The sequence below is a fragment of the Rutidosis leptorrhynchoides genome, chromosome 5 (assembly GCF_046630445.1).
Source record: "Rutidosis leptorrhynchoides isolate AG116_Rl617_1_P2 chromosome 5, CSIRO_AGI_Rlap_v1, whole genome shotgun sequence".
In the NCBI taxonomy this organism is placed as follows: Eukaryota; Viridiplantae; Streptophyta; class Magnoliopsida; order Asterales; family Asteraceae; genus Rutidosis; species Rutidosis leptorrhynchoides.
Window position 1 is genome coordinate 85,756,531 of NC_092337.1, and position 72,089 is coordinate 85,828,619.

Consider the following 72,089-nt stretch of genomic DNA (forward strand, 5'->3'; position numbering starts at 1 on the left):
CGAATAAAACCCTTTTCAAGAAACTCTTGGGATTGATTTAACAACTCTTGCATTTCCGTTGGTGCTAAACGATAAGGAGTTTTAGCAATGGGGGTAGCCCCCGGAACCAACTCAATGCGAAACTCAACTTGTCTTTCCGCCGGAACACCCGGTAACTCATCCGGAAAAACGTCTTCAAATTCATTAACCACCGGAATTTCACGAATGGATGGTGGCTCATCACGAGTATCAACTACATGAGCAAGAAAAGCCATGCCACCACCACTAAGGAGACGACGTGCCCGTGCATAGGTGCATAATGGCACAAGTCTTCTAGGTTTCTCGCCATGAATAATTAAATCTCCCCCACTTGGGGTCTTCACATGAATAGACTTTTCATGACATGCAATATCGGCTCTATAACGATCGAGCCAATCCATGCCAACATCAATATCGAACTCACCCAAGGTCATCGGGATAAGATTGATTTTAAAAGTTTCGGAACCAAACACAACATTACAATCATTACACACTTCAACCTCTAGCACCGTCTTACCATCCGTTATTTCAACTTCTACCGGATGACTTAACTTAGCTAGCGGCTTCTTAAGCTTAGGCACAAATCTTGGTGACACAAACGACAAATTAGCACCGATATCAAATAATATCCTTGCCGGATTATAGTTAACCATGAAAGTACCTGAGACGACTTCATTGGATTGCTTGGCCTCATCATTAGTCATTAAATAATTTCGCCCCCGAGCCGTACCCGCCGCTTTCTCCAACTTCTTAACATCCCGTAACTCGAGACACTCCATCTTTCGGTTCCCTTCCTTACCACAATTATAACAAGTGAGTTTGGTTGTAGTAGATGGTTTGGTGCAATCAAGGGCCATATGCCCCTTTCGCCCACAATTGTGACAAGAATACGGAAAAACTTCGGAAGCACATTTCTTCACGCTACCAACACTCTCGGTTGCACCTTTACTCTTCTTGTTTGAAAAATTCGATTGACTCGAACCCTCAAATTTTCTTTTACCAAAAGTAAAGCCACTCTTCCTCAAAACGAGCGCCTCAAAACCTTTGGCCATGTCGAACAACTCATCAAAAGTCTTCACCGTGGTTACACTAATCTTTTCTTGATAGTGGTCGTTTAAAATTTGATAGAAGTCTTCCTTCAACATTTTATCATTCCCGACATACTCCGGGAAAAATTGGGTCTTTGACAAGAAAACGGATTTGATAGTGTTCAAATCCATCGACCCTTGTCTCAAGGCACGCAACTCGTCCTTAAGTCTAGTAAGATCGGCCGAAGTTCGGTATTCTTTGAAAAATTCCGCCTTGAATTCATCCCAAGTGAATTCCATGCATTGCTCTTCACCATAAAGTTGGATTTTCGCATCCCACCACAACTTTGCATCACCCCTTAACATGCTACAACCATACCTCGTCTTCTTATCAAGAGGGCATTCACAAGTACGAAAATCCCCCTCCATATCGGAGATCCAACGGGTACTCTTAAATGGGTCCTGTTTACCTTTAAAGGTGGGAGGTTGAGAATCCTTGAAATTCTTATAAAAGAAGTCCCGCCTTCCAACATTATCTTCTTGTAGAACAACCTTCACTTGTTCCTTAACTAGATTGACTACTTGCTCGTCAATCGAATCTAGAAACATCTTCCTAACATCCTCAAGGAAAGCCGTGTGATGCCTTTTCAAAATGGCCTCAACCTTGGCCGTAAACTCGGAGTCCTCGCTCGTACCTCCTTCATTGGTATCATGTCCGTTTCTCATCTTCATTCTATAAAACGGAAATAGGTTAAACCATGAAACGAAGAGACATAACACATAAATACAAATACACCTCACCGCCCCATCTTGCTCAACAATCGTCGTACATCACTTGTTTGACATGATTTGAACCTGTAACAATGGTAGCTAATCATTGTTACGCGAGCACGTCCCATTAACTCGCTAGTAAAACATCTATCTCGCTTGATGATTTTAAAACACAACACAAAACAATTAGTGCATAGTTAGTTCACCTAATCCTAGGCTCTAACCAATCCCCGGTTCGACCCGTCTCCTACAAGTCTCGCATAAAGCGCATATACAATAAAGTCTAAGTCTAGGCACCTATCTCAAGTCGCCTAAATCCCTTAGACCATGCTCTGATATCACTTGTAACAATCCAACCCGTTATCCAAGTGAATACGTGCAATTAATTTTTTTTTTACAAAGGGGTGCGCGGCACGCACGAGCTACATCAGCTTCTGTCCGGTTTTGCCAATTTTCAAATAAAGATCTCCCATTTCCCGACACATTTAGACGAAACGCTTTTCACAACATGTTATAATAGTTAAAACTCACACGATTCAATAATAAAATAAGTTTTACGAAACTTGGCCCACATCGACCCGAATTACGAGTTTCATACAAAACATAAGTTTCGACCACATTAGTTTAAATTCCAAACTACACTTTGAGCATGGTGTTTGGGGGTTAAACTACCCAAATCTAGGTCAAACTTCAAAAGCTAAATGTCCCAAAAAGCATCTCCTATCAACACAAACCGGGATCACTAGTCCAAACAAAGGCCCTTACCCTTGTCCACGCCTGAGCCTATAAAAAGGTAAACAACGAGAGGGTAAGCAAAACGCTTAGTGAATGCAATAATTATACATATACATATATAACCTACTTACTTGCAATCACTTACACAATACCTCATACAAGCTAGCAATTCAACAACCATACAAACGTTATGCATAAACTAAAAAACCGCAATTCACAATGAGCTAGCAATACCAATAGCATATAGTTCACAATTAAATATGCTAATACAAAATTCACACAACCGTGGTTAACCAATCGTACAAGGGAACGGTACTCGCGAGAGACCATCGGAGTTCATAACATCCATTAGTGTACTTAAACACCACGTAATCACTAATCCCCCGGGTGATGTCTTAAACACCGCGACTAACTCACCCCCATGACAATGTGGTGTCTTAAACACCGCGACAATCCCACATGTCAATCAAACCCATGAGTGGTGTCTTGAACACCGTGACAATCCCACTCCCATGACAATGTGGTGTCTTAAACACCGCGACTATCCCACATGTCAATCAAACCCATGAGTGGTGTCTTGAACATCGCGACAATCCCACTCGTTACGTAGAATGTGGTGTCTTGAACACCACGACTATCCCACATTCACGCTACACAAATAAATACATTATATACATACGTGCATAATTATTCCACTCACCTTACGCCTTCGGTGAGTTGATAAACCAAGCTCGCAACTTCAAAATAACGTACCTATTACATTATGCACATATATCAATCATACATTCAAGTTGGTCAACCAACTTATTCGCAATCCAAGTGCCATTTGACCCATAGTGCAAATGTGACCCATTTGCACCATTAACTCTACCACTAGGTCGGGATTATGTCAAACCCTTATCCACAATTCAATTATGGTCTTAATATACCTTTTAACACAAGGTTATCTCATTTTCACACCCATTAACCCACTTAGGTCATCAAAGGCTCATTTGACCCATTTCAAGGTTAACACACTCATTTCGATCACTAACATACCCAATATACCATTCACTTTAACCACTAAGTATGCTAGTGATTTACTAACATTTACGACCCATTTACACAAATTAACATTTAAAAACCCTAGGTTAGTCATCTTTGAGTCCTCATGACCCAATCTTACCCACAACACCCAAAATCACCAAATATGGGTTTTATGTTCATCACTAACCCAAACCCTAACCCTTATATGAATCAAAGTAAGGAAATTAAGATTAGAGCATACCACCACTATCACAACGAGTGATTAGATGAACAACTTTAATACACGCGATTTGGCCCGAAATCAACTTCTTCCTTCTCAATTTGAGCTTTCTCTCACTTAAAGGGTTTCTCACTCTAGGAATTGAATTGGAGAGATGAGGTGGTTGGTGATAAACTTAAGTGTGTTTCATCTACTACCCATCTGGCCATTACATCTCCAAACTCGTTCTCATGTGAAAAGACCACAAAGCCCTTCATTTAACTTTAATTTAAAAAGCTGAAAACTGCCAACAGTAGCAGTGCGCGGCGCGCACCCCTACATATGCGCGGCGCGCACAATGGCCTGGGCAGGCTCTGACCTATGTTTAATTACACACTGCAGCCCACACTTTATGTACTCTATTTACAATCTGTACAAATAGTTATTTGGGTCTTACATACCGCATATATGCTAGCAATCTAATTAGCATACAATCGCAAAGTATAAAGCTAATACTCTCCAATACCGCAAGCTAGCATAATCAAAAGCGTGTAATATAAATAATGCTCACGAATTCTACACACACACACACCATATGGTTAACCATACTCATGTCATGATGCTACCGGCTTCGTGCTTCACACCATACGCATTTGTCATAATGCTACCGGCTCCGTGGTTCACATCACAACTTGAGTCATACTCACTCTAAGGCGTTACCGGCTCCGTGGTTCACACATTAACAATTCGTGCTATAGTGTTACCGGCTCCGTGGTTCACACTACAACACACGTACCATGATGTTACCGGCTCCGTGGTTCACATCATAGCACACTCGCACATGCTATGGCACTACCGGCTCCGTGGTTCATACCATAGCACACAAATAAATACACCATATACATACACGTATAATTATTCCCCTCACCTTGGAATGCATGCACAAGTCATGTATAATATGATCTCCATCCTTCAATCCGAGTAAGTAACCACTTATATCACACATAGGCACAATATACACATAAATAACAATTCTCTAAAAGAGAATCCGACACCCACATCCCTTAGACGAGGGATCTCACATTGCTCGTCAAAACCCGCTCATTTAACACCTAATGGACACAAACCAATTACCACTTCGGGTGGTAATTCAAACTCACTCTACAAAGTACAATTTAACCCAAATTATAATTTAAACTAACTAGACCAACCTAGGTCCCGACACTAGATTACTACTTACGTAGTAATCATTTCAAACACTTTCACATCAAAATTACAACATGTGCAATTTTGACCCATATTGCTTTTGACCACATTTGACTTATGTTAAAACATCACTTTGACCCAAAATCACTTCTCATGAGCGATTATTTCCACAAACGCCATTCAACACTTAACACAAGTGTTTAAACATCCATTTGATCAAAACTAGTGTCATTACCAAATTCGACCTAATCATCTTACCCATTTTGACATAAGTCCCAAAATCGCCCAAAATCACTAACGACTAGTGATTATATTTTCAAAACACCAATTAACACCTAAATCAAGTATTTACATACTTGATTCACCAAAACTTGACTCAGAACTTAGTTTGACGTCAAATCAAACTTACTTGACCCAAAATACCCACTTGACCCATTTTGACCCATAATGGGGTTTTCAACAAAAATCAACTTACATACACACTCAAGAACACTATATCACAAGTAATCTAGTGTTTAATCAACACATGCAAGCTACAAGACCTACAAATTTATCACCCAAAACCCTAGGTCCCCAATTAGTGTTTACACACATGAATCATACTCAAAACCCCCAAATTTCACAATAAGTGGGGTTTATAACCCTAACTAGCACAAACTCTAAACCCAAATCAAAGTCAAAGTAAATAAAATCGGACTTAAGACTTACCACCACTACCCAAACGTAGCTAAGAGCAAAAGGAACAATTTTAATTCTTGCGCTTTCACCCGATTCGAGCTTCTTCTTCCCCGATTGAGCTATATCTCTCTCTAAAAATGGGTTTCTCTCACTAGGATAGGATGAGAGAGTTTTGCGGATGAGAATGGAGATAAAATGAGGATACGAATCTGCTCCCCACTCTTTATCCCGTCCCCATGTGAATTGACCAAAATGTCCTTCATTTAACCTCTTTAAAAAATAGAAAAGAATGTTGAATCAGGTCTTGGCACGACGTGCCACCTAACTGGCACGACGTGCCACTTAGTATCTGAATTTGCTGATGTTGCCTTGGCACGGCGTGCCACTTTCTTGGCACGGCGTGCCATTCTGAAACTTGTTTTGCTGAATTTTGATTTGGCACGGCATGCCACTTTCTTGGTACGGCGTGCCACTTTGAAACTGAATGTGATGTATAAAATTTAGGGTCTTACATGTATGCATCAAACTTTCAAATCTCCTATTATATGCGTTCAACTATTTTAATTGCTATATTGTATGTATTAAGTAACTTGTAATGAAGGTATCAGGTAATATGTAGAAAAAGTTCTTGATTAATCCCCAAAACTTAACGTCCATTAAATTTTTCCGTTAAATCTTATCTAATCCTACCACTCCCTTCGTCATTTTCAAAAAAATCTTTCATCTTTAAGAATACCTTCATCTTCATCTCCTCCGAATTTAATTTTTATTTTCAGAAAGCAAAACTACATAAAAGCCTTGTATGGTTAAAATCAATCCAAAAATTTATACACGAATAAAACCAAATCATGTTGAACTTATTTAAAAAAAGGATATATTACGATGGATACTAATACATTATACATGAGGAGTACAATGAATCTCAACTAATTACAATTTCTATAATTAAGACGGTCTTAAAGCAACCATATCCATTTACACTTTGATAGTCAGAGTATCACCAATTAAATCTCAAACAAAGTTAATAACCTAAACTTCAATAAAAGAACAATAGCAACAACAACAAATAGATTTTAATTAATCGCTCTAAATCATCCATTCATCTTTACAAAAAACCCATTCGAAAAACCCAGATCTACAAGTGATTTAACGAATAGATGATTTAACGAGCAGATGATTCCAACGAGATAGATTGTGTCGGTGGTGTCGGATCTAATTGTTGCAGGTGGTGGCGGCCAATGGAATTGCAAAGTTGGTGTCGGATCCGAGTCGTTGAAGGATGAAGGATGAACGAGGTAGACGAAGCAGATTTATGGTGCCAGATTTGATTCGTCATCGGAAGATCGAGTTGCGAGGTTTTGATGAAACCCGAATTTCGCACGAAAAAACCACCGATGAATCTACCTCGACGATCTTCAATCTTATCCACTACAAATCACATATCCTTTTCGTTTCAGACCGGAAGTTGGAGGATTCTGGTGAGGTGACGGAAAATCAATTATTTAGAGTTTCTCAAGGTTTCTCATATTTGAGGTTTTGTTTAAATGGAGATGGGTATTTGTAAGGTTTCCATATTTAAGTTGAAATGAAGATTCAATTGATCAGTCAAGGAAGAGGTGGGGTATTTAGATTTGAGATGAAAAATGGGTCTCTGTTTTTCGTAGCTTGATTCCAAAGAAGCATGTGAGACTTTTTAAAGTAGCATGTGAGACTTTTTTTTTATTATTCTTTATTGAAGTTAAATGAAATAAGGTGAAGAATGATCGGAGATGAAAGAAGGTGAAGAGGACCAACAATGTAATTTTGTTTAGAAAAAATAAATGATGTAATATCTTACAAACATAAGGGACTAATGATGTAATTTTGAAATTGAGGTGACCTGAAAGTTACCTATTATAACATGTTAAATACATACAATAGAACAATTAAAATAGATGAATGCATACAATGAGAGATTTAAAAATTGGATGCATATAATAGAAATTTAGTTAGGAATTTTGTGAAAATTGAATGCATTTTAAAATAATTTTCCCTTATTTCTATAACTGGACTATTGAGAAAGCCTTCACTTCAACTTTAAAGAACAACCCATCAAAAAAGGTTACATCTTTCTTCTTTTCTAGTCCTTATTTTTCAACTTCACTTCAAAAAGATTGAATCTTTTTTTTCATTTTGGCATCTGGGTTTATGTTTAAAGATATTTTTTTGTGTATATTTTGTTTGTATTGTACTGTGTTGCAGATCTTGTTAGCTTGAGTATTGATGATGGGCGGTACCCATCGGGCCTAGTAATTGGACTTGGTCCATGGGTCGCTATTAAGTCTCCCTCCTAAACCTTAATTCCCTCTTATAAATAGAGGGGTCACCAATCAATTAGGGCATCCAATCAACACACAATACTCACTAGGGTTTTTACCTACCACTCTTGGTAGGGTTTTTCCCTTCGCCGCCAATCGGAGCACCGTCCATCGGCCGGCAGTCAGCCCTTAGCCACCCTCCCGAGATCATCATCTCAGCTAGGGTTATCACGGTAACCGGACCGGAGGTTAATGCCGCTGAACTAATAAAACCCTCTTTCTATTTGCACTCAAGCGTGTTTCTATCCTAGGCGGAAATATGCTTGATCAATTGGTGGTAGGGATGCCTCAATATGACTCTGAGATTGGACTCCGCGAGTCTGAGATGCCTTGTATACAACTACAAGTTCCGATCAGCTAGTTGTTTCAGGATGTCATTTTGACGTGGTCTTATTTATAGTTCGCCATGACAAATTTTCACATTTCATACCGAACTGGGGGGAGTGATGGTATATTATCAGTATCTCTTCGGTTTTGTTTTTGCTACATCGCTACTTTGTGCATTGCGGATGGTAGTGGAAGTTAGCATGCTCACATCGCTGCATTGCGTTAAGCGCAAGGATGCATCGCGAGTAGTTGTGGTTAACATGCATGCGTCACATTTGGTCGTATCACGCATGATTGCAATGCGCGGGGCTGTGTCGCGCATAGTTATGATGTGTGGGCCGTACTGTGCAGGGTTCCACCCTACGGATTCCCGCTCAGCTCATGACTGCATGGCATGCCGAATTATTACATCGCGTCATCACATTACTATGTGGATTCGTTATGCATTTGACTTCGAATTCGGTGCGGGTTATGTGCTGAGTTATTTGCGGTGGCATATTTGTAACTTCGATATGACATTAATATGTCACACCGAACTTGGGGGACTTGATGATGGGCGGTACCCATCGGGCCTAGTAATTGGACTTGGTCCATGGGTCGCTATTAAGTCTCCCTCCTAAACCCTAATTCCCTCTTATAAATAGAGGGGTCACCAATCAATTAGGGCATCCAATCAACACACAATACGCACTAGGGTTTTTACCTACCACTCTTGGTAGAGTTTTTCCCTTCGCCGCCAATCGGAGCGCCATCCATCGGCCGGCGGTCAGCCCTTAGCCACCCTCCCGAGATCATCAACTCAGCTAGGGTTATCACGGTAACCGAACCAGAGGTTAATGTCGCTGAACTAATAAAACCCTCTTTCTATTTGCACTCAAGCGTGTTTCTATCCTAGGCGGAAATATGCTTGATCAAGTATGCCTATTGAAATTAGGGAAGTATGGGACTGTAATCTTGAAGAAGAATTTGCATTAATTAGAGAAATTGTTGATGAGTATCCTTATATTGCAATGGACACTGAATTCCCTGGTGTTGTTCTTCGCCCTTTGACTCAATTCAAGAATATTAATGATTATAATTATCTTACTTTAAAAGAAAATGTTGTTATGTTGAAATTAATTCAATTGGGTCTCACTTTCTCTGATGAAAATGGTAATTTGCCATCTTTTGGGAATGATAAAAGTATGTCATTCATTTGGCAATTTAATTTTCGAGAATTCGATATAAATGAAGATATCTTTACTAACGATTCGATTGAGATGTTAACACAATGTGGGATTGATTTCAAGAAAAATAATGAAATTGGTATTGATGCAAATAGATTTGGGGAGCTTTTAATGTCATCAGGGATTGTGTTGAATGATAATATTTGTTGGGTGACTTTTCATAGTGGTTATGATTTCGGGTACCTGCTTAAGTTATTAACTCGAAGATCGTTGCCTGAATCTCAAATGGGCTTTTTTGATTTAATCAAGATTCATTTCCCTATAGTTTATGATATTAAACTGTTAGAAATATGTTCTCGGGTTGGCTACGGTTCGATCGTGGTTTGACCGTGGTACATATATTCTGAAGATATGCCTATGACATTAAATAATAAAAGTCCATTTATCCTATTCGGTCACACACAAAGGCCAATCGTAAATTGTTTGATATACCTTCTAATCTGAAATTAATTTATTAATAATTAGTTAATGGTTTAATAAATTAAGTAATTTTTTTTTTTATGTGTGTACATATACTTACAAATCTAAATATATAAGATTTGATTTGATATAAATAAGATTTGATTTGATTTGTAAATCTTATTTTATATAAAGATTTGTACTATAATCATATTTTATATAATATGTAAGATTTGATTTGATATAAATAAGATTTGATTTGATTTGTAAATCTTATTTTATATAAAGATTTGATTTTGCAAATCTTTTAAAATCTTTCTAAATCTTTATATTTGTATTATATGTATCAATTTTATTCTATATAATACCAAGTCTTGGTATTGAAAATATATATAGAAACTTGAGATACAAAAACACACATACAAAATGATATTTCTCTTTCTCTTTTTCAAGTAACCAAAATACTTGAGATCTATAATTGGGTTCGGTTTTGGTGGAAATAAGGAAAAAGAAAAGATCCATTAAGTAGAAGGTATAGATTGAAACAAGGTTGGAACTTTGGGTGTCTACCGTTTAGAGGAACTCTTCTTTGGGTTTTTCAGATTCGATCTTCAAAAGGCTACAAAGGTTGTATTCTAATCTTCTCTTGTTTAATTTCGTTAATTTTGTTTTGTTTGCTAAAGTTTTGTACAATGATCCGTGGAAGAGTATGATTTTGTAAAGTTTTAAAAATGCTTCCGCTCGCTTTGAATTTGTATCATACTCCAACAGTGGTATCCGAGCCATCTTGTACAAGTTTTAGCAAACTTTTCTTATGATATTTAGTTTTGATGTATGCGTTGTGCATGATTCTTGGAGATGATCATGCATAACAAACATGCAAAACAAGTATCATGATTTATGTTTTATATTTCCTAAATACTAATTTGAATCTTGGATTTTGGCAAAATGTAAAATGGGTTAAATTCATTTTTTTTCATTTAAGAATTTTTTTTCAGCCTGGATAGTCCGTATTTGATGGACTGTTTCGGGGCTTTAAACTCAATATTATTGTATGAGACCAATTGCATTTGAAAGCTAACTGAAAGAACTTAAATTTGAAAAAAAAATTCATCGAAAACAGATTAGAAATGAGTAAGATATGACCATTTAAAGTTACATGTATGAATCTGCCAAAATCCGAAAATTTTAATGGTAACTTGCATGTTGACTATTAAAGATTCAATGTTTAGGAAAATAAAGTACATGAATTCTTTTCATGTTTTACATGAAATGAGAAAATTAAAATTATTAATTTTAGACTTTATGCTTTGGTAAAGTGAATAAATCTCCAACATGTTTTGATTCACTTAATATGTTTATTTGGATGGTTTTGGCATGAAAACCATACTTACAAAATATGAAGTGGGTTTACATACATATGTTATGTAAACAAGGATTCAATATTATAAGTGCCATTAAGTGTTGTTTAAATCAATCCTTATCGAAACATGTTATATGAAAATGGACGGTTGGCACTCCATTTGTTATGTATGCGATTGTTGTATGAAATCGGTAGTATTTGCCTCAATAAGACCCTTGTGTGGATGTTTGGTTGTATGATTTAATTTATTATTTATTCGGGATGAATGTAATAATTTATTAAACGACTTGCATATCGTCTTTCTATTTATATTGTATTTGTAATAGTATAGAAAATAGAATAGTTATTTTGTAAGATAATGCAACCAAGATTGAAATCAAGAAGACGATGTTCACAAGGCGACCCATCCGAGCATATAATGGAGATGGCGATTTTAGTGGGAGCCAATTCTCACACAAGGTTATGTCCCTAGTTGACCATGTTTTTCCGTGTGTTGGCTCACCGGAAAAACGCATAGGACTCGAGGCATACTACCGATAATTGCGTGTCATGATTATTATTGTTTTATTATTTGTCTATGCCATGCTAGCTAGAAAATATTAAAAAAAAAAACAAAAGGGACAATAATCATATAAAACGGTTTGGTTAAAATTAGTTTAACAAACGCAACACGCAATACATAATTAGCAAATGTTTTAAAATGGTGTAAACTACTTTTGCTAAAAGAAAACTAAAACCCGTTTTAAATGTAAACTTTACGCTATCCATGAGTAGTACACACATCCGAACCTTCTACCTGTTAGAGTTCGCGATACCCGAGAGTCTTGGGCCGGACTTTAATTGGGTGTTGGGAAGGGTGAGGTGAATTTCGCGATACCCGAGAGTCTTGGGCCGGATTTCACGTGTATCTATCACGGACGGTTTACAATCTGAAATCGTGGTTTGCGGCAAACCCGCCACGAGGAAGGATTAGCGTAGAAGGGATTAAACATGCCAAGTGAAATAATTGATTATCACTAAATCCCGCATAACCTAAGAATTTCATAATGGATGAAATTGGTAATATAGTTACCTACCTAAATAGCTTATGGTTGGCGATCCGCAGCGAACCCGTCGTTAACATAAGTGAAATATGGATCTTAGCCTTGTTAATTATAATTGTTTGAATATTAAACACACTTGGGTAATTATCTTAACAAGGTTTAAACATATCAAACTAACTAATACAACTTACTTTAAAAATAAAATATGACAGATGTCTGCAACAAACACAAATCCTACTCCGTCATCAATCACTAATTTCTGCCTTAAAGGGCTCCTCGAAAAGGACAAGCTTACGGGCTTGAACTACATGGACTGGCTTCGCAACCTAAGAATTGCTCTTAGGATGGAAGGAAAGATCAGGACAATTGAGGAACCCTTACCGGCAGAACCCGGATCGAGAGCTACTCAAGCGGCTAGGGACGAGTTTGAAAAACGGCGTTCTGAGTCTAATGAGGTAGCATGCTTGATGTTGGTGACCATGTCTCCAGAGCTCCAAAAGGGCATGGAGAGCTTAGGGTCGTATGATATGCTTAACCAACTCAAGGACATGTTCCAACAACAAGCAAAGCAAGAAAGGTTTGACACCGTGAAAGCTCTCGTATCTTGCAGAATGGCAACGGGAAGTAGTGTTAGTGTCCATATACTACAAATGAAAGGGTACATAGACCGGTTGGAGCACCTTGGTTTTTCCATAAGTCAGGAGCTTGCAACGGATTTTATCCTGAACTCGCTGACTAGTGCATATGAAGGATTCATTATGAACTATAATATGAACAATATGGAGAAAACAATCATGGAGCTCCATGGCATGTTAAAAACCGCTGAGGCTAACATGGCCAAAGCTAAACCCGCAACTACCGTTCTAGTCATTCGTGAAGGTGGGATTAAGAAGAAGAAAAACAAATCAAAGGGCAAGAACAAGGGCAAGGGTAAGGTTGGCACGTCCAACTTCAAACCTAAACCTAAGGGCATTGCTAACTCTTCTACTTCAAAGATCCCGCAAACCAAGTCTCCTGAAGAAGCAATATGCTTTCATTGTGGGGATAAAGGACATTGGAGGCGCAATTGTACTAAGTACTTGAAGGAACTTAATGAACTACGGGCTAAGGGAGTCGCCGTACCTTCAGGTTTGTTCATGATTGAACTAAACAATACTACTATTTCTAATTCCTGGGTATTGAACACGGGATGTGGTACTCACATTTGTAGAAATGTGCAGAGACTTACAAGAAGTAGGAAGCTGAAGACCGGGGAGCTTAATCTAATCATGGGGAATAAGAATGTTGCCTCTGTTGACATGATTGGAGAATACAAGCTTTCTTTTGATTCTAGTTTATGTATTGTTTTATCTAATGTTTTCTACAGTGCCGAAATGGCAAGAAACATTATATCTTTTGATGCTTTATTTAATGATGGTTTTAATTTTAGTTTTGATAATGGATCAATACTTGTTCACAAAAATGGGATATTTTATTTCAAGGCTAGTCCTTGTAAAGGCATCTTAGAAACCACAGCAAAGCTAAATGATAGTTCAATCTACAATGTTGATTCATCCAAAGATGTCTTGGATAAAACGTATCTATGGCATTGTCGTTTAGGCCACATAAACAAGAAACGCATAGCCAAACTCCAGTCAGATGGAATTCTAGAATCATTTGATATAATATCGTATGATGAATGCGAATCTTGCTTATCAGCAAAAATGACAAAGGCACCTTTCACAGGAAACTGTGAACGGGCAAAGGATCTGTTGGGGTTGGTGAAATGTCCCGTTCTTATTGATTAAAAACGTTCCATATTAATTGATTTCGTTGCGAGGTTTTGACCTCTATATGAGACGTTTTTCAAAGACTGCATTCATTTTTAAAACAAACCATAACCTTTATTTCATAAATAAAGGTTTAAAAAGCTTTACGTAGATTATCAAATAATGATAATCTAAAATATCATGTTTACACACGACCATTACATAATGGTTTACAATACAAATATGTTACATCGAAATCAGTTTCTTGAATGCAGTTTTTACACAATATCATACAAACATGGACTCCAAATCTTGTCCTTATTTTAGTATGCAATAGCGGAAGCTCTTAGTATTCACCTGAGAATAAACATCCTTTAAACGTCAACAAAAATGTTGGTGAGTTATAGGTTTAACCTATATATCTCAAATCGTAACAATAAACCACAAGATTTCATATTTCAATACACATCCAATACATAGAGATAAAAATCATTCATATGGTGAACACCTGGTAACCGACATTAACAAGATGCATATATATAAGAATATCCCCATCATTCCGGGACACCCTTCGGATATGATATAAATTTCGAAGTACTAAAGCATCCGGTACTTTGGATGGGGTTTGTTAGGCCCAATAGATCTATCTTTAGGATTCACGTCAATTAGGGTGTCTGTTCCCTAATTCTTAGATTACCAGACTTAATAAAAAGGGGCATATTCGATTTCGATAATTCAACCATAGAATGTAGTTTCACGTACTTGTGTTTATTTTGTAAATCATTTATAAAACCTGCATGTATTCTCATCCCAAAAATATTAGATTTTAAAAGTGGGACTATAACTCACTTTCACAGATTTTTACTTCATCGGGAAGTAAGACTTGGCCACTGGTTGATTCACGAACCTATAACAATATATACATATATATCAAAGTATGTTTAAAATATATTTACAACACTTTTAATATATTTTGATGTTTTAAGTTTATTAAGTCAGCTGTCCTCGTTAGTAACCTACAACTAGTTGTCCACAGTTAGATGTACAAAAATAAATCGATAAATATTATCTTGAATCAATCCACGACCCAGTGTATACGTATCTCAGTATTGATCACAACTCAAACTATATATATTTTGGAATCAACCTCAACCCTGTATAGCTAACTCCAACATTCACATATAGAGTGTCTATGGTTGTTCCGAAATATATATAGATGTGTCGACATGATAGGTCAAAACATTGTATACGTGTCTATGGTATCTCAAGATTACATAATATACAATACAAGTTGATTAAGTTATGGTTGGAATAGATTTGTTACCAATTTTCACGTAGCTAAAATGAGAAAAATTATTCAATCTTGTTTTACCCATAACTTCTTCATTTTAAATCTGTTTTGAGTGAATCAAATTGCTATGGTTTCATATTGAACTCTATTTTATGAATCTAAATAGAAAAGTATAGGTTTATAGTCGGAAAAATAAGTTACAAGTCGTTTTTGTAAAGATAGTCATTTCAGTCGAAAGAACGACATCTAGATGACCATTTTAGAAAACATACTTCCACTTTGAGTTTAACCATAATTTTTGGATATAGTTTCATGTTCATAATAAAAATTATTTTCTCAGAATAACAACTTTTAAATCAAAGTTTATCATAGTTTTTAATTAACTAACCCAAAACAGCCCGCGGTGTTACTACGACGACGTAAATCCGGTTTTACGGTGTTTTTCGTGTTTCCAGGTTTTAAATCATTAAGTTAGCATATCATATAGATATAGAACATGTGTGTAGTTAATTTTAAAAGTCAAGTTAGAAGGATTAACTTTTGTTTGCGAACAAGTTTAGAATTAACTAAACTATGTTCTAGTGATTACGAGTTTAAACCTTCGAATAAGATAGTTTTATATATATGAATTGAATGATGTTATGAACATCATTACTACCTCAAGTTTAGTAGGTAAACCTACTGGAAGTGACAAGAAATGATCTAGCTTCAAAGGATCTTGGATGGTTTGAAAGTTCTTGAAGTAGGATCATGACACAAAAACAAGTTCAAGTAAGATTTTTACTCGAATTAAGATAGTTTATAGTTATAGAAATTGAATCAAAGTTTGAATATGAATATTACCATGAATAAGAAAGATAACCTACTGTATATAACAAAGGTTTCTTGATCTTAGATGATTACTTGGAATGGATTAGAAAGCTTGGAAGTAAATTAGTAAACTTGAAGGGATTTTTGAAGTGTTCTTGAAGTGTTCTTCCTATGATGATTATAGCTTGATTCTTGAAGTGATTTTTGATGAAGATGATGATTAACTACTGGAAAAATATGTTCATAATAGTGTGTGTGTGTTGAGAGAGAATTAGAAAGAGGATTGGAAGTGAAATGGAGTGAATGATGAGTGGTAATTGGTGAGTGGTGAGTGGGGTTAAAAGGAGTTCTAGTTAGTTGACTAGCTCATGGTAGAAGTTAAAATTGATTAGTCATACATGACATAATCAAGAGTGGAATCCCATGCTAGTTCCTATTGGTATATACTCATAGTAAGTACGTTTTGAAGCTGTGTATAATACGGGTAAGAATACGACTAGAATTCTTGATGAAAGAAAAGAATGGAAAAGTAACTGTAACCATTTTTGTTAAGTATGAGTGTTTTGATATATGTCTTGAAGTCTTCCAAAAGTATTTTAATACATCTAAATACACTACATGTATATACATTTTAACTGAGTCGTTAAGTCATCGTTAGTCGTTACATGTAAGTGTTGTTTTGAAACCTTTAAGTTAACGATCTCAATTAATGTTGTTAACCCATTGTTTATTATATCTAATGAGATGTTAAATTATTATATTATCATGATATTATGATATATTAATATATCTTAATATGATATATATACATTTAAATGTCGTTACAACGATAATCGTTACATATATGTCTCGTTTCGAAATCCTTAAGTTAGTAGTCTTGTTTATATGTATATAACTCATTGTTAATATACTTATGGAGATAATTACTTATCATAATCTCATGTTAACCATATGTATATCCATATATATATCGTCATGTCGTTTTTACAAGTTTTAACGTTCGTGAATCGTCGGTCAACTTGGGTGGTCAATTGTCTATATGAAACATATTTCAATTAATCAAGTCTTAACAAGTTTGATTGCTTAACATGTTGGAAACATTTAATCATGTAAATATCAATCTCAATTAATATATATAAACATGGAAAAGTTCGGGTCACTACAGTACCTACCCGTTAAATAAATTTCGTCCCGAAATTTTAAGCTGTTGAAGGTGTTGACGAATCTTCTGGAAATAGATGCGGGTATTTCTTCTTCATCTGATCTTCACGCTCCCAGGTGAACTCGGGTCCTCTACGAGCATTCTATCGAACCTTAACAATTGGTATCTTGTTTTGCTTAAGTCTTTTAACCTCACGATCCATTATTTCGACGGGTTCTTCGATGAATTGGAGTTTTTCGTTGATTTGGATTTCATCTAACGGAATAGTGAGATCTTCTTTAGTAAAACATTTCTTCAAATTCGAGACGTGGAAAGTGTTATGTACAGCCGCGAGTTGTTGAGGTAACTCAAGTCGGTAAGCTACTGGTCTGACACGATCAATAATCTTGAATGGTCCAATATACCTTGGATTTAATTTCCCTCGTTTACCAAATCGAACAACGCCTTTCCAAGGTGCAACTTTAAGCATGACCATCTCTCCAATTTCAAATTCTATATCTTTTCTTTTAATGTCAGCGTAGCTCTTTTGTCGACTTTGGGCGGTTTTCAACCGTTGTTGAATTTGGATGATCTTCTCGGTAGTTTCTTGTATAATCTCCGGACCCGTAATCTGTCTATCCCCCACTTCACTCCAACAAATCGGGGACCTGCACTTTCTACCATAAAGTGCTTCAAACGGCGCCATCTCAATGCTTGAATGGTAGCTGTTGTTGTAGGAAAATTCTGCTAATGGTAGATGTCGATCCCAACTGTTTCCAAAATCAATAACACATGCTCGTAGCATGTCTTCAAGCGTTTGTATCGTCCTTTCGCTCTGCCCATCAGTTTGTGGATGATAGGCAGTACTCATGTCTAGACGAGTTCCTAATGCTTGCTGTAATGTCTGCCAGAATCTTGAAATAAATCTGCCATCCCTATCAGAGATAATAGAGATTGGTATTCCATGTCTGGAGATGACTTCCTTCAAATACAGTCGTGCTAACTTCTCCATCTTGTCATCTTCTCTTATTGGCAGGAAGTGTGTTGATTTGGTGAGACGATCAACTATTACCCAAATAGTATCAAAACCACTTGCAGTCCTTGGCAATTTAGTGATGAAATCCATGGTAATGTTTTCCCATTTCTATTCTGGGATTTCGGGTTGTTGAAGTAGACCTGATGGTTTCTGATGCTCAGCTTTGACCTTAGAACACGTCAAACATTCTCCTACGTATTTAGCAACATCGGCTTTCATACCCGGCCACCAAAAATGTTTCTTGAGATCCTTGTACATCTTCCCCGTTCCAGGATGTATTGAGTATCTGGTTTCATGAGCTTCTCTAAGTACCATTTCTCTCATATCTCCAAATTTTAGTACCTGATAAGGCTAAAAAGGAACATATATTTCATACCATTATCCCCCAAGAAAGACAAGATTTTAGTTGCAATTGTTCCATTTTCGAGTAATATTCGTTTATTTTAAATAAGTGCGAAGACAAAAGGCGAAAACGAAGATTTGAAGACGCAAAGGTCCAAAAAGCTCAAAAGTACAAGATACAATCAAAAAGGTTCAAATTATTGATGAAGAACGTCTAAAAATGACAAGAGTACGAGTTACAAAACGCAAAGTACAAGATATTAAATTGTACGCAAGGACGTTCGAAAATCCGGAACCGAGGCATGAACCAACTTTCAGCGCTCGACGCAACGGTGTAAAAATTACGAGTCAACTATGCACAAGAATAAAATATAATATTTAAATAATTCATATTAAGAATAATATTAAATATTAAAAAGTTGTTAATTGAGCATAGTTCAGGGGTCATAAATGAAAAATTTCAAATCAAATTGCCTATAAAAGGCGATGCAGTTGCTCGTATTTGAGATACCTTTTTCAAAACCCATAATTCAATCTCTCTTTCTATTTCTCTGTAAAACGAAAATATGTAATATATATTTATAATATAAATTTTAATTTAAAGTTTAATAATAATGATAAATTAGTTATGGTACAAATAATTTACGGGTTTTAAGTCAGAACTCTGTCCGTGTAACGCTACGCTATTTTTAATCATTGTAAGTTATGTTCAACCTTTTTATATTAATGTCTCGTAGCTAAGTTATTATTATGCTTATTTAAAATGAAGTACTCATGATGTTGGGCTAATTACTAAAATTGGGTTATTGAACTTTGGACCATAATTAAGGTTTGGGCAAAAGACCGACACTTGTGGAAATTGAATTATTGACTATTAATAGATGGGGGGTATTGTCTAATTGAGTGACAACTCATTGGAGTCTGTCGAACCTATCTTCAAATTAATTAACCTAATAATTAATAATGATTATGGTTGTCCTATTTAGTGACGTTCATATGGAATCTGTTATAATCATTTAATTAATCAATTGGGTTGGGTAATTGATTATTCATTCTGATCAAGTGGATGAATTAATATTCATAAACTAATTAAAACAGGGGTGGATTACATACATTGATAACTGGTGTAATTGTTGACAGAAGTGATAACTGCGTCACAGTTTAAATCCTTAATCAGTTGGAATATTTGACTTCGGGTATAAGGGTAATTTGACGAGGATACTCGCACTTTATATTTATGACCGATGAACTATTATGGACAAAAACCAGATAGACGTATCAAATAAACCAGGACAAAGGACAATTAACCCATGGTAATAAATTAAAATCAACACGTCAAACATCATGATTACGGAAGTTTAAATAAGCATAATTCTTTTATTATATTTCTCATCGTATCTTTATTTACTGTCATTTTATTACTCGCAATTTTATTTTCTGTCATTTTATTTATCGCAATTTATTTTACGCACTTTAATTTTTGTCATTTATTTTTACGCTTAAAATCGACAAACCGGTCATTAAACGGTAAAACCCCCATTTTATAATAATACTACTACTTATTTATATATATATTTTTACAAATAAACTTAATAATATAGCGTTAACTTCACCAGCTCCCTGTGGAACGAACCGGACTTACTAAAAACTACACTACTCTACGATTAGGTACACTGCCTATAGTGTTGTAGCAAGGTTTAGGTATATCCCATCCGTAAATTAATAAAACTTGTGTCATATTTTGTAGTATTTTGTATTAAAAATAATACTATTTCGTACCCTCACGCTTACATCATCAAGTTTTTGGCGCCGCTGCCGGGGAGCGCTAAAACGCTATATTTTTAATTATAATAATATTGAAATAAAATATAATAATATAATAATATTGAAATAGAATATAATAATATAATAATATTGAAATAGAATATAATAATATAATAATATTTAAGAATCAAAAATTTATACGTAAATTTTAAAAAAAGTCGTATTTATTAAATACTTCAGGGGTATATTATGTAACTTATAATTAATAATTGCTATCATGTCGCTTTCATGTGAATAGTAAATTAATTAATTTATTTTCATTTACTATTCATGAATAGTAAATGAATTAAAAAAAAAAAAAGTTTTGAAAAAAAATTATAATTATAAAAAAATTATTAATTTGTAAAAAAAAATCGTTTTTTTTTTAAAAAAAAAAATCGTTTTTATTTAAATAAAAAAAAAAATTTCGTTTTTTAAAAAAAAAAAAAAAAAAATAATTTGTGTAAAAAAAATCGTTTTTTTAAAAAAAAAAAAAAAAAAATTCGTTTTAAAAAAAAAATTTGTAAAAAAAAAAAATCTTTTTTTTTAAAAAATTAAAAAAAAAAAAAAAAAAAAAAACGTAAAAAAAACAAAAACGTAAAAAAAAAAAAACGTAAAAAAAAAAAAAAAACAAAAAATTATTAAAAAAAATATATATATATTTTTAAAATTTTGTCTATAAAAAAAAATGTTTTTTTTAGTTTTATTACCTTTAGATTTTTAGACTATAGTCGCAACTTTTAGTATTAAGTTTAGTTTTGCCATAGTTATTTTCTTATTTTTATTTTTCGACGCCTTTTACCTATGTATCAATTACAATTCCAATTAGTAATCTCTATTTGTAGTTTTAATTTTAAGATAGTGATCGTTATAAGGTTGGATTAACCGCGTGTTTACAAACCACTCTTCGTCTTTTTCATTTTTCGACACTTTTCGACGCGCAATCTTTTTCTCTCTTATTTCTCGCCATTCTAGTTTTTAGGACTTAGAATTTTTTCTACTTCTTCTCTAAATTTCTTAAAATTACGAAAATTTATTTTAAGTGGTTAAATTGATAGACATCAAAATTTTCTGGTTCGTAGTAATAGTTGGATTTGTACGTGGACCGGGTTATTGGAGCCAAACAGTCCTCAATTATATTGAGACCAAACGAATCCTGCCCCTCTGCTGCATCTTTTGGCTATTCGAAACGTGGGCAAAATCAGAAAAGTCTATTGGTTGGATAACTTATTATAATTTTTCTTTCCTTTTTAAAACTAATAGGATATTCAGTGAATGCACCGAGCAAGACGTTCACCACCTTTTGTACGTTCACCACCTGTAACTCGATCAAGACATCGTTTAACAAATATAGCTGCCGTTGATTTTTCTTTAGAATCATCATCTAGTCGACCAAGAACTCTAACTCAAATTTCCGATAATCCATCTTTTGAACCCGACTTCACAATTAAGAACCCGGAGCATATTCAAGGACAATTCCAAGATCCTGAACCACTAATTATTCCTCCTGAACCACAAACCGTTAAATCAGAGTCCTCTAGTGATTCGTATTCAACAAATTCAATTATGGAAGTAACGGAACCTCTAAGTATGGAAGATCGAATGAGAGCCACACGCACGGGCCAAGGTCATGCCATTATTAAACCAGAAGTTAATGCGCCAGATTATGAAATCAAAGGACAAATTCTACACATGGTAACTAACCAATGCCAATTCAGTGGTGCACCGAATGAAGATCCTAACGAACACCTTCGTACGTTTAAAAGAATTTGTACACTATTCAAAATCCGAGAAGTGGAAGATGAGCAGATCTATCTCATGTTATTTCCCTGGACTTTAAAGGGAGAAGCCAAAGATTGGTTAGAATCGTTACCTGAAGGGGCGATTGACACATGGGATGTTTTAGTTGAAAAATTTCTTAAACGATTCTTTCCGGCATCCAAAGCCGTGAGACTTCAAGGAGAAATTGTTACGTTCGCGCAAAATCCAAATGAAACATTATATGAGGCGTGGACAAGATTCGGAAGGATGTTGAGAGGATGTCCTCAACACGGATTAGATACTTTTCAAATAGTACAAATCTTCTATAAAGGCGTAGACATCGCCACACGAAAAGACATCGACATAACAGCTGGTGGTTCCATTATGAAGAAAACCGCAACTGAAGCTTACAAAATTATTGATAACACAGCCTCCCACTCGCATGAGTGGCACCAAGAAAAAGATATTATTCGTTCATCTAAAGCGGCTAGAGCCGATTCTAGCCATGACTTTGATTCCGTTTCAGCAAAAATAGATGCTTTCGAAAGACGAATGGAAAAGATGAATAAAGATATTCACGCAATACGAATCAGTTGTGAGCTATGCGGTGGACCACACTTATTGAAAGATTGTCACATTGAACCAACGATGGAACAACGAGAGAATGTTTCTTATATGAACCAAAGGCCTGGAAATAATTATCAAAATAATTATCAACCGCCAAGGCCAAACTTCAATCGAAATCAAAACATTCTTTACAATCCAAAAGGACCCGACAATAACTCGTATAACCAACAAGGTCCGAATAACCAACCAACTCAAAACAACACTTTCAATCAACAAAGACCTGGCTTGTATAAACCACCACAACAAACCGAAGAGAAAAAGTCAAATCTGGAAGAAGTGGTATTTAAGCTAGTTGAATCTCAAACACAATTTATTGAAACTCAAACCCAAGCGAACGAGAAGTTTGATCAGTCATTAAGAACTCAACAAGCTTCCATTTTGAATCTAGAAAAACACGTAGGTACTCTTGCTAGCATGATAAGTGAGAGGGAACAAGGAAAGCTACCGAGTAATACTGAAGTAAATCCTCGGAATGAGAATGTTAATATGGTTTCAACGAATTCTGAAAAACCAGCACCAGAAGATGGGAAGGTTTTAGATGAGAGTAACAATGAAGAAGTTACACTACCACCACCCGAGTATGTAAAGCCAGTGGTGGCACCATACAAACCACCCATCCCGTTTTCAAGAAAAGGAGTTGAGTATGAGCAAGTGATAGGTAATAAAGATTGTGATACCTCTGGAAAGAAGAAGAAGAAAAAGAATAAGAAAGTGCAAGAAACAAAAGCCGTAAATATAAACCCGGTGAAGACAGTTCCACCAAAACCTCCACCTAGGGTAGGTGATCCGGGTGAATTTATTGTTCCTTGTCTACTTAGTGATTGTGTTATGTATGATGCACTAGCAGATTTAGGTGCAAGTGTAAGTGTTATGCCTCTTTCATTATATAAGAGATTAGGTGTAGGTGAGTTAAGTCCAACGGATATGAGTGTTCGACTCTTTGATCAAACCATTAAACACCCAGTTGGAATTGTTGACAACCTACCCGTTCAAGTAGGCAATTTAACCTTTCTAGTCGAATTCATTGTCATTAACATAGAAGAGGACCCAAACATTCCTCTAATTTTAGGTCGACCATTCTTAGCGTCCACCAAGGCGTTATTTGATGTAGGAAATGGTAGAATGACACTTAAAAGTGGTGACAAGTCAATCACCTTTATGATTCGAAAGTCTAAATCTCCACCAACCAAAACCGTTGAACCAGTAAAATCGATTGGTAATAACCATGTTGTTTTACCAACTCCAACGGTAGTGCTTAACAATAATAAAACGCCTAAGTGTGGGGAAAATGAAGTAACATCTAATGATGACTTGATAACAAAGAACCCCGTTATTGATACGAAATTAAATGACCCCGTTATTAACAGTTCAATGAAGAAACTTTTTAAAAGGGCTATTGATGCTAGAAGTAAGGGGAACTTTAAGTTATGTAACCGGTTAGTATCCAATCTGTCGCCTAAAGAAAAGGCCAAACTAGTTGAATTATGGGATTTCACAGAAGAAGCTAGGCAATGGCTTAAAGAAAAATTCACAGATACGCAAGTTGATTATGGACCAAAAGAAATTAACGATGAAGTTAATCACAATTTCAACACCACAGCTACCTAAGTGTGGGGAGATTTAAGTGTCTTAAAAAAAAATGCTATCTAGAGTTAGTTGTTCTGTTCTCGTGTAGTTCCGAGAATGGAATCCGATTGGTCTTTTCCGCTAGCAGACACTAAAGAACTAGTTTCCTCCCTCCATTCTGAATTTTTTTTTATTTTGTAGGTTTTATATAAAAATTAATATGCTTTTTAAGAGTTGTATTCCCTTGAAACCAAAAATTTGCTTGAAATACAATGGATCAATCAGAGCGCGACATGTGGCGCGACAATCACATGTGATTGAAAAAAAAAAATTAAATTTTTTTTTTAAATTTAAAAAAAAATTTCCAAAATTTTTTTTTATGAATTTTTTTTTAAAAATTTAGCATGTCAAATCCAATCACATGTGATTGTAAAACCCAATCACATGTGATTGTGGAACTCAATCACATGTGATTTTGCATATCAAATCCAATCACATGTGATTAAAAAAATTACAATTTTTTTAAAAAAATTTCAACCGGAAACATACTTTAATTCGGTGATTTGATCAAGTTTGTTAGCGTTTCGTGATCGTATCTTCAAAATTTTAGACATTAATTCGGTGATTTGATCAAGTTTTGATCAAAAACTTGGTGTTTGAAGGTTTTAGCACAAATTTAGTGAAATTCGTCATTATTCGTCATTTTACTGAATTTTTTTTTTCAATCACATGTGATTGGATTTGACATGCGATAATCACGTGTGATTGACATGCACAATCACATGTGATTTACTGCATGTCAAATTTAATCACATGTGATTGAAAAAAAAAATTTCGAAAAAAAAAATTGAAATTTTATTTTTTTCGAAAAATTTTTTTTTATTTGTTTCGAAAAAAAAAATTTTGAATTTTTTTTTTCCAATCACATGTGATTATCGCGCCACGTGTCGCAATCTGATTGGTCCCTTGAATCTCAACTTAAAAATTGGTCTCATTTGAATATTCCTCTGCTTTTTAAATTTAAGTTTTGTGTGATTTTAAAAACAAAATTTACTTTATTTCATTAAGTTAAAAAAAAAAAATTGATTTCTAAAATTCGTCGTGAGTTGAAGACTAGGTCATAGAGCCGAAATTGCTTTACCCGAGGGCGGGGCGACAAATTTTGTTATCATTATTTTTAATTTTATTGATCTAAAGTATGCCAAAAAGATATTAGACTTTATAAATTTTTGAACGTGGGGTAATATACCCAACTTCAAAAATATGTATATATATGTTTGTATTTTATATTATGTACAAAACAGGGTAGATGTAACGACCCGCACTTTTTCGATCATACTATACTTATAAGATTAATATTTACATAAATTAAACCTTGCCAACATGATAAGCAATCCAAATTGTCGAGACTTATATTTCCGAAAAGAGTTTTACACAACGTTTGACCGTCTAGTTTGACCGATGATATCACGAACTATACAATATATGATAACTATACGTTTGTGTATATATATGTATATATACATATTTAACATGATTAATGAATGTTTTAATATCTCATTTTGTATTAATAACAACAAGTTATATGTGTATTTTGAAACTACTAACTTAAGTTTTCAAAACGATAACAATACGTAACGTTATTTGACTTAAATACTTAAGACTATAATGTTTATACATATATTGTATAAGTAATGTATTTAATCACTTTTAAGAACTTAAATACATAAAATCATATAAGTGTATTCACAAAAGATAGCTATATTTGAATCCTCATTCCATTTTTCACAAAATTTCCATACGTATACCTAGAGTATTTGTACTCGTATCATACCAAGCTTCTATACGTATTTACTAATAGTAAATACACATCAAAATCACCACCTAACCAGCCATTATTCATGCCCTTAGAGCTAGGTAATTACTTTTGAATCATTGCAAGACTAATTACAAAAATACAAACTAGAATTTTGTCATGTTATCCTTAAAGATCACATTTTTAGGAGTATATATGTATCATCATTTTTGATTCATTTTTACTTCAATCTCTTAACTAAAAACACACACTCTTTCTTACTCTCTAAACTCCATAACAATCCAGCAAAGTTCCATAAAGATCTAGCTTCAAAAACCATACTAAAACACCATAAGAAAACCATACAAAAACACTTCAAGAAAACCCTCCAAGAACACCAACTTACTTCCAATCTTTCATCCACTTCCATCACCCTTTTGATTCTAGCTTCTTACTCCTCTTTTACAGCAAACTTATCCAAGGAACTTGAGGTAGAATCTATGTTCATAACCTTATTTAATTCATATATATATAGCTATCTTATTTTGTGGTACAAAAGTTTAACAACAAGAACATAGTTTGAATGTTTTCAAACTTGTTTGCAAACTAAATAGATCCTTCTAATTTAACTTTTAAAATACTTCAAGACATGTAACATAACTTATTTATATGTTGATTTAACAAGGTAAAACTTGGTTTTTCAAAGTATAAGTATTTTTAGAAAAATGGTCATTAAATGATTTTGTTGTAACAAAAATGTTTAACTTCATATGTTTCACTAATGTTTCACTTATGCCGTATGATTTTGAATACAAACCAAGGTATTTACAGTTCATAGTCTTAAAGAAGAACTCGATCCAAGAAGATGGCAATTTGAATCAACGAAAACGGACTTGTAACGAAGAAACTATGACCGAAACAAAATTGGTTATCCTAGATCATTTCAACTACGGGATCAATTGGAAAAAAATGATATAAATCACATATTTCTAAGATAACATGATATTTTATATATATGTACTTATAATTCAATTTTATATGGTTCAGGATCACCCGTAAACAATACGAGAAGATTAATCATAAGATCCCATGTTTGTACGCAACACGTCATTTGACAACACCGGTACTTTATGTACGCAACACGTCATTTGACAACACCGGTACCATGGGTCAAGATTAATCTCGACCAACACATATACGATGGGGTTTTATTGATTTCGTTGGGGGTTTTATTTATTTCATTGCGGGTATATTAAACATCTAAAAATGAACCATTAAAATTGAATTACTAACATCGGACTGCTAACTACGGACTAAGGAATTATTCAAAGTATTAAAAGTATAACAAGTATATATTTATAACGTTTGTGTAAAAATGAAAACATATTGATATATTATATATGGATAGGTTCGTGATATCAACCGGAAGACCGAGTCAAAATATATATATCATCAAGACAAGAGTGAGTATATAGTCCCTTTTAAACTCTAAATATTTCGGGATGAGAATACATGTATTTTATGTTTTACGTTATGGACACAAGTAACTGAAAAATATATTCTACGTTGAGTTGTACCACTGGCATACTTCCCTGTAGCTTGGTAACTAATATTTACAGCGGTATTGTAAACGCGAATCCTGTTGATAGATCTATCGGGCCTGACAACCCCAACCGGACTGGACGACCAGTATTCAACGGTTGCACAGTACTTCGTTTTGTGACTACACTTGGTACGGTGTAGTAAGATTTCATATTAAAGGGAATATGCGACGTGAAAATGTTAAGTATGGTTATCAAGTGCTCAACCACTTAGAATATTTTTATTGAAATGTTTATATACGAAATCTTGTGGTCTATATATATATATTGCTGCGCACTAAACCTATATCTCACCAACTTTATGTTGACGTTTTTAAACATGTTTATTCTCAGGTGATTTCTAAAGCTTCCGCTGCATCATGTTGGATCTAACCAGGATCTTGCGTACGCATGTTTGTGTCAAAAATAAAACTGCATATCCGAGATGTTGTATTGTAAAATATGCTAGAAACCGTGTTGTTGTCATCATTTGTAAAGTTTGTAAGTCGAAGATTATCGCTAAACGTTAATCTTCTTTTTATTGTCTTAAGCTTGTAACAAAAATAATGGTTATGGTTTGTAATGTATAATATATGCAGTTTTCTTTCAAAAATGTCTCATATAGAGGTCAATACCTCGCAATGAAATCATACGTTATCTAACGCGTTCTTATGGTTAAGGACGGGTTATGACATGTGGTATCAGAGCGTTGGTCTTAGCGAACCAGGTTTGCATTAGTGTGTCTAACCAAGAAGTCGTTAGGATACATTAGTAAGTCTGGACTTTGACCGGGTCTGATTTAAAAAAAAAAAAAAACCATTGCTTATCACTGTTGGTTAAAATTTATATGTAAATATTATATAAGTACTAATGGGTTAGTTGTTGTGTGATAGATGTCGAGCTCAAAAATTGTTATCACAATCAACGACTCCGAATCAGAATCTTCAGATGGCGTTCCAGTCATTAACCTGTCCGATGACGAAAATGATATCCTTGGGGAAGACTCACAAATTCCGGATGAACCAACTATAGAGAACCAGGAAAGTGAACCCGAGGAGGAAAGTGAACCCGAGGAGGAAAGTGAACCCGAGGAGGAAAGTGAACCCGAGGAAGAAATACAGGAAATTACAAAAGACGAGTTCGAACTAGGAAAGAAACGAAAGGCTAATGAATTAGAAAATCCAAATCCCGAGTTTAATGAGAATGATGTGGCACCAATTCCACTCAACACTACCACCCCTATCCCCGCTATTCCTATTCGTTCTGTCCCGGCATCCAGTTCTTCAGTCCCACAGCCAAAATATAGGCAGACAGTTAGGATAAGCGTTAAGCAAATCTTTGTGTCTAAACGTCCTAGAAAATAGATCAAACGATGCGCTGCTGTGTCAAACCATGGAACCGAATAATGTTTTGTATAATATTAATAGTGTGGTTTGCTTAATGTTCGATGTAAGATAAGCATATGTAAAATATTGAAGTATGAAATGCAATAATTTTCCATGGTTAAGTATTATTTAGATTGTAGTAATTGATTCTGTACTAAGCTATTAAGTATGAACATTAACGGGTAGGTACTACCCAAGATATAATTATAAAACGCTAATAAGAAGAAAAGGCTTTTATAATAATACCTAGTTCATATTATTAATAAGCTATAATGTACTATAAATACACACTACATCTATAATAATCCATGTGAATAATTATTTTCTTTCATTAGGAAATGGCGCGATTGAATCGAATGACGGAACAAGAACTCGAGGAACTCATCAACCAGCGAGTGAACGACAGAATGTTATGGGTTGAGGCTGCAAGAGCTGCTGCAGTTAATCCAAATCCTCGTGTAGGATGCTCCTACAAGACGTTTCAAGCTTGCAAGCCATCATCATTCAGTGGAACGGAAGGACCTATCGGTTTAACCCGATGGATAGAAAAGATGGAGACGGTGTTTAAAATCAGTGGTTGTGATGAAAAAGACATGACCAAGTTTGCATCGTGCACTTTACAAGATAGTGCACTCACATGGTGGAAGAATTATGTGAAGGCGGTAGGAGGAGATGTAGCTTATGATACTCCATGGGAAGAATTCAAAGCAATGATAATCACCGAGTATTGTCCAAGGAATGAGGTTATTAAGTTAGAAGATGAGTTACGAAGTTTGAAGGTGGTTGGTACTGAAATCACCAACTACAACCAGCGATTCATGGAATTGGTTTTACTATGTCCTGAATTGGTTCCAACCGAAGCACGGAAGATTGAAATGTATAAAGGTGGTTTGCCCAGCAAGGTCAAGGCAAACGTTACGGCGTCGAAACCTAAGACAATTCATGAAGCTATAACCATGGCAAACGAGCTAATGGATCAGGTCATCATGGATAAGAAAGTATCCAATACTGATGTGAAGGTATCAGGTAACAAAAGAAAGTGGAATGGAAATTATGATCGAGGTAACCAACAACAATCTTTTAAGAAACAAGAAAACACGCAAGGTGCGGGTAGTGGTTTAAGCTTTGGTTATAAAGGACAAAATCCTTTATGCAACCGTTGCCACAAACATCACTTTGGTTACTGTAGTGTGTTATGCACCAAGTGTAATCGACAAGGTCATCTTGCGGAAGATTGTAAGGCTCTCGTTACAAATGGCAACAAAACTCCTGCCACCAACGCAAATAGAACTGCTTTGGCTACCATTACTTGTTTTGGTTGTGGAAAATAAGGTCACTATAAGAGTCAGTGCCCGAATCAAGAAAAGAATGGCGGACCTGCACATGGAAGAGCGTTTGTTATTAATGCTAGAGAGGCACGAGAAGACCCGGAGCTTGTTACGGGTACGTTTACCATTAATAACTTATCAGCATCTATTTTATTTGATACTGGCGCCGATAGAAGTTACGTGTGTATAAATTTTTACACTAAATTGAATTGTTCATCATTACCTCTAGATGCTAAGTACTTGATTGAGTTAGCTAATGGTAAGCTAATTAAAGCCGATAAAATTTGTCGTGATTGTGAAATAAATCTAGCCGGAGAAACGTTTAAAATCGACTTAATACCCGTAGAATTAGGAGGTTTTGATGTAATAGTCGGCATGGACTGGATGTCCAAAATAGGAGCGGAAGTTGTTTGTGCCAAGAAGGCAATTCGTATTCCTGGTAAGGATAAAATGCCAGTGATGATTTATGGAGAGAAGGGTAATTCAAAGCTAAAACTCATTAGCTGTTTGAAAGCCAAGAAGTGTTTAGAAAAGGGATGTTACGCTATTTTAGCACATGTTAATAAAGTCGAAAAGAAAGAAAAGTGCATCAACGACGTGCCTGTGGCAAGAGATTTTCCTGAAGTTTTTCCGGAAGAATTGCCGGGATTACCTCCATTTAGATCGGTAGAATTTCAAATAGATTTAGTACCAGGAGCTGCACCAGTGGCTCGTGCTCCATATAGACTTGCACCGTCCGAGTTAAAAGAACTTCAAAGTCAGTTAAAAGAATTACTGGACCGTGGATTCATACGACCGAGTACTTCACCGTGGGGAGCTCCAATTTTGTTTGTTAAGAAGAAAGATGGATCTTTTAGGATGTGTATAGACTATCGTGAATTAAATAAGTTAACTATCAAGAATCGGTATCCACTACCGAGAATTGATGACTTATTTGATCAATTGCAAGGATCATGTGTTTATTCAAAAATCGACTTAAGATCGGGCTATCATCAACTACGCGTCAAAGAAGAGGACATTCCGAAAACTGCTTTTCGGACACGTTATGGTCATTACGAATTTTTGGTTATGCCGTTTGGATTGACGAATGCGCCAGCTGTATTCATGGACCTCATGAATCGAGTTTGTAGTCCGTATTTAGATAAGTTTGTTATCGTTTTCATTGATGATATTCTTATCTATTCCAAGAGTGAGCAAGAGCATGAAGAGCATTTAAGGTTGATACTGGAGTTGTTGAGAAAAGAACAACTTTATGCTAAATTTTCTAAGTGTGCTTTCTGGTTGAAAGAAGTACAATTTCTTGGCCACGTTGTTAGTAGCAAAGGAATTCAGGTTGATCCAGCAAAAATTGAAGCCATTGAAAAATGGGAGACTCCTAAGACACCAATGCAGATACGCCAATTTTTGGGTTTAGCCGGTTATTATAGAAGGTTTATTCAAGATTTTTCTCGAATAGCTAAGCCGTTGACAGCATTAACGCAAAAAGGGAAGAAATACGAATGGACCTCGGAGCAGGAGAACGCATTTCAATTATTGAAGAAGAAGTTAACTACGGCGCCTATTTTATCGTTACCTGAAGGGAACGATGATTTTGAAATATATTGTGACGCTTCGCGACAAGGTTTTGGTTGTGTTCTTATGCAACGAAAGAAAGTAATTGCATTTGCATCCCGACAATTGAAGATTCACGAGCGGAATTATACGACGCATGATCTAGAACTGGGAGCAGTCGTGTTTGCATTGAAGATGTGGAGACATTACTTGTATGGGGTTAAATTCACTGTGTTTACTGATCATAAAAGCCTTCAACATATTTTTGATCAGAAACAATTGAACATGAGGCAACGTAGGTGGGTCGAGTTAATAAACGACTATGATTGTGAAATTCGTTATCATCCCGGGAAAGCGAACGTGGTGGCCGACGCTCTAAGCAGAAAGGAACGAGAACCAATTCGAGTACGAGCGATGAACATAAAAATTCGCATGAATCTCAACTCACAAATCAAAGAAGTTCAACGAGAAGCACTTACTAAAGAAAATATAGGAAATGAAATAATGAAGAAGTATGAGAAGCAACTCGTTATGCGGGAAGATGGAATTCGATATTTTGCAAATCGTATTTGGGTACCGAAGTTGGGTGGATTAAGGAAGTTGATATTGAACGAGGCACATAAGACAAGATATTCGATACATCCTGGAGTTGGAAAGATGTACCAAGATCTTAAGACGCATTATTGGTGGCCTAATTTGAAGACAGACGTTGCAACATATGTTGGGGAATGTTTAACTTGTTCCAAAGTCAAAGCAGAACACCAGAAGCCGTCAGGGTTACTTCAACAACCAGAAATTCCAGAATGGAAATGGGACGGTATTACCATGGATTTCATCACGAAGTTACCAAAGACTCCCTGGGGATACGACACCATTTGGGTAATTGTTGATCGTCTTACCAAATCTGCACATTTCTTGCCTATAAAGGAAACAGATAGAATGGAGAAACTATTACGATTGTATATAAAGGAAGTTGTTTCAAGGCATGGAATACCTATTTCCATTATATCCGATCGTGATAGTAGATTTACCTCAAAGTTTTGGCAATCACTACAGGAGGCACTAGGAACTCGTTTGGATATGAGTACCGCATATCATCCACAAACCGATGGACAGAGTGAAAGAACGATTCAGACTCTCGAAGACATGCTCAGGGCATGTGTGATCGATTTTGGAAACGGATGGGATAAATATCTACCGTTAGCAGAATTCTCGTATAATAATAGTTATCATGCGAGCATTGGAGCTGCGCCATTCGAAGCATTGTACGGAAGGAAGTGTAGATCTCCTATCTGTTGGAATGAAGTAGGAGATCGACAATTAACTGGTCCTGAGATCATACATGAAACGACTGAGAAGATAGTGCAAATCAAGGAGAGATTGAAAACAGCCCGTAGTCGCCAAAAGAGCTACGCCGATGTTCGAAGGAAACCATTAGAGTTTCAGGTCGGGGACATGGTTATGCTAAAGGTGTCACCATGGAAAGGTGTAATACGTTTCGGAAAAAGGGGTAAACTGAACCCAAGATACGTAGGCCCGTTTAAGATCATCGAACGCATTGGACCGGTAGCTTATCGACTCGAGTTACCGCAACAACTCGCCGGAATACATAATACCTTTCACGTCTCAAACCTTAAGAAGTGTCTTGCAAAGGAAGACCTCACCATTCCTCTTGAAGAAATCCATGTCGACGAGAAACTACAATTCGTCGAAGAACCAATCGAAATCATGGACCGTGAAGTTAAACAGCTCAAACAGAGCAATATACCGATTGTTAAGGTTCGTTGGAATGCTAGAAGAGGTCCCGAGTTTACTTGGGAACGAGAGGATCAGATGAAACGAAAGTATCCGCATTTGTTTCTCGATGACGCAAAATAGGTACAATTTTAAAATTTCGGGACGAAATTTATTTAACGGGGAGGTAATGTAACGACCCGCACTTTTTCGATCATACTATACTTATAAGATTAATATTTACATAAATTAAACCTTGCCAACATGATAAGCAATCCAAATTGTCGAGACTTATATTTCCGAAAAGAGTTTTACACAACGTTTGACCGTCTAGTTTGACCGATGATATCACGAACTATACAATATATGATAACTATACGTTTGTGTATATATATGTATATATACATATTTAACATGATTAATGAATGTTTTAATATCTCATTTTGTATTAATAACAACAAGTTATATGTGTATTTTGAAACTACTAACTTAAGTTTTCAAAACGATAACAATACGTAACGTTATTTGACTTAAATACTTAAGACTATAATGTTTATACATATATTGTATAAGTAATGTATTTAATCACTTTTAAGAACTTAAATACATAAAATCATATAAGTGTATTCACAAAAGATAGCTATATTTGAATCCTCATTCCATTTTTCACAAAATTTCCATACGTATACCTAGAGTATTTGTACTCGTATCATACCAAGCTTCTATACGTATTTACTAATAGTAAATACACATCAAAATCACCACCTAACCAGCCATTATTCATGCCCTTAGAGCTAGGTAATTACTTTTGAATCATTGCAAGACTAATTACAAAAATACAAACTAGAATTTTGTCATGTTATCCTTAAAGATCACATTTTTAGGAGTATATATGTATCATCATTTTTGATTCATTTTTACTTCAATCTCTTAACTAAAAACACACACTCTTTCTTACTCTCTAAACTCCATAACAATCCAGCAAAGTTCCATAAAGATCTAGCTTCAAAAACCATACTAAAACACCATAAGAAAACCATACAAAAACACTTCAAGAAAACCCTCCAAGAACACCAACTTACTTCCAATCTTTCATCCACTTCCATCACCCTTTTGATTCTAGCTTCTTACTCCTCTTTTACAGCAAACTTATCCAAGGAACTTGAGGTAGAATCTATGTTCATAACCTTATTTAATTCATATATATATAGCTATCTTATTTTGTGGTACAAAAGTTTAACAACAAGAACATAGTTTGAATGTTTTCAAACTTGTTTGCAAACTAAATAGATCCTTCTAATTTAACTTTTAAAATACTTCAAGACATGTAACATAACTTATTTATATGTTGATTTAACAAGGTAAAACTTGGTTTTTCGAAGTATAAGTATTTTTAGAAAAATGGTCATTAAATGATTTTGTTGTAACAAAAATGTTTAACTTCATATGTTTCACTAATGTTTCACTTATGCCGTATGATTTTGAATACAAACCAAGGTATTTACAGTTCATAGTCTTAAAGAAGAACTCGATCCAAGAAGATGGCAATTTGAATCAACGAAAACGGACTTGTAACGAAGAAACTATGACCGAAACAAAATTGGTTATCCTAGATCATTTCAACTACGGGATCAATTGGAAAAAAATGATATAAATCACATATTTCTAAGATAACATGATATTTTATATATATGTACTTATAATTCAATTTTATATGGTTCAGGATCACCCGTAAACAATACGAGAAGATTAATCATAAGATCCCATGTTTGTACGCAACACGTCATTTGACAACACCGGTACTTTATGTACGCAACACGTCATTTGACAACACCGGTACCATGGGTCAAGATTAATCTCGACCAACACATATACGATGGGGTTTTATTGATTTCGTTGGGGGTTTTATTTATTTCATTGCGGGTATATTAAACATCTAAAAATGAACCATTAAAATTGAATTACTAACATCGGACTGCTAACTACGGACTAAGGAATTATTCAAAGTATTAAAAGTATAACAAGTATATATTTATAACGTTTGTGTAAAAATGAAAACATATTGATATATTATATATGGATAGGTTCGTGATATCAACCGGAAGACCGAGTCAAAATATATATATCATCAAGACAAGAGTGAGTATATAGTCCCTTTTAAACTCTAAATATTTCGGGATGAGAATACATGTATTTTATGTTTTACGTTATGGACACAAGTAACTGAAAAATATATTCTACGTTGAGTTGTACCACTGGCATACTTCCCTGTAGCTTGGTAACTAATATTTACAGCGGTATTGTAAACGCGAATCCTGTTGATAGATCTATCGGGCCTGACAACCCCAACCGGACTGGACGACCAGTATTCAACGGTTGCACAGTACTTCGTTTTGTGACTACACTTGGTACGGTGTAGTAAGATTTCATATTAAAGGGAATATGCGACGTGAAAATGTTAAGTATGGTTATCAAGTGCTCAACCACTTAGAATATTTTTATTGAAATGTTTATATACGAAATCTTGTGGTCTATATATATATATTGCTGCGCACTAAACCTATATCTCACCAACTTTATGTTGACGTTTTTAAACATGTTTATTCTCAGGTGATTTCTAAAGCTTCCGCTGCATCATGTTGGATCTAACCAGGATCTTGCGTACGCATGTTTGTGTCAAAAATAAAACTGCATATCCGAGATGTTGTATTGTAAAATATGCTAGAAACCGTGTTGTTGTCATCATTTGTAAAGTTTGTAAGTCGAAGATTATCGCTAAACGTTAATCTTCTTTTTATTGTCTTAAGCTTGTAACAAAAATAATGGTTATGGTTTGTAATGTATAATATATGCAGTTTTCTTTCAAAAATGTCTCATATAGAGGTCAATACCTCGCAATGAAATCATACGTTATCTAACGCGTTCTTATGGTTAAGGACGGGTTATGACAGTAGAACAACGCACTTTCAAAGACTAACATTAAGTTCTGCAATAGCTACTGATGTTGACGACAAGAAGCAAAATATCAAATGTGATGTAAAATAATATGCTTACAAACTGGGTATCTTTAATCACTTTTCTACACTAATCACCCTCATGAATTTATAATTATAGTCTGATTTCATGCAAATGAGGGCATTGCATGATCTCAAGTGTGGGGAAGGGTTATAAATTCTCTCGGGTTTGCACTTAGTTTATTTGCCAAATTTTGTGAAAATTTGAAAAATTGTCAACTAAATGAATTTAAAATCATGTTTATACATATTTATGAACGGTGAAAACTAGGTGATAATACCGAAATTATCGTTACCTCGAAAAGGACATAAATTGAGAAACACCCTAAAATGCTTGAATTCATTTAAAATGAAATAAAAGAAAATAAAAAGGCAAAGAAAGAAACTAAGTGTGGGAAGAACGTACCAAGTTATTCAATTTAAAACATATATCACATATTTTTGTACAAGATTATTGCAGGTACTTTTGCTTTGGACGATACTAATCAGTTTTACCCGGTTTACTGTAATACATTTGAAAGAAAGATGGATCTACACGATGAATCAATTCCATCATTAAAAGGAAGTAAAGTCTTCCGAAAAAGACACGCGCTTCTTGATTTAGGTCATGAAGTTGTCGTCCAGACCAGCTGTAGGTTGACGAAAAATCTAGAAAAGTCATCTCTAAAATCAGCAGGAAATCCACGGACCTCAGCATCAAATAGGGTCGCCAAGTGGTCAGATTTATCCTAACCATGAGAAGGATTTATCTCGTACAATGGGGAGGCACCGTGCAAATTAGCTTGATAAGACTAATGAATCAGATCCCCAGAAAGGATAATCTCCTTAAAAGATTAAAAATCAGCTTTTAAGACTGATATTACTCAATCCTTGAGATTGACCTTAAAGATTGAGAATTCAAACTCATGGAATTCGATGATATCTAAACTCGAGCTTGAACGAGAAAATATTTTGATCAAAAATACAAACCGATTTGTTTTCTGAAAACCCATTTTCAATGCGTTCATTACCATTGAACGTAAAATCCTAGGAATTCACCTGGAATTCATTAGGTCACCTGAACCAAATCGGGTGTCAACCGTAAGAACGGTGGTTGCATACCATGGTCGGAGACAGGACCTTGTGCCAGACCAAAAAATCATAGGATGATCTTTACTATCGCTCCTACCAAGGATAGTTCTAGCATCCGACACGTTAAAAGACCATAATCAAATGCATGTCACGGGACATTGCCTTAACAGTTTCTTGTTCATCGCTTTCCTTTACAACCGGACGGTAGTTTACCGAAAGGTAATATACGGAACAAGTAAACTGGATGTGTGCTATTCGATACCGGGATAGCAGTGGATTACACGAACCTAAAATTTTTTTAGCCAAAATATTGATCCACAAATATATTTTGCAACACCGATGATGGATCAAATCAGAAAACTTGTCTAGGGAAAAATCTAGCATGAATTTTCAAAAGATCAAATGTTTTCATAAAGATCCAATTTCCTTAAGGATCTAAAATTTTATAGTCATGTGGGACTGTAAACCGCCTTTCAAATGTGCACTTTGCTTTGGAAACCGAAAGTAAATCGGCTATTTGATTACAGTGTCGTTGACCTAAACCCGAGGCAACTATAAAAGACACACCCACCTTTGAACCATATCGTTACTATCATTGTTTATACCGCTCTATCATAATCACTCATGTACAAAGTGTGAAGAATAAAGAAGTGATTCGTGTGTTTATATTTCAAGACTGTATTGCTTGAGGACAAGCAACGCTCAAGTGTGGGGATATTGATAAGGCTAAAAAGGAACATATATTTCATACCATTATCCCCCAAGAAAGACAAGATTTTAGTTGCAATTGTTCCATTTTCGAGTAATATTCGTTTATTTTAAATAAGTGCGAAGACAAAAGGCGAAAACGAAGATTTGAAGACGCAAAGGTCCAAAAAGCTCAAAAGTACAAGATACAATCAAAAAGGTTCAAATTATTGATGAAGAACGTCTAAAAATGACAAGAGTACGAGTTACAAAACGCAAAGTACAAGATATTAAATTGTACGCAAGGACGTTCGAAAATCCGGAACCGAGGCATGAACCAACTTTCAGCGCTCGACGCAACGGTGTAAAAATTACGAGTCAACTATGCACAAGAATAAAATATAATATTTAAATAATTCATATTAAGAATAATATTAAATATTAAAAAGTTGTTAATTGAGCATAGTTCAGGGGTCATAAATGAAAAATTTCAAATCAAATTGCCTATAAAAGGCGATGCAGTTGCTCGTATTTGAGATACCTTTTTCAAAACCCATAATTCAATCTCTCTTTCTATTTCTCTGTAAAACGAAAATATGTAATATATATTTATAATATAAATTTTAATTTAAAGTTTAATAATAATGATAAATTAGTTATGGTACAAATAATTTACGGGTTTTAAGTCAGAACTCTGTCCGTGTAACGCTACGCTATTTTTAATCATTGTAAGTTATGTTCAACCTTTTTATATTAATGTCTCGTAGCTAAGTTATTATTATGCTTATTTAAAATGAAGTACTCATGATGTTGGGCTAATTACTAAAATTGGGTTATTGAACTTTGGACCATAATTAAGGTTTGGGCAAAAGACCGACACTTGTGGAAATTGGATTATTGACTATTAATAGATGGGGGGTATTGTCTAATTGAGTGACAACTCATTGGAGTCTGTCGAACCTATCTTCAAATTAATTAACCTAATAATTAATAATGATTATGGTTGTCCTATTTAGTGACGTTCATATGGAATCTGTTATAATCATTTAATTAATCAATTGGGTTGGGTAATTGATTATTCATTCTGATCAAGTGGATGAATTAATATTCATAAACTAATTAAAACAGGGGTGGATTACATACATTGATAACTGGTGTAATTGTTGACAGAAGTGATAACTGCGTCACAGTTTAAATCCTTAATCAGTTGGAATATTTGACTTCGGGTATAAGGGTAATTTGACGAGGATACTCGCACTTTATATTTATGACCGATGGACTATTATGGACAAAAACCAGATAGACGTATCAAATAAACCAGGACAAAGGACAATTAACCCATGGTAATAAATTAAAATCAACACGTCAAACATCATGATTACGGAAGTTTAAATAAGCATAATTCTTTTATTATATTTCTCATCGTATCTTTATTTACTGTCATTTTATTACTCGCAATTTTATTTTCTGTCATTTTATTTATCGCAATTTATTTTACGCACTTTAATTTTTGTCATTTATTTTTACGCTTAAAATCGACAAACCGGTCATTAAACGGTAAAACCCCCATTTTATAATAATACTACTACTTATTTATATATATATTTTTACAAATAAACTTAATAATATAGCGTTAACTTCACCAGCTCCCTGTGGAACGAACCGGACTTACTAAAAACTACACTACTCTACGATTAGGTACACTGCCTATAGTGTTGTAGCAAGGTTTAGGTATATCCCATCCGTAAATTAATAAAACTTGTGTCATATTTTGTAGTATTTTGTATTAAAAATAATACTATTTCGTACCCTCACGCTTACATCATCAGTACCCAAATCCTTTCAGCCCTATACCGGGTTCCGTCTTCCCGAATATTAAGATGCTTCTCCGATCCTTTGGGTATTTCATCCTTTAAATTTCCCTCTTTTAAAACTCCTTGTTGCGTCTCCTTTATTTGAGTAGTAAGGTTATTATGAATCATTATATTCATAGATTTTACTCGAATGGGTTCTCTGTCCTTCCTGCTCAAGGCATCGGCTACCACATTTGCCTTCCCCGGGTGGTAACGAATCTCAAAGTCATAATCATTCAATAATTCAATCCACCTACGCTGCCTCATATTCAGTTGTTTCTGATTAAATATGTGTTGAAAATTTTTGTGGTCGGTATATATAATACTTTTGACCCCATATAAGTGGTGCCTCCAAGTCTTTAATGCAAAAACAACCGCGCCTAATTCCAAATCATGCGTCGTATAATTTTGTTCGTGAATCTTCAATTGTCTAGACGCATAAGCAATCACCTTCATTCGTTGCATTAATACACAACCGAGACTTTGCTTTGATGCGTCACAATAAATCACAAAATCATCATTCCCTTCAGGCAATGACAATATAGGTGCCGTAGTTAGCTTTTTCTTCAATAACTGAAACGCTTTCTCTTGTTCATCATTCCATTCAAATTTCTTCCCTTTATGCGTTAATGCAGTCAAGGGTTTTGCTATTCTGGAAAAGTCTTGGATGAACCTTCTGTAGTAACCAGCTAGTCCTAAAAACTGGCGTATGTGTTTCGGAGTTTTCGGGGTTTCCCACTTTTCAACAGTTTCTATCTTTGCCGGATCCACCTTAATACCTTCTTTGTTCACTATGTGACCGAGGAATTGAACTTCTTCCAACCAAAATGCACACTTTGAAAACTTAGCGTACAATTCTTCCTTCCTCAATACTTTTAACACCTTTCTCAAATGTTCACCGTGTTCTTGGTCATTCTTTGAGTAAATACGTATGTCATCAATGAAAACAATGATAAACTTGTCAAGGTATGGTCCACATACTCGGTTCATAAGGTCCATGAACATAGCTGGTGCATTAGTTAAACCAAACGGCATGACCATAAACTTGTAATGACCGTAACGTGTTCTGAAAGTAGTCTTTGGAATATCATCTTCTTTCACCCGCATTTGATGATACCCGGAACGTAAGTCAATCTTTGAATAAACAGACGAGCCTTGTAGTTGATCAAATAAGTCGTCGATTCTCGGTAGTGGGTAGCGGTTCTTGATGGTAAGTTTGTTCAACTCTCGGTAGTCGATACATAACCTGAATGTACCATCTTTCTTTTTGACAAACAAAACAGGAGCTCCCCACGGTGATGTGCTTGGTGGAATGAAACCACGCTCTAAAAGTTCTTGTAATTGGCTTTGCAGTTCTTTCATCTCGCTGGGTGCGAGTCTGTAAGGAGCACGAGCTATTGGTGCAGCTCCTGGTACAAGATCTATTTGAAATTCAACGGATCGATGTGGGGGTAATCCCGGTAATTCTTTCGGAAATACATCGGGAAATTCTTTTGCAATGGGAACATCATTGATGCTCTTTTCTTCAGTTTGTACTTTCTCGACGTGTGCTAGAACAGCATAGCAACCTTTTCTTATTAGTTTTTGTGCCTTCAAATTACTAATAAGATGTAGCTTCGTGTTGCCCTTTTCTCCGTACACCATTAAGGGTTTTCCTTTTTCTCGTATAATGCGAATTGCATTTTTGTAACAAACGATCTCTGCTTTCACTTCTTTCAACCAGTCCATACCAATTATCACATCAAAACTCCCTAACTCTACTGGTATCAAATCAATCTTAAATGTTTCGCTAACCAGTTTAATTTCTCGATTCCGACATATATTATCTGCTGAAATTAATTTACCATTTGCTAATTCGAGTAAAGATTTACTATCCAAAGGCGTCAATGGACAACTTAATTTAGCACAAAAATCTCTACTCATATAGCTTCTATCCGCACCCGAATCAAATAAAACGTAAGCAGATTTATTGTCAATAAGAAACGTACCCGTAACAAGCTCCGGGTCTTCCTGTGCCTCTGCCGCATTAATATTGAAAACTCTTCCGCGGCCTTGTCCATTCGTGTTCTCCTGGTTCGGGCAATTTCTAATAATGTGGCCCGGTTTTCCACATTTATAACAAACTACATTGGCATAACTTGCTCCGACACTACTTGCTCCTCCATTACTCGTTCCGACACCATTTGTTCCTTTCGTTCTATTAACCCCTGGTCCGTAGACCTCACACTTCGCCGCGCTATGACCATTTCTTTTACACTTGTTGCAAAATTTGGTGCAGAACCACGAGTGATATTTTTCACACCTTTGGCATAGCTGCTTCTGATTGTTGTTGTTGTTGCGGTTATTATTGTTGTTGGGATGATTGTTGTAGTTGCTGCTGTTGTTGTTGTTGTTGTTGTTGTTGGGCTGTTTGTTGTAGTTGCGATTGATGTTGCGATTGTTAGGATAATTGTTGCGATTATTGTTGTAATTGCTGTTGTTGTTGTATTGGTGATTCTTATCACCGTTTTCCTCCCACTTTCTTTTGACTTGCTTCACATTGGCCTCTTCAGCAGTCTGTTCTTTAATTCTTTCTTCAATCTGGTTCACTAGTTTCTGAGCCATTATACATGCCTGTTGTATGGAGGCGGGCTCGTGTGAACTTATATCTTCTTGGATTCTTTCCGGTAATCCTTTCACAAACGCGTCGATCTTCTCTTCCTCATCTTCGAATGCTCTCGGACACAATAGGCACAATTCTGTGAATCGTCTTTCGTATGTGGTAATATCAAATCCTTAGGTTCGTAACCCTCTAAGTTCTGTCTTGAGCTTATTGACCTCGGTTCTGGGACGGTACTTCTCGTTCATCAAGTGCTTGAATGCTGACCACGGTAGTGCGTACGCATCATCTTGTCCCACTTGCTCTAGATAGGTATTCCACCATGTTAACGCAGAACCTATGAAGGTATGCGTAGCGTACTTCACTTTGTCCTCTTCAGTACACTTACTTATGGCAAACACCGATTCGACCTTCCCGGTCCACCGTTTCAATCCGATCGGTCCTTCGGTTCCATCAAATTCCAAAGGTTTGCAGGCAGTGAATTCTTTGTAGGTGCATCCTACACGATTTCCTGTACTGCCAGATCCAAGGTTATTGTTGGTATGTAGCACAGCCTGTACTGCGGCTATGTTTGAAGCTATAAAAGTACGGAATTCCTCTTCATTCATATTCACGGTGTGTCGAGTAGTCGGTGCCATTTCCTTCAAAATAGTTAAATGGAACAAGTTAATCATACAGAATATTAAGAGTAGTTAATAGTATTTTGTAGCATAATATGAACTCATTTATAAAAGCTTTTTCTTCATATTAGCGTTTTATAAGTTTAAATTCGGGTAGTACCTACCCGTTAAGTTCATACTTAGTAGCTAATATACAATTCAACTACTACAATTCTATATGAAAAACTGATTGTAATAATATTTCGCGTTCAAACTTTTATACAATATTTTACAAACTTACAATACCGCTTATTTTACATAAAGCATGAAATATAGCACACAATAACTTTGATACAAGATAGTTGTGAAGATAATTCTAGCTAGTACACAAGTCGTTTAGCAAAGGCAATAAAGACACGTAATTCATACGTCCAGAAACAAGTCATGCATTCTGGTTTTACTAGGACTACTTCCCATCCTTGGTCTTGTGGAACATAACCGTTATGGCCGTTGATAAGACAGCGTGTTGTAACGTCGTCAAAGGGACGAGGGTTACGTAATGACCAACAATCTCGTAATAACCTAAAAACCTCATTTCTTACCCCAATTACCGACTCCGTCACTTGTGGGAACATTTTGTTTAATAGTTGTAGCCCGATGTTCTTGTTCTCACTTTGGTGAGAAGCGAACATTACTAATCCGTAAGCATAACATGTTTTTTTATGTTGCATGTTAGCCGCTTTTTCTAAATCACGAAGTCCAATATTCGGATATATTGAGTCAAAATAATTTCTTAACCCATTGCGTAAAATAGCATTTGGGTTCCCCGCAATATATGCGTCAAAGTAAACACATCGTAACTTATGGATTTCCCAATGTGATATCCCCCATCTTTCGAACGAAAGCCTTTTATAAACCAAGGCATTCTTGGAAAGTTCTTCGAATGTCTTACAAACTGATCTCGCCTTAAATAGTTGTGCCGAAGAATTCTGACCGACTCTAGACAAGATTTCATCAATCATGTCTTCGGGCAGGTCTCTTAAAATATTGGGTTGTCTATCCATTTTGTGTTTTTATACTGTAAAATAGACAAGAGTTAGATTCATAAAAAAAATACTTATTAATACAAGCAATTTTTACATATATCATAAAGCATAAGCACACTATATTACATATATTACACCACACGAATACAACTATCTTATTCCGACTCGCTAGTTTCTTCTTGTTCGGTTTTGGTTCGTTTTGCCAAGTTTCTAGGGATATATGATGTTCCCCTAATACGAGCCATCGTTGTCCACATTGGTTTAGAAAAACCTGGTGGTTTAGAGGTTCCCGGGTCATTGTTACAACTTAAGGACTTCGGGGGTTGACGATACATATAAAGTTCATCGGGGTTGGAATTAGATTTCTCTATTTTTATGCCCTTTCCCTTATTATTTTCTTTTGCCTTTTTAAATTCAGTTGGGGTAATTTCTATAACATCATCGGAATTCTCGTCGGAATCCGATTCATCGGAGAATTGGTAATCCTCCCAATATTTTGCTTCCTTGGCGGAAACACCATTGACCATAATTAACCTTGGTCGCTTGGTTGAGAATTTTCTTTTACTTAACCGTTTTATTATTTCCCCCACCGGTTCTATTTCTTCTTCCGGTTCCGATTCTTCTTCCGGTTCCGACTCTTCTTCCGGTTCCTCTTCGGGAACTTGTGAATCAGTCCACGAATCATTCCAATTTATATTTGACTCTTCATTATTATTAGGTGAGTCAATGGGACTTGTTCTAGAGATAGACATCTATCACATAATATCAAACACGTTAAGAGATTAATATATCACATAATATTCATATGTTAAAAATATATAGTTTCCAACAAAAATGTTAAGCAATCATTTTTAAAGAAAACACGGTCGAAGTCCAGACTCACTAATGCATCCTAACAAACTCGATAAGACACACTAATGCAAATTTTCTGGTTCTCTAAGACCAATGCTCGGATACCAACTGAAATGTCCCGTTCTTATTGATTAAAAACTTTCCATATTAATTGATTTCGTTGCGAGGTTTTGACCTCTATATGAGACGTTTTTCAAAGACTGCATTCATTTTTAAAACAAACCATAACCTTTATTTCATAAATAAAGGTTTAAAAAGCTTTACGTAGATTATCAAATAATGATAATCTAAAATATCCTGTTTACACACGACCATTACATAATGGTTTACAATACAAATATGTTACATCGAAATCAGTTTCTTGAATGCAGTTTTTACACAATATCATACAAACATGGACTCCAAATCTTGTCCTTATTTTAGTATGCAACAGCGGAAGCTCTTAGTATTCACCTGAGAATAAACATGCTTTAAACGTCAACAAAAATGTTGGTGAGTTATAGGTTTAACCTATATATCTCAAATCGTAACAATAGACCACAAGATTTCATATTTCAATACACATCCCATACATAGAGATAAAAATCATTCATATGGTGAACACCTGGTAACCGACATTAACAAGATGCATATATTTAAGAATATCCCCATCATTCCGGGACACCCTTCGGATATGATATAAATTTCGAAGTACTAAAGCATCCGGTACTTTGGATGGGGTTTGTTAGGCCCAATAGATCTATCTTTAGGATTCGCGTCAATTAGGGTGTCTGTTCCCTAATTCTTAGATTACCAGACTTAATAAAAAGGGGCATATTCGATTTCGATAATTCAACCATAGAATGTAGTTTCACGTACTTGTGTCTATTTTGTAAATCATTTATAAAACCTGCATGTATTCTCATCCCAAAAATATTAGATTTTAAAAGTGGGACTATAACTCACTTTCACAGATTTTTACTTCGTCGGGAAGTAAGACTTGGCAACTGGTTGATTCACGAACCTATAACAATATATACATATATATCAAAGTATGTTTAAAATATATTTACAACACTTTTAATATATTTTGATGTTTTAAGTTTATTAAGTCAGCTGTCCTCGTTAGTAACCTACAACTAGTTGTCCACAGTTAGATGTACAAAAATAAATCGATAAATATTATCTTGAATCAATTCACGACCCAGTGTATACGTATCTCAGTATTGATCACAACTCAAACTATATATATTTTGGAATCAACCTCAACCCTGTATAGCTAACTCCAACATTCACATATAGAGTGTCTATGGTTGTTCCGAAATATATATAGATGTGTCGACATGATAGGTCGAAACATTGTATACATGTCTATGGTATCTCAAGATTACATAATATACAATACAAGTTGATTAAGTTATAGTTGGAATAGATTTGTTACCAATTTTCACGTAGCTAAAATGAGAAAAATTATCCAATCTTGTTTTACCCATAACTTCTTCATTTTAAATCCGTTTTGAGTGAATCAAATTGCTATGGTTTCATATTGAACTCTATTTTATGAATATAAACAGAAAAGTATAGGTTTATAGTCGGAAAAATAAGTTACAAGTCGTTTTTGTAAAGGTAGTCATTTCAGTCGTAAGAACGACGTCTAGATGACCATTTTAGAAAACATACTTCCACTTTGAGTTTAACCATAATTTTTGGATATAGTTTCATGTTCATAATAAAAATTATTTTCTCAGAATAACAACTTTTAAATCAAAGTTTATCATAGTTTTTAATTAACTAACCCAAAACAGCCCGCGGTGTTACTACGACGGCGTAAATCCGGTTTTACGGTGTTTTTCGTGTTTTCAGGTTTTAAATCATTAAGTTAGCATATCATATAGATATAGAACATGTGTGTAGTTAATTTTAAAAGTCAAGTTAGAAGGATTAACTTTTGTTTGCGAACAAGTTTAGAATTAACTAAACTATGTTCTAGTGATTACGAGTTTAAACCTTCGAATAAGATAGTTTTATATATATGAATCGAATGATGTTATGAACATCATTACTACCTCAAGTTTAGTAGGTAAACCTACTGGAAGTGACAAGAAATGATCTAGCTTCAAAGGATCTTGGATGGCTTAAAAGTTCTTGAAGTAGGATCATGACACAAAAACAAGTTCAAGTAAGATTTTTACTCGAATTAAGATAGTTTATAGTTATAGAAATTGAATCAAAGTTTGAATATGAATATTACCTTGAATAAGAAAGATAACCTACTGTATATAACAAAGTTTTCTTGATCTTAGATGATTACTTGAAATGGATTAGAAAGCTTGGAAGTAAATTAGTAAACTTGAAGGGATTTTTGAAGTGTTCTTGAAGTGTTCTTCCTATGATGATTATAGCTTGATTCTTGAAGTGATTTTTGATGAAGATGATGATTAATTACTGGAAAAATACGTTCATAATAGTGTGTGTGTGTGTGTTGAGAGAGAATTAGAAAGAGAATTGGAAGTGAAATGGAGTGAATGATGAGTGGTAATTGGTGAGTGGTGAGTGGGGTTAAAAGGAGTTCTAGTTAGTTGACTAGCTCATGGTAGAAGTTAAAATTGATTAGTCATACATGACATAATCAAGAGTGGAATCCCATGCTAGTTCCTATTGGTATATACTCATAGTAAGTACGTTTTGAAGCTGTGTATAATACGGGTAAGAATACGACTAGAATTCTTGATGAAAGAAAAGAATGGAAAAGTAACTGTAACCATTTTCGTTAAGTATGAGTGTTTTGATATATGTCTTGAATTCTTCCAAAAGTATTTTAATACATCTAAATACACTACATGTATATACATTTTAACTGAGTCGTTAAGTCATCGTTAGTCGTTACATGTAAGTGTTGTTTTGAAACCTTTAAGTTAACGATCTCAATTAATGTTGTTAACCCATTGTTTATTATATCTAATGAGATGTTAAATTATTATATTATCATGATATTATGATATATTAATATATCTTAATATGATATATATACATTTAAATGTCATTACAACGATAATCGTTACATATATGTCTCGTTTCGAAATCCTTAAGTTAGTAGTCTTGTTTATATGTATATAACTCATTGTTAATATACTTATGGAGATACTTACTTATCATAATCTCATGTTAACCATATGTATATCCATATATATATCGTCATGTCGTTTTTACAAGTTTTAACGTTCGTGAATCGCCGGTCAACTTGGGTGGTCAATTGTCTATATGAAACATATTTCAATTAATCAAGTCTTAACAAGTTTGATTGCTTAACATGTTGGAAACATTTAATCATGTAAATATCAATCTCAATTAATATATATAAACATGGAAAAGTTTGGGTCACTACAGTTGGTACACACTGATGTGTGCGGTCCGTTCAGATCGCCTACTAGACACAAGGAACGATACTTCGTTACATTTACTGATGACTTCAGTAGATATGGCTATGTTTATTTAATAAAAAAAAGTCTGAAACTTTTGGAGTGTTCAAGGCATACCAAAACGAAGTAGAAAATCAACTGAACAAAAGAATTAAGATTCTCCAATCTGATAGAGGTGGTGAATATCTTAATGATGAATTTCGTGATCATCTACGGGGTTGTGGGATAATCTCACAATTAGCTCCTCCTAGAACACCACAACATAATGGTGTGGCTGAAAGGAGTAATCGAACATTACTTGATATGGTTCGATCCATGATGAGCCGCACAATGCTTCCAATCAGTTTTTGGGGTTACACCCTACAAACTGCCGCAAGGATCCTTAACCTCATCCCAACCAAGAAAGTTTCCAAAACACCTTATGAGATATGGCATGGTAAAACTGTGTCTCTCTCATATATAAGAATCTGGGGTTGTGAGGCTTACGTTCGTCGTGAAGCTCAAGATAAACTTGAACCCAGATCTGAAAAGTGTTTATTTGTTGGTTACCCGACTGATTCTTTTGGATATTTGTTTTACAACCCTACTGAGAACAAAGTCTTTGTGTCTCGAAGGGGAGTCTTCCTTGAAAAGGATCTCATATCGAAAGGAACCAGTGGGAGCAAAATTGACCTTGAAGAAATTCAAGAATCAACCGACATGGAAACCGATATTAGAACCGATTCTCCTCAAGAGGTCGACGAGCCTGCAATTGAAAGAGAAACTGACCTACAGCCACCACCCATACGTAGATCTGATAGAGTGCGTCGAACACCAAAGAAATATAGTTTACACATATTTGAGGGTGATGATAAAAATATAGATTCTGATGAACCTATTACCTATCAGGAAGCGATGACAGGCCCCGAGTCTGCCAAATGGAAGGAGGCTATGGACAACGAGATCCAATCCATGCATGATAATCAATTCTAGATCTTGATTGATCATATACCAGGTATTAAAACTATTGGTTGTAAGTGGGTCTTCAAGAAGAAGACCGATATGGATGGAAATGTACACACATTCAAAGCCAGACTGGTGGCTAAGGGTTACACACAACAATATGGTGTAGACTATGATGAAACTTTTTCACCAGTAGCTATGTTGAAATCCATTAGAATACTTCTTGCCATAGCTGCATTTTATGACTATGAGATATGGCAAATGGATGTAAAAACAACTTTCCTTAATGGTAAACTAACAGAGGATGTGTTTATGACACAACCTGAGGGTTATGTACATCCTAAGTATCCTAATAGTGTGTGCAAGCTTCAAAGGTCCATTTATGGACTTAAACAAGCTTCTCGTACCTGGAATCTTTGCTTTAATGAGAAGATCAAAGAATTTGGTTTTATTAGAGGTGAAGATGAGCCATGTGTCTATGTTAGATCTAGTGGGAGTGTTGTAGTCTTCCTTGTACTATATGTCGATGACATATTACTCATGGGAAACGATATCCCGACACTGAAAGATGTCAAAGCTTGGCTAGGGAAATGTTTCTCCATGAAAGACATAGGAGATGCATATTTTGGGAATAAAGATCTATCGAGATAGGTCAAGGAGATTAATTGGGCTAAACCAAAGTGCATATATAGATAAGATACTGAAGAAATTTGGTATGCATAACTCTAAGAAAGGGTGCGTTCCTATGAATCCTGGAATGATATTAAGCAAGTCTCAATGTCCTAATTCTGACTTGGAGTCAGCTACCATGAGTCGTGCTCCATATGCTTCAGCTATAGGATCGATCATGTATGCGATGATATGCACTAGGCCTGACGTGTCGTATGCACTAAGCATGACTAGTCGTTATCAGGCCAATCCTGGTGAAGCTCATTGGATAGTAGTCAAGAACATTCTAAAGTATCTTAGGAGGACCAAAGAGATGTTCTTAGTCTATGGTGGGAATGACGAGCTGAGCGTCAAAGATACTCAGATGCTAGTTTCCAATCAGATAGAGATGATTGCTCTTCACAATCAGGATTTGTATTTATGTTGAACGGTGGAGCCGTCACATGGAGAAGTGGCAAGCAAAGTACTATTGCTGATTCTACGACAGAAGCCGAGTATATAGCGGTAAATGAAGCTGCTAAAGAGGCCATGTGGATAAAGAAATTCATCGGGGATCTAGGAGTGGTTCCTACAATCCATTATCCTATTGAAATTTTCTGCGACAATGTGAGTGCAGTTGTCTTGGCTCAAGAACCGAGGTCACAAAAGTGCACACGGCATATACTCAGAAAGTACCATTACATCCGTCAACTTATAGCAGAAAATGACATATTATTAAGTAGAGTAGACACGACTAAGAACTTGGCTGATCCTTTCACCAAGCCTTTGCCACAGACTAAGCATGATGCTCATAGCATGTCTATTGGCATTCGTGTCATTGATGATAAAGTTTGATTGTATTTATTATGTTAAGTTTGAAACTTTAAACATTGGGCAATAATATATGTTGCAATTGATCTGATGATTAATATATTGAGATTATATTATACTCACGATGCGATCATTTCATTGTATATTGCCATGTTTCATTTTGCATGTTTTAACTTCCAATGAATACTATTTCATAAACTTCCACAGTCGGTCATTCTCTAAGGAAGAGAGAATTGAATTAAGGCTGCTATGAAGTGTAGTAATGTAGGCTTATATGAAACTACATTCATGAGGAACTTGATAGTTGATTCAAGGTTCTGGAATGACCACACTTAGATGCTACTTCATGGTTTTAAGTCACAAGTAAGCTCTAAGATGGCAATATCATTTATCCTAGAGTGGATATGTATGAGGAATCCTGACACAAACTATATTCTACTTTAACCTGTATTTAACGTTGTGCGTAAATGCCAGTCATAAGGGTGCAGATCAGGTACAATATGGGATGTGGTGGATGTCTATACAGTTGAAGCAATTTGTTCCTTCTTCTCATAGCAAGTTGAAGCGATATCTCTGGGGCCCCTCGTTGATTTGTGCTGCATTAAATGCATGGCCATGCTACGACTGAATTGATGCAATAGCAGTCTATTTGATCACCACAAATCTCTATCGGGAAACATAATCTTGAATGATGATAATTGACACTTAACCATGTCACACGTTCATATAGATATCTTGAACAAAAGGATGACTGATATAAATCAAAATATAGGAGTGTAATGTAGCAGACTAGTTGTTACACAAGGTGTGTCTTTTAAGACAGGCCAATATTATTAATGTCAGTGCAAGTGGGAGTCTGTTAGAAATATGTTCTCGGGTTGGCTATGGTTCGATCGTGGTTTGACCGTGGTACATATATTCCGAAGATATGCCCATGACATTAAATAATAAAAGTCCATTTATCCTATTCGGTCACACACAAAGGCCAATCGTAAATTGTTTGATATACCTTCTAATCGGAAATTAATTTATTAATCATTAGTTAATGGTTTAATAAATTAAGTAAGTTTTTTTTTATGTGTGTACATATACTTACAAATCTAAATATATAAGATTTGATTTGATATAAATAAGATTTGATTTGATTTGTAAATCTTATTTTATATAAAGATTTGTACTATAATCATATTTTATATAATATATAAGATTTGATTTGATATAAATAAGATTTGATTTGATTTGTAAATCTTATTTTATATAAAGATTTGATTTTACAAATCTTTTAAAATCTTTCCAAATCTTTATATTTGTATTATATGTATCAATTTTATTCTATATAATACCAAGTCTTGGTATTGAAAATATATATAGAAACTTGAGATACAAAAACACACATACAAAATGATATTTCTCTTTCTCTTTTCCAAGTAACCAAAATACTTGAGATCTATAATTGGGTTCGGTTTTGGTGGAAATAAGGAAAAAGAAAAGATCCGTTAAGTAGAAGGTATAGATTGAAACAAGGTTGGAACTTTGGGTGTCTACCGTTTAGAGGAACTCTTCTTTGGGTTTTTCAGATTCGATCTTCAAAAGGCTACAAAGGTTGTATTCTAATCTTCTCTTGTTTAATTTCGTTAATTTTGTTTTGTTTGCTAAAGTTTTGTACAATGATTCGTGGAAGAGTATGATTTTGTAAAGTTTTAAAAATGCTTCCGCTCGCTTTGAATTTGTATCATACTCCAACATAAACATCTTATGAGGTTTTGTAATCATCTTCATGGTGGTTTGAATAAGCTCGCGGAGATTTTAGAAGTCGAACGCATTGGTGTTTGTCATCAAGCGGGTTCTGATAGTTTACTTACGTCTCATGCTTTTAAGAAACTTAAATAAAGTTACTTTAATGGATCTACTGAGAAGTATGTAGGTGTTTTATACGGTTTAGGTGTTGAAGATGGAGTCTAAAAATAGGTAATGAAGTTGATGGGTTGTATGTTTTTTTAATTTGGTGTTGAAGATCTGTGTTCGTTTATGTACTATGTAAACAATTGGTTTAGGTTAATTAAGTAATGCTAATCATAAAGCCTAAAGGCGACTGTTAGAAAAAAAAACCTACAATGAAACGCTCCCAAACCTTTTCCCCCCATACCCCTTTTTTTGAATTTCAAAACCCCAACCTTTTCCCTCCACTCTCATCCACCTCAACCCCACCTCCACCGCCACCTGCCACTGTTCCACCACCACCTGCCACTGCTCCACCACCACCACCGTCACCTCCACTTCCCGCATTGGAGCAGCCTACCTCTTCATCCACTCATCCTCTTTCAGAAACCTTTTCGTTTGTTTCGCTGCTCAAAAACATAGATGCTGCTTCCGGTGGTCCACCTGTTGTTGATGATGTACCTGTTTCCGGTGGTCCTTTTGCTTCAGGCTCTTCTGAGATTCGTATTCAGTCACTTCCAGGGGTTGATAATGGGGTGATTTTCATCGGCAGGTTACCTTTAGGATACGATAAGTTGGGTCTTCAAGAGGCGTTCGGTTCTTGCGGTGGCATCTCTGAAATCAAAGCATGGCCAGATCATAGATACGCTTTCGTGAGGTATGATTCCTTCTTGACAGCAGAAGAAGCCATCCGTAAGATGAACGGTGTTACTCTTTTTGGTAAGAAAATTTTCGTTGGTAAAGCTTCGAGAAAGTTTCATGTTGGGTCTCTTTCTCCCTCTGTAGTTCAGGGTAAAAACTCTGTTTTTCGTGCTAATCTGAATGTTAACTTTGATTTTCTGAATATGACGCGCGTTTGTGCTTTATTGGTGGATCACAGACCTTTTTCTTGTCAAAAATTGGTGTCTTGTTTAACCCGTAGGGGTGTTCTTGCTTATCGCGTTTTTAAATGGGGTTGTTTCGGCTTCATTGTCATGTGCTCTGATGAGTCTAATTTGGATAGATTGTGTGCGGAACACCCTTGTAAAGATGGTTTGATTTATATCGCCCCCTTTTCTTCCCGTGTCGATCGTTTTTTCCGATTTACTTGGATTGGTATCAACGGGATCCCTGCCTGCTTTTATTCGGTGGAAAATATTAAAGAACTTGCTGCAGGTTTTGGAAATGTTATTCACGTGGCACGCTCGTCTACTGGTCTTATACAAATGGGGGTTGCATATGCTTTTATCGAATTGGAAAGTCCCTCTTTGATTGTTGATGCAGTTAAAGTCGTTAAAAACAACTTGGGTTCGAAAACCTTTTTAATTCGTGTCAATGAGGTACCTTTGGGTGAGTTGGATCGAGTCTTAACTGATGACTTCCCTTCGTTGGTTTTGGCTTCATCTAATCGTGCCGTTTGTGATGGCGATTCTATTCTTTTTAGTGTTGGACCTTGTTCGTTTGGTGTTGCTTCACCTTCAAAAAATCCGGGTGTTATTCTTCAGGGTAATTCAGATGGAATGTCTTCGGGTAATATGGGTCTTGAGCCTTCTTTCCCCGTCAACTGGGATAATGTTTCATTGAAGGTTAATCAAGCCATGGTTAATGCCAATCATTCCTCTGAAGTTCCTTCTACAGAACCTGTCTCCTTTGAAGTTCCTGCAACAGATCCAGTTTGTCCTTGTAACGGAAAACTTTGTGAGAAGAAATGTGTGAAGGCATGGAAGTTTTGTCAGAGGAACAACGTCGTGTTTGAGTGTTTAGCTAGTAGGTCTCGTGTTAATGTTGTTGAAGAGAATGATTTTGTCCCTCCTGTTTCGTCTATTGCGGTATCGAGACCGAATTCGCCGACGGTTAAGGAATTGTTTGTTGGTAGTGTTCTCATTCACACACCGGTTGGTATTGAGTCGGAAACGGTGGTCGATAATCGGGTTGTGCTTACGCCAGTTGATTCTAATCTCCCGGGTTTCGATTGGGTTGACGAACTGGATGTTGACTCCGAAGGTTTCGTTTCTGGCAAGATAGCAGCTGTAGGATTTAATGCTTCGAATGATTATTGTAACCAGGATGTGGCTTTGGTGTCTCCTGCTGGGCCTATCGACGTGTGCCCGTCTTCGTCTAGTCCATTAAAGATGAGGCCCAGTTCTAGTGCTCCAAATGGGTCGACGGAGGGGTGTGTGAAAGGCCCAATTTGTTTTGATTCCGTTGCTTCCAAATTCGATAAATCTATTGGTAAAAAACCTTTAGATTTGGTTTCTTGTAAGAATGTCAAGGTTGATTCTTTTGTGGTTTTTGATAATACGATGGATAATATGGACGGCGTTCAAAAAGGTGTCGTTTGTAATTGTAGTAGACCACCCTCCGACTCGGAGCAAGTTATCAAACCAAGAAACGGAAGAAAAAAGAAATTGACTCACGTCGAGGAGTTGGAGGTGTTTGGCGAATTCATCAAAGACGCTTAAGCGTTTTCGTTTCGGGCGTTGGCAATCTTCCTTTTGGTCTCTAGTTGTATCTTAATCTTCCAGTATTCAGGTAGATTGATTTTCTTCTTTTGTATCGATAGGTTTCTTTTTGTGTCTCGCGGGTATTTGTCTTTGTTGTTGGTGTTTCGAGCTTTGTTTTGCGTTTTGTTTAGTGTCGCTCGGTTTCATGGTTTGTAAGTTTTAAGGAGGTTTCATTCTTTGGATGATCTTCCTTTTGTTATAAGAGTTTTTCCGTTTTTCGCTGAAAAAAAAAAAAGGCTGTTGTAGTTTGACTAATGTAAATTTTCAAAGTTAGTTCTTTAATAACAAACACCTTTTTCATATTATGCCTCTATATATGCTTCTTTTCATACGTAGCATTCGATCTATGCACGTGAAATCTTGTTTAACCATCCCAAAGTAGCCTAACATGAGGTCTCGGGCTTGAACCTCACTAGCAGTATGTCTTGGAGTGGTCAGGAAAAATGGTCGGAAATGTTCACAGGATAATCCGGTTAGGCTGCGTACATCTGAGTAAAAATACTCTTCTTTCCTTGGGTAGACTAAACAAATCCGTTTATTTGAATTCTTGTTTAGTAGTAATATAGTAGTGTTATTTAGATCTTGAGGTTAGTTGATATGGGCTATATTTACCACTTACACATCAAGTTGGTAATCTTTCAGATTATGGCTAATAGTGGAATATTCCAAGAGGATTGAATGGGTTGATAGTGACCCGAAGTGTATTCATAGCTTCTAAATGTTGCTTTGTTCAAAGAGTTTGGTTTAAATCCGACCATATCACATTCTCGAACCATCATTCTATGGTTTTCACTACAGGCAAACTGTTGCATACTACCCGTTATAATAATTTCCATGAATGCGTGATTTATTATCTTAATCATTGTAGTTAAGGAAGTAATTTACCTGTATTGAATGAAGTTGTGGACACTCTAGATTGATGATGTGGTTGTGTTCTGGGTATGCTGCTTACATAGTTACATTGGTTGTACTCAAAAGGGGTGGGACCTGTCTAGAAGTGATAAGCACTGCATAAACTGAAATTATTGTGCATGTCTAGACTTGATGAATAGTACTGTACAACCCATGATGCAGAATCACATCTACAATAATGGCTGTACGTCTGCTCAAGGAAGAGAAGTTGTTACATGTTTGCTCAAAAAAGAGAAGTTGTTGTACATGTTGCTTGCATATTTGTAGTGACTCTTCAAGTTTATTATACCTTCAGTAATTATGTTAAAAAAGGCCATTATATTATGTCAAAGGGATTACTAGTTACCTGTAGCTTTCAGATGCGAAGTACAAGTGATGCTGTGTTTGGTACAAGTTGCTCTAGCACTGGTAAAAGATAAGAAGTTTTATTAGATACTTTACATTAGTAGTTTCTTTATTAGATTAGGATAAATATTAGAATTACTATCGTAATAAAGTAGATTGTTGTTGAAGGTGTGAAGAATTTGATCAAAGGAACAAGTCGAAGAGAGCTTGACTTGGTGATCAAATCGTAAAGAGCTTGACTTGGTGAACAAGTTGTAGGGAACTTGACTTGGTGAACAAGTCGTAGAGATTCTGTTGCCTTAATTAAATCTTCTAGTAGGAATGGAATATAGAGCAAGTAATAGATATTTATGGAATGTTTTTTGCTTGAAGGACAAGTTTAACTTGGTAGACAAGTTTAACTCTTCCCATAAATTGTAACCCCTAGCCTCATTGTAATGTGTGCACAATAATATAAGAAAATCTCTAGTTTGCGCCCATGGAGTAAACCTTTCTCCGCGTTTTGGAGTTGAGATATAACCACGTTAAATAACCGTGTCGTTTGTACTTTATTTATCGTTTTAATTCGTTTGTCGTTCGTGGGTCAGTGATTGAGATCAATCGATTGTCTTGGTTGGGTCTTAAATTCCTAATAAGTGGTATCAGAGCTCAAGGTTCGAGTATGGGCACGATGGCAAATTGAAAGTATGGTGAACGAACGACGGGTATATGATGTGATGCAACATGTATCATGATCATGGGATCAGTCAACGGGGTTGATGATTGCATCGATGGGTCTTGTTGTTGAGAGATTTTCGGGAAGATCCGGGTATCGGTTCTAAGTTTTCATTCCTTGCGGTCCCGTTCGAGGGAATGATGAAACTTCAAAATTCGGATACTACTGTGCAGCTGGAGGAGAAAAAAAATCATAACAGGTTCGTTAACTGTTGGATCGGTTTGAAATTTTTATCGAAGGTGCTAGATACATAGTTCTAGTGACCGTAAAAATTTGAGGATGATCGGACCAATAGATTTCAATATATGATTTTTCGAATGCTTCTGTTCAAAGTTTAATTACGGAGCTGTGAGAGAAGAAAAATCACTACGGGTTCGTTAACCGTTGGATCGCTTTGATATTTTAACTGTAGACTCTAGACTCATAGATCTAGTCGTGGGAAAAATTTGGTGGTAATCGGACCATTCAATTTGGAGAAGTGTTTTCGAAATTTTAGCTGTTCAGGTTTAGCGCAGATGTGAGATAAAATTTATAGAGGGTTTGTCTATAGTTGGATCGACTTGATATTTGGACTGTAGGTTCCGGACATTCCGGACTAGAGGTGTTTAAAAGCTGGTAATGATCGAACCGTTTGATCTTGAGATACGATTTTCGAAGTGGCGGCAGTTTTATGGAAGAGTTTCCGGGTTTGATGTAGCGAGTGGCGAAACAGTTTTCGTTTTGCTAAACTTCGGGCGATAATGGCTGGATTTTCAGAGATGTAGGTTTGTTACGGGAGCTAAACTATATGCCGGATGTGATGGACGGCACTACGGGCGAACCTCTCAACGCGTGTGCGTTCCATTGTTAACGTTGAGTTGATCCTGGAGCCTTGTATCGAAATCTCGCTGGTCCGCACACAGACAACAGGAGAGTTCCATTTGGTGGCTGTAAAGGTTGGGTCCGAACTATCGTTGGAGTGGAGGCCTATATGGACTTGAGATTGAGGGGAGGTTTGTTATGGTGCAAACCAAAGTCATGCATCGGATATGGGGAAGAAACATGTGTGCTTAAGAGGTGGTTTCTCTCATGTTTGGACGATAAGGTAGCAAACAGTAGGGACAATTGTTATTGACAGTGGGAGTTATTGTGGAAGTTTGGATACTCACGGGTTGTAGTCTGGATGTGTGGATAGTGCAACGTGACCTTTGCAACATGTCAACGGTTGGTGTACCCCGTACTTGGCGTACGTGGTTGCGCGCCCTCAGTGGATGAGTCAATCTTGGAGCCTTATACCGTAAGTCGACTTGATGTGGTCTCAGTCAGGTTGTGTTCCGATGTTGCGGTGGGTACTAAATTAGGTTGGATCTGGACTTTCATTGGAGGGAAGGCCTAGTTGAACTTAGGTTTGAGGGGAGGTTTGATGGAATGCAAACCAAAGTCCAATATCGAATTACTGAAAGGGTCGACTAATGTATTTAGTCGAATATTCTATAGTATATGGAATACGTGGGCAGAGTTAGAGCTTCTCTCACTAAGGAAATTGGTTGACGAAGTTGTCGTACAAGACGCGTTTGACGTGCGCTTTGGGTTTGGTTGACATTGGTGCAAGAAAGCAAGCGGGTTTTCATTGGGGTGACCAATTAGAAATCTTTAGGTGATGGTAGAAGTGGATAATCTTGTAAGTATTGGAACTTGAGCTTTCTAGAGGGTGTCGGGAATTCGATGAGAGTTTGGAAACCGACGGAAGTACTGAGCTAGTCGGAGTTTGACGACTGATGGGAGTTATGGAGACGGTTATGCAAAGTAGGTCTCTGGTATTCACATGATTAGTGCGTATAACACTAGGGTACTTGGATGCTGCAAACATACCCTCGAATGGCATATAGATTTGCAACTGACCAGTGGAACGAACTAGATTCTTCTCGGATAGCAGCAGTTTTATTTCTTACTCGTACAATGGGAGCGTGCTTGGGAATGAGAAGATGTGTTCGTGAAATTCACAGCTATGAGGTAGGTCAGTGTACCAGCAGAATGCGGTAAAAGTTCAAAGGTGTAGATTTTAAGGTTTTGTGTTCTCACTGGAGCCTTGATGAATAGTCTACAAAGGCGTCTGTTAGGGTTTTTCTGACTGCTGGGAAGGAAAATCATATATAGAGGGAAATTATGTACGAGTGATCGTTGACACGGGTTTGATGGGATTGGACGTGTCTTAAGCGATGGGTGAGGCGATGTAGTCTCATGAAGAATCCTATAATTGAAGAGTTGCATGTTTCAAGTGGTCTTCTGGTGTAAGAAGATGATCTTCGAGTAAGAATATAATCTTCGGGTAAGAAGGTGGTGGTGCAAGAAACCGAGATGGACCATGTTAGTAACTGGAGATCAGGTTGAAGCTTAATGGTTTTGGTGTCAAAAGACCTCCTTCCCTCTAGTGTGGAAGAGCGGCGTGACCCAGATGTTTGATTTCGTCGGTATCAAAAGTCGTAGCTGAGAGGAGATCGGGAGTTGCTATGGGTGTTTGAACAACATTGATAGTTGAGGCGGTTATTGGTTTCTATTTCTGATAAGTAGTGTTGAAGACCTTGTATCGAAAGTCTACTCATTCGACGTATGTGATGAGTGTGCGTGTCCCAAATGGAGTTTGGCGGTATAATGGTGGTTTGATTTTCTTGGATGGAATGGAGATTGATGTTCGGGTTTGTTTAAAGTCTTCAAGTGGGAGAATGTTGAAGGTGTGAAGAATTTGATCAAAGGAATAAGTCGAAGAGAGCTTGACTTGGTGATCAAGTCGTAGGGACTTGACTTGGTGAACAAGTTGTAGGGAGCTTGACTTGGTGAACAAGTCGTAGAGATTCTGTTGCCTTAATTAAATCTTCTAGTAGAAATGGAGTATGGAGCAAGTAATAGATATTTATGGAATGTCTTTTGCTTGAAGGACAAGTTTAACTTGGTGGACAAGTTTAACTCTTCCCATAAATTGTAACCCCTAACCACATTGTAATGTTTGCACAATAATATAAGAAAATCTCTGGTTTGAGCCCGTGGAGTAAACCCTTCTCCGCGTTTTGGAGTTGGGATATAACCACGTTAAATACCCGTGTCGTTTGTACTTTATTTATCGTTTTAATTCGTTTGTCGTTCGTGAATCAGTGATTGAGATCAATCGATTGTCTTGGTTGGGTCCCTAAATTCCTAACAATTATTTCTCTAACATTAATTAGGCTTGGTTGTTTTAATTTTTCATTAGCTTAATTTGATTCACTAAAAGGGTTATCAAGAGTTTTTCAATTCTTGTATGTTTTATCTTCATCTGGTATACGATAAAACTCATTGTTCCATTTAATAACACGTGAGTTGTGTAATTCATCAGTCCTATTCTGCTGACAGTATGCTAACTGTCTAATTCGATAGGTTTGTGCTACATGAAATGATTGGTTGTCTAATAACACAATGTGAAGTTACCATAAAACGACTTACCTCAAAATAAAATGATACAAAAAGTTTGGGGCCGAAAGTGTGGTCGGACAACGACTTGCCGTCTGCCTGTTTGCCACTCGAGTTGTTATCATGGTTAGAAGATTGAAATGTGAATCAGGAATCCAAAGATAGATTATACATCATCTTAGCTGCCACTACTTCGTGGGTTCTTTGGAAGTTTCGTAACTGAAAGGACCCATTCATATCGATTATAAACGATTCACAATAGTTGATTACATTGCGAGGTACTGACCTCTATATGTTACATTTTTACAAACATTGCATTCTTTTTAAAAGACAAACTTTCATTTCAACGAAAGTTTACAAATATACATACCAATGATATTATCGTGTTTCCCAAATATAACTGACTAATTTGTCATTCATCTATTAACAATCTTTTTGAACTCAAATGATTTGAATGCAACATCTTTTGAAATATGCCATGAATGACTCCAAGTAATATCTTTAAAATGAGCAAATGCACAGCAGAAGATTTCTTTCATACCTGAGAATAAACATGCTTAAAAGTGTCAACTAAAAGGTTGGTGAGTTCATTAGTTTATCATAATCAATCATTTCCATAAATTTAATATACCACAAGAATTAAAATATTTAACCGCACACGTAACAGGTGTACAAAACATAATATGCATAACCTGTGTATAAAAATCATTCATATGGTGAACACCTGGTAACCGACATTAACAAAATGCATCTAGAATATCCCCATCATTCCGGGACTCTCATCGGACATGATAAAATCGAAGTACTAAAGCATCTGTAACCCGGATGGGGTTTGTTAGGCCCAATAGATCTATCTTTAGGATTCGCGTTAATTAGGATTTCTGTTCCCTAATTCTTAGATTACTAGACTAAAAAGGGTGATATCCGATATAATAATCCAACCATAGAAAGTAGTTTCAAGTACTTGTGTTTATTCCGTATAACAGTTATAAAAGCAGCGCATGTATTCTCAGTCCCAAAAATATATATTTCAAAAGCATTTAAAAAGGGAGCAAATGAAACTCACGATACTGTATTTCGTAGCAATTACGTATATGACGACACTGAACAAGTGCAGGGTTGGCCTCGGATTCACGAACCTATATTCAATTATATATATTAACACACGTAATGGTAATTAAATAGTTTCGTCTATTATATAATTTTTATATATTTGTAGTTATATAACTAAATTCCAATTAAAATATATATATACTTTATTTATACCTAATATCTTCAGTTATATATTTGGCTCTATTTATTGAGGCAACGACAAGCGTCGTTTTAGTGGCGTCTTGACTGCCGCTCAGAGCCTAAATTGATTCTTAGGCATGCTTTAAACCCCATGAAAATCTGATTCTACCATTTTCATGGCGTCCCCCCTATATTTTATTATTATTATTATTTTTATTATTATTTTTTATTTATCTTTGTATGTTTTAATTTATTTTTTAATTTCTATTTTCTAGTTTTAAATAAAAAAAAAAAAAAAAGAGTCTTTTTTTAGCCGGAGGTCCTCACGGAAGCAATCTCTCTACCCTGGAGTAGAGAGGGGGATGAATTTCCTTTACCGTGGGTGGAGAATTCTCTCGACTCGTGGTAACAGAAACGACTTCTCTTCTAGTTTAGGGTAGAGGAAGGATTGTCTACACCTTACCTCCCCCATACCTCGCAGGCGCGGGATTGGGTATTGTTGTTGTTGTTGTTGTATCTTCAGTTATATATTATATTTATTTATTTTGTATAATAGTTAATATTTAAACCTATAGTTATATATATATATATATATATATATATATATATATATATATATATATATATATATATATATATATATATATATATATATATTAATAATTGTTATTATATCAACAATTAATATTTCGTTATATGTAATATTTATAAAATAAATGTTAAAATGTTTAACATAATATTTTATGTAATATTAATATAAGTATATAATATTTATTTGTTATATAAAAATAATACTAATTATGGTAAAAATTATGATAATTCTAATAATAATAATAATAATAATAATGATAATTTTAATATTAATTATAAAATAATAATGATAATATTAGAAATGATAATAATAATGATAGTTTTAATATAAAAAAATGATAATTTTCATAAAAATGATAATTTTAATAATAATGATAATTTTACTAAAAACGATAGTTTTATTAAAATGATAATTTTAATAATTTTAATTATAACGATACTTATAATAAAAATGATAATGATAATAATAATTCTAATAATAATTATTATAATACTACTTATATAATAATAATAATAATAATAATAATAATAATAATAATAATAATAATAATAATAAATTTTATACCATTTATTATCATCATGCACGACATCATCATGAACGCTTATCATCATCATCGACATACATTCACATCGTGATCATCATCATCCTTATGATCATAACATCATCTCCGTATCATGATCATCATCAACATGTTTTCATCTCATCATCATTATCGAGTATCATGTCACCATATCATCATCATTCGTACATCACCATGATCATCATCATTATCTTTACCGCATCATCACAGTCCGTCTTCCATCATCATCATCAACGAGCATCATCATCTTTCATGCATCATCATCGTAAACCATTATCATCATCACTTCTTTTCATCATCGAGTTTCACCCTCAATGTGACCCGTTCATCATCATCATGGCCCATCATTATCTTCTTGCATACCATCATCACCATCATCACTGTTCATCATCTTCACCCGTCATCATCATCATCATCATCAAGTATCATCGTAAATCACCATCATACTTCTTCATTTCACGTTTTAAATTAAAACAGCAACAACACAGCACAATAACGAATATGCAACAGGTTTTGTGGTGGTGGTGTTTGCGACAGGAACAGAAACAAAATAGAAGGAAAACAAGAAAGGTGGTGGCGAGTGGTGGTGCTACGGTGGTGATCAAGGTGGTCGGCGGTGCATGGTGGTTGGGATGTGGTGGTGATAGCCTATCCTTAATGGAAAATCAAAACAGGAGGAACAACAAAGAAAAGTCGCTGGTTATGTTTTGTGTTTGGAATATGCACGCCGAAGAAATCGATTTATAACACCTTTTTGTGACCGACACCACCACGATCGCGGAGGTGTGAGGAGTAAAATGCCCGCGATCACGGAGAAATTCTTTCCAGCACATGCAATTTTGGCTCCATGCTTGTCGACGTATTATTTTAATTATATATAATATATATAATCTATATTAATTAATTATATATTATATTATATTCTCGTGCCTAGTTGACTTGCAACCTTAACTCTGTTGAGTTGTAGGTTGATGCTCGGTTCATGTCCTGATTTTGGTTTTTTGAATGTCTTTTTGTACGCTTTAAAATCTTATACATTATGTTTCGTGATATGTACATTCGTCAATAAATAGGCTTAATTCATCTACAACTTATATTACTTGAAGTGTAACTTATACATTTGAGGGTTTTGGTCATTTGATTCTATAATTCATCGTCTCGTTATTTATTAATATGTAATTTAAATCAAAACGTTTTATAACTAAATTTATATTTTATCTCATTGTAATATATATATCTCATTGTAACTAAACTATATATATATATATATATATATATATATATATATATATATATATATATATATATATATATATATATATATATATATATATATATATATATATATATATATATATATATATATATATATATATATATATATATATATATATATATATATATATATATTCATTTAGAAATATAAATTTGTACATATCATATATAATTGAAATATTTTAATAGTATGATATTTAGTTTTTCAAAACTAATTATATTTCAAAATTTGTTTTATATAAATTAAAATCGTTTAAATAATAAAAGTTATTATATCAAATAACATTTTTAATATTATGAAAACTAAATAATTAATTTATTAGGGAACACGAGGCAAACATTGTAAAGCATGCATTGAAAATTAATCAAGAATCTCTACTAACTTTTGTCTAATCTATCGATAAATGACACTTTGTTCCCATTGGAGATCACCTTACCATTTATTCTGAATATTGTTAAAAATGAAAGATTTCTTAAATCAACGTGGTCCTCACAACCGAGACCCTAATCATATCACAATGTATCTGATAATTCAATCATTTGATATTATCTTTTAATTCCGTCGATAAATATATTAAACATGTATCGAAATAAATACGTTCATGTAAAGTATTATGTAATAACCCGACTTTTTTCGTTAAATTTTCGTTGAAAACTTAACAACCGTTACTTAAAATTTACAATTTTGAATGTATTTTTTTTTTAAATATACTATTATTAATATTGGTTAGATTTTTTTTTAAAAACACTACGGTTAGTGAAAATGAGAAAAATATATTTTAAGACAACAAAACGTATGATTATTAATTTTAATAATTATTATGTTATATAATAATTGAGTTTTGAAAATCAATTTTATTAATTAGGATATTCTTAAACTAAACTCGAGAAAATTAGTTTAAACATTCATGTTTTCAGTATCTAATTTAAAAATATAATAAATAAGTATTTTATGAAACACATCAACTAAGTATAACGTCAAGATTCTAAAAGGTTTTGAACAATATAAATGTATTTTTTTAATACAAAATAAATCAATTAAGTAAATCATATTAAGGTAAAATAAATTGGGTTTTAGATAACGGATAAGAATTTAATAGAACCTGCAACCATACAGTTAAAAATCGTGACATCTATAATTATAATTGCAAATAGATATAATACCCGTGTTTATCAAATTATTACACCCGTGATATCTTATAACTACCCGTGACTACTACAGTTTAAACCCGTGACTTCCCTTTTCTACTTATATTTCTGATCTAGATTCATTTCATCAAACACATACACATACGTATCTATCTTATTCTCTTATTAAGAACACCCATTACTATTCATTAGCATCATCAATCTTTCATCCTCAAGAACACCTTCAAGAAATCGCTTGATCATAAATTTTTTTACATATTCAGATTCCTCTCATCAAGCTCTACACATCCATACCAACAATTTCTTGATTAGATTAAGTTTTAAAAACTTTAATTTTTGGGTTTCATGTTTTTATTACATATTGGGGAGATATAGTGTCTAGTGCTCAAATCCTTGAATGTTTACAAATGAATTTGCGTTTAATTGATCATTTGAGTAGTTTTAATGAAATCACGTTTTTATATTGCATGCTACTGATATGAAAGACATATTTTCTGTAAATTATATGTATCAAGATGAAATCCTCTCGAAAAATTAATAACTTTAGGCTCAAGAATCGTTTGATTTCGTTTTGTGATGCTTCCGACATGATTAATTGTAGTTTCAATATGTTATTGCATGAAATCTAAAATTTTTGAGATGTATGCTTTGTGATTGAGTTGTGAACTGATAACCAAATGATAGGTTATTAAAAATTACACATTTTAGGCTTAAGAATCACTCGAATCGGATATGGGATGCTTGCGTTATGTTAATTGCATTGTTATGTTAATTACAAAAATTGACTACATGGTTTTCTTAGATAATTTAACCAAGTGATAGGTGATGTGTGCGAGGGGTAGTACGAAATACTATTATTTTTGCTACGAAATATTATTAAATACGATACAATTTTACACAAGTTATTTAATTATTTATAGAATGGATATACCTAAACCTTGCTACAACACTTATAGGCAGTGTACCTAATCGTAAAGTAGTGTAGTTTTTAGTAAATCCGGTTCGTTCCACAGGGAGCTAGCTAACGCTATATTTTTTTTAAACTATATTTGTGCGTGTATATATATATATATATATATATATATATATATATATATATATATATATATATATATATATATATATATATATATATATATATATAAGTAATATAGTAGTATTATTATTATTATAAAGGGGGTTTTTACCGTTTAATGACCGGTTTGTCGATTTTAAGACTTAAATCACAATTAAAACCTAATGCAAAATATTAAATATAAATATGACTTAATTTAAAGCGTAAAGTAAATGACGATAATTAAAAGTGCGATAATTTAAAGTACGATAAATAAAATGACGATAAATAAAAGTGCGATGAGATATAAAATAAAAGAATTATGCTTATTTAAACTTCCGTAATCATGATGTTTGACGTGTTGATTTTAGTTTATTACCAAGGGTTAATTGTCCTTTGTCCTGGATTATTTGATACGTCCATCTGGTTTTTGTCCATAATAATCCATCGGTCATAAATATAAAATGTGAGTGTCCTCGTCAAATTACCCTTATACCCAAAGTCAAATATTCCAACTAATTGGGGACTTAAACTGTAACAAGGTCTTAATACTCTGTTAATGATTACACCAGGTTATCGACTGTGTGTAATCCAAGGTTTTAATACATTGTTAACAATTACACCAAGTATCCTTGTATGTAATTCACCCCTGTTTTAATGAGTCCATTGGCTATTAATCCATCCCCGTGTGCGGTCAAATGAACGATTATTAGTATTTATAAATATCCCGTCCATCGTATCCGATCGAGTGTATGTGGTTATTTATAGATACGTCAAATTGTAATTCTCTATATTAAATTAACTAACTATCATTCAGTTAAACAAATATAAAGCCCATTAATAGCCCATAGTCCAATTTCCACAAGTGTCGGTCTTTTGTCCAAACCCCAATTATGGTCCAAAGCCCAATAACCCCGTCTTAAAATTTAGTCTAACATCACGAATACTTCGGCTTAAATAAGCATAATAATAACTTAGCTACGAGACATTAATTTAAAAAGGTTGAACATAACTTACAATGATTATTAATCGCGTAGTGTTATACAGACAGAGTTTCGACTTACAAACTTAAAACATTCGACACTATAACCTTATTATTATTATTAACTTAATATTAAAATTATAATTAAAATATAAATATAAATATATTGAGAGAGTGAGAGATAGTTGATGAAGGTGTAATTTACTCGTCGAATATCGTGGTATTTATAGGACCTGGCCAAGCTTTCTGGCTCATGTGATCACATGAGATTAACTCATGATGGCCATGCAATTGCATGGCCGCCTATTCCTGGTCACAATGATTTTTTTGCTAGTCTCCTGACGCATTTAAATAATATAATATAATATATATAATTTTATATAATTATATATATATTATATTATATTCATGTGCATAATTGACTTGTAATTTTAGCTCCGTTGACTTGCGCGTTGATGCTCGGTTTACGTCTCGGTTTCGGATTTTCGAACGTCCTTTTGTACATTTAGATATCTTGTACTTTGCGTTTTGCGACTTGTACTTTTGTAATCTTTAGACGTTTCTCATCAATAATTTGAACCACTTGGATTGTACTTTGTACTTTTTAGCGTTTTGGTCATTTGCGTCTTTAAATCGTCGAATCTGTCTTTTGTTTTCACATTTTATTATTTAAACGAATATCACTTGGAAATAGAACAATTGCAACTAAAAGCTTGTCTTTCTTGAAGGATAATGCTATGAAATATATGTTCGTTTTTATCATTATCAAATATTCCCACACTTGAGCGTTGCTTGTCCTCAAGCAATATAGAACTTCAATATAACTTTACTAGAATCACTTCTTTATTCTTCACACTTTGTACATCAGTGATTTTGATACGGCGGTATGAACAATGATAGTAAGGTTGTGGTTTACAGTCCCACATGTATAAAAATTTAGATCCGTTAGGAAATTGGATCTTTATGAAAACATTTGATCTTGTGAAAATTCATTCTAGCTTCTACCCTAGATAAGTTTTCCGGAATAACCCTTCACCGGTGTTTACAAATTGTTTTTGTGAGTTTTGTGGGTTTTAGATTTGAAAATTTTAGTTCAAAACTTATAGTTTTGTGTCACCCACTTGCTAACCTTGTATCGGAAAGCACACATCCAGTTTACTTGTTCCGTATATTACCTTTCGGTAAACTACCGTCCGGTTGTAAAGGAAAGTGATGAACAAGAAATTGTTAAGGCAATGTCTAATGACATGCAGATGTCCATGGTCTAAAACGTGTCAGATGCAATTACTATCCTTTGTAGGAGCAATAGTAAAGATCACTCTATAATTTTTTGGTCTGGCACAAGGTCCTGTCTTCGACCATGCTATGTAACCACCGTTCTTACGGTTGACACCCGATTTTGTTCAGGTAACCTAATGAATTTCAGGTGAATTCCTAGGATTTTACGTTCAATGGTAATGAACGCATTGAAAATGGGTTTTCAGAAAACAAATCGGTTTTAATTTTGATCAAAATATTTTCTCATTCAAGCTCGAGTTTAGATATCATCGAATTCCATGAGTTTGTAATTCTCAATCTTTTAAAGTCAATCTCAAGGATTGAGTAATATCAGGCTTAAAAGCTGATTTTTAATCTTTAAGGAGATTATCCTTTCTGGGGATCTGATTCATTAGTCTTATAAGCTAATTTGCACGGTGCCCCCCATTGTACGAGACAGATCCTCTCATGGTTTGAATAAGTCGGACCACTTGGCGACCCTGTTTGATGCTGAGGTCCGTGGATTTCCAACTGATTTTCGAGAAAACTTTTTAAGGTTTTTTGTAGACTCTACAACTGGTCTGGACGACTTCCTGACCTAAATCAAGAAGGGCGTGTCTTTTTCTCGGAAGACTTTACTTCTTTTTAAATTCTGTTTATATTACAATAAACTGGGTAAAACTGATTAACATCGTCCAAAACAAAAATATCTTCAATTATTTGTACAAAAATATGTGATATATGTTCTAAATAACTTGGTAAATTTTTCCCACACTTGGCTTTTATTTTTCTTTCTTTGCCTTTTTATTCTCTTCTATTCCATTTTAAATGAATTCAAGTGTTTTGGGTTGTTTCTCAATTTGTATCCTTTCCGAGGTAACAATAATTTCGGTGTTAATACCTAGTTTTATTGTTCATAAATATGTATAAACAAGATTTTGAATTCATTTATTTGAAAATTTTTAAAATTTTTACTAGAAGTGGGTGGTCAGTTATATAAGACTAGGGCTGTTCTTTATTATCAGAGAGCACTAGATTCTAATACAACTACTGCTTTACTAGTAAAATTTAACGGTGGCTATTAAACCAAGTGTAAAAGTTAAATGTTTAAAACCGAAAGAATTTAATCCCTTCCCACACTTAAGATCTTGCAATGCTCTTATTTGCAAGAAATCAGTAACAATTTAAATTATTGAGGGTGATTAGCATAGAAAAATGATTAAATTTTACCAAAGTTTCCAACATATTGTTGTTTGTTTGAATAATAAATGGTGCACATCATTTGTTCATTCCTACAGTTATTATTTCACATATATTTTGTATCTTGTCATCAAAATTAGTTGTTTTTGTTGAACTTAATGCCAGTCTTTGAAAGTTCGTTGTTTTACCTTGTTGTGTACAATTCATAATATACATACAATACCAATATAAACATGCATGGTAATTTGAAATGAGACTTAATATCCCACTTTCAAATTATAAATATGAAATATTAGTAACAAAATAATAAAAATGTTAAAAATTACATAAAAATATCAAAATATTATATGTTTAAACATAAATAGATAAAAATGATAAAAAGATAAGAAATCTCCAATGGAACTGTATCAATCTGGATATGGATTCCAGTTCATGTCATCGCTCGGGTTCCATGGCTGGTGATAGGTGTCCTGATAGGCTTGGTTGGGGTCATACAGGTTAAAGGTTAGTCGCATGTTGGGCTGATGTGGTGGATAATAAGCAGGCCAAGTCGGGATGTAGTTTTGTGGTACCTGATATGATAGATGGCTCATGATCTGGTGCTGATGAACTTGCCAACTATCGTGTTGGTGTCGCCTGGATTACTCATACTCATCTGCGGCTCTCCACTGCTCATAATGACGATGCCTAGCCTCGTTAATCATCTCCACCTCATCTATACGCTGATAAACACCCATATAACTATCCCTAATGACATCCCTAATGTCATCTGCTTCCTCCATCTCCTCATCCGAACCCCTCTCTACCTGTGGATGGGTGCCACGATACGGTATTGGCCTATTGTGACTCCGAGTTAGTACCTTTGCACCTTGATACACTTGCAATCCTATACTCTCGGCTTGTTCCTGGACCACGATCATTGGATCCCCTTGTTCCCTATCTAGACCTAAATACTCTTCAATGAGAGTAACAAAAATGCCTCATCCTATTATTCCCCCCTCCTGTATACCTTCCACCATTTTGGACAAATAATAACCAACACAGTAGGGGATATTAACAAAGCTTCTGGAGTCTCGAATGCACTTGAGGTAGAATAAATCGTTTAGGGTCAATTTCTCCTTGTTTCTACCTCTTTGTGTAATCGAGTTTGTTAAAAACCTATGAATTACGCGAAGCTCTGCTTTGTCAATATCTAAATAGGAGTGTCTTCCATCCCGCATAAACACATTAAATTTTGACATTCGCCTCCAAATGGCGTTAGCGTCAAAATTTCTATCTACCCTCTCACTTTCATAAATTAAAGCTGTACAACCAGGTGATAATAATTCAGCGGGGGTGTAAATCTGTAAATCCCTAGCCATGTCTAGCATGGACATCCTGTACATCCTACCTCCAAGTAAAAATCTAAGAAAAGTCCTATCGTCTATCCTATCTACATCCTTATTAAATGCTATAGTACTCATTAATTCAACACACCATTCCTTATATACAGGCCTACGAATGGTAAATAAACGTTCCTAGTCAAGAAAAGAAGAGT

General features: G+C 35.0%; 1 protein-coding gene across 1 annotated transcript; it reads left to right on the forward strand.

The window, feature by feature from the left end:
• Positions 1-9,355: 9,355 nt before the first annotated feature.
• LOC139848429 (probable CCR4-associated factor 1 homolog 7) lies at positions 9,356-53,304 on the forward strand. The gene is made up of 2 exons (XM_071838163.1): positions 9,356-9,846; positions 53,160-53,304. The coding sequence occupies exons 1-2, from the start codon at positions 9,356-9,358 to the stop codon at positions 53,302-53,304; spliced, it is 636 nt and encodes a 211-aa protein (XP_071694264.1).
• Positions 53,305-72,089: the final 18,785 nt, after the last annotated feature.

Excerpts from the sequence above, each read along its gene's own strand:
- LOC139848429 (XM_071838163.1), top strand. The coding sequence starts at position 9,356 with ATGGACACTGAATTCCCTGGTGTTGTTCTTCGCCCTTTGACTCAATTC. Across the intron at positions 9,847-53,159 it reads TTCCCTATAGTTTATGATAT|TAAACATCTTATGAGGTTTT; the intron begins TAAACTGTTAGA and ends CATACTCCAACA.